We start from the raw sequence: 72,089 nt of genomic DNA, 5'->3' as shown, positions 1-72,089 counted from the left end.
GCACACCAACAGTGTACATATTGAAGCTTGGCTTGCATGGATATAAACTTGTATGTTGACATGTGAAACACATGGAATTGTTTACACCAATGTAAGCCATGCACGCTAACAGTGTAGATGTAGAAGCCTGGCTTGCATTGATGTGAACATGTATCTTGACATGTGATGCAAATGGATCTGTTTGCATCAATGCAATATATGCACACCAACAGAGTACATGTAGAAGCTTGGCTTGCATGGAAGTAAACATGTATGTTGACTTGTGATACACATGGATTTGTGTACACCAATGAAAACCACCAACAGTGTACATGTAGAAGCCTGGATTGCATGGATGTAAAGATGTATGTTGACATGTGATACACATGCTTTTGTTTGCACACTGGCAAGCCAAACAGTTGAATGTACACCAACAGTGTACATGTAGATACCTGGCTTACATGGATGTAAACATGTATGTTGACATGTGATACATATGGATTTGTTTCAATCAATGCAATCCATGCACACTAACAGTGTACATGTAGAAGCTTGGCTTGCATGGATGCAAACTTGTATGCTGACATGTGATACATATGGATTTGTTTACACCAATGCAAGCCATGCACGCTAACAGTGTATAAGTAGAAGCCTAGCGTGCATTGAGATGAACATGTATGTTGACATGTGATAAACATGCTTTTGTTTGCACAATGGCAAGCCAAACAGGTGAATGCGCACCAACAGTGTACATGTAGAAGCTTGGCTTGCATTGATGTGAACATGTATGTTGACATGTGATATAAATGGATTTGTTTGCACACTGGCAAGCCAAACAGTTGAATGTACACCAACAGTGTACATGTAGAAGCCTGGCTTGCATGGATGTAAACATTTATGTTGACATGTGATACATATGGATTTGTTTCAACCAATGCAATCCATGCACACCAACAGTGTACATATTGAAGCTTGGCTTGCATGGATATAAACTTGTATGTTGACATGTGAAACACATGGAATTGTTTACACCAATGTAAGCCATGCACGCTAACAGTGTAGATGTAGAAGCCTGGCTTGCATTGAGGTGAACATGTATCTTGACATGTGATGCAAATGGATTTGTTTGCATCAATGCAATATATGCACACCAACAGTGTACATGTAGAACCTTGGCTTGCATTGATGTTAACATGTATGTTGACATGTGATAGACATGGATTTGTGGCAAGCCAATCAGGTGAATGTACACCAACAGTGCACATGTAGAAGCATGGCTTGCATGGATCTAAACATGTATGTTGACATGTGATACACATGGATTTGTTTGAACCAATGCAATCCATACACACCAACAGGGTACATGTAGAAGCTTGTCTTGCATGGATTTATATAAACATGTATGTTGACATGTGATACACATGGATGTGTTTACACCAATGCAAGCCATGCACGCTAACAGTGTAGATGTAGAAGCCTGGCGTGCATTGAAATGAACATGTATGTTGACATGTGATACACATGGATTTGTTTGCACCAATGCAATCTATGCACACCAACAGAGTACATGTTGAAGCTTGGCTTGCATGGAAGTAAACATGTATGTTGACATGTGATAAACATGCTTTTGTTTGCACAATGGCAAGCCAAACAGGTGAATGTACACCAACAGTGTACATGTAGAAGCTTGGCTTGCATTGATGTGAACATGTATGTTGACATGTGATATAAATGGATTTGTTTGCACAATGGCAAGCCAAACAATTGAATGTACACGAACAGTGTACATGTAGAAGCTTGGCTTGCATGGGTGTAGACATGTAGTTTGACATGTTATACACATTGATTTGTTTACACCAAAGCAAATCATGCAAACCAACAGTGTACATGTTGAAGCCTGGCTTGTATTGATGTGAACATGTATGTTGACGTGTGATACACATGGATTTTTGGCAAGCCAATCAGGTGAATGTACACCAACAGTGCACATGTAGAAGCACGGCTTGCATGGATGTAAACATGTATGTTGACATGTGATACACATGGATCTGTTTACACCAATGCAAGCCATGCATACCAACAGTGTACATGTAGAAGCATGGCTTGCATTGAGGTGAACATGTATGTTGACATGTGATACACATGGATTTGTTTGAACCAATGCAATCCATGCACACCAACAAGGTACATGTAGAAGCTTGGCTTGCATGGATGTAAACATGTATGTTGACATGTGATACACATGGATTTCTTTACACCAATGCAATCCATGCTCGCTAACAATGTAGATGTAGAAGCATGGCGTGCATTGAGATGAACATGTATGTTGACATGTGATGCACATGGATTTGTTTGCACCAATATATTCTATGCACACCAACAGTGTACGTGTAGAAGCCTGGCTTCCATGGATGTAAACATGTATGTTGATATGTGATACACATGAATTTGTTTGCACCAATGCAAGCCATGCACACTAACAATGTAGATGTAGAAGCATGGCTTGCATTGATGTGAACATGTATGTTGGCATGTGATACACATGGATTTGTGGCAAACCAATCAGGTGAATGTACACCAACAGTGCACATGTAGAAGCATGGCTTGCAAGGATGTAATCATGTATGTTGACATGTGATACACATGGTTTTGTTTACACCAATGCACGCCATGGACACGAACAGTGTACATGTAGAAGCATGGCTTGCATTGAGGTGAACATGTATGTTGACATGTGATACACATGGATTTCTTTGAACCAATGCAATCCATGCACACCAACAGGGTACATGTAGAAGCTTGGCTTGCATGGATGTAAACATGTATGTTGACATGTGATACACATGGATTTGTGTACATAAATGCATATCATGCAAACCAACAGTGTACATGTAGAAGCCTGGCTTGTATTGATGTGAACATGTATGTTGACATGTGATACACTTAGATGTGCTTACACCAATGCAAGCCATGCACGCTAACAGTGTAGATGTAGAAGCCTGGCGTGCATTGAAATGAACATGTATGTTGACATGTGATACACATGGATTTGTTTGCACCAATGCAATCTATGCACATCAACAGAGTACATGTACAAGCTTGGCTTGCATGGATGTAAACATGTATGTTGACATGTGATACACATGGATTTGTGTACACCAATAAAAACCATGCACACCAACAGTGTACATGTAGAAGCTTGGCTTGCATGGATGTTAACATGTATGTTGACATGTAATACACATGGATTGGTTTACACCAATGCATATCATGCACACCGACAGAGTACACGTAGAAGCTTGTTTTGCATGGATGTAAACATGTATGTTGACATGTGAACACATGAATTTGTTTACACCAATGAAAACCATGCACCAACAGTGTACATGTAGAAGCCTGGCTTGCATGGACGTAAACATGTATGTTGACATGTGATAGAAATGCTTTTGTTTGCACAATGGCAAGCCAAACAAGTGAATGTACACCAACAGTGTACATGTAGAAGCTTGACTTGCATTGATTTTAACATGTATTTTGACATGTGATATAAATGGATTTGTTTGCACACTGGAAAGCCAAACAGGTGAATGTACACCAACAGTGCACATGTAGAAGCATGGTATGCATGGATGTAAACATGTATGTTGACATGTGATACACATGGAATTGTTTACACCAATGTAAGCCATGCACGCTAACAGTGTAGATGTCGAAGCCTGGCTTGCATTGATGTGAACATGTATCTTGACATGTGATGCAAATGGATCTGTTTGCATCAATGCAATATATGCACACCAACAGAGTACATGTAGAAGCTTGGCTTGCATGGAAGTAAACATGTATGTTGACATGTGATACACATGGATTTGTGTACACCAATGAAAACCATGTACACCAACAGTGTACATGTAGAAGCCTGGATTGCATGAATGTAAACATGTATGTTGACATGTGATACACATGCTTTTGTTTGCACACTGGCAAGCCAAACAGTTGAATGTACACCAACAGTGTACATGTAGATACCTGGCTTACATGGATGTAAACAAGAATGTTGACATGTGATACATATGGATTTGTTTCAACCAATGCAATCCATGCACACTAACAGTGTACATGTAGAATCTTGGCTTGCATGGATGCAAACTTGTATGCTGACATGTGATACATATGGATTTGTTTACACCAATGCAAGCCATGCACGCTAACAGTGTATAAGTAGAAGCCTGGCGTGCATTGAGATGAACATGTATGTTGACATGTGATGCAAATGGATTTGTTTGCATCAATGCAATATATGCACACCAACAGTGTACATGTAGAACCTTGGCTTGCATTGATGTTAACATGTATGTTGACATGTGATAGACATGGATTTGTGGCAAGCCAATCAGGTGAATGTACACCAACAGTGCACATGTAGAAGCATGGCTTGCATGGATCTAAACATGTATGTTGACATGTGATACACATGGATTTGTTTGAACCAATGCAATCCATACACACCAACAGGGTACATGTAGAAACTTGGCTTGCATGGATATAAACATGTATGTTGACATGTGATACACATGGATGTGTTTACACCAATGCAAGCCATGCACGCTAACAGTGTAGATGTAGAAGCCTGGCGTACATTGAAATGAACATGTATGTTGACATGTGATACACATGGATTTGTTTGCACCAATGCAATCTATGCACACCAACAGAGTACATGTTGAAGCTTGCCTTGCATGGAAGTAAACATGTATGTTGACATGTGATATAAATGGATTTGTTTGCACAATGACAAGCCAAACAATTGAATGTACACGAACAGTGTACATGTAGAAGCTTGGCTTGCATGGGTGTAGACATGTAGTTTGACATGTTATACACATTGATTTGTTTACACCAAAGCAAATCATGCAAACCAACAGTGTACATGTAGAAGCCTGGCTTGCATTGAGGTGAACATGTATGTTGACATGTGATACACATGGATTTGTTTGCACCAATGCAATCCATACACACCAACAAGGTACATGTAGAAGCTTGGCTTGCATGGATGTAAACATGTATGTTGACATGTGATACACATGGATTTGTTTACACCAGTGCAAGCCATGCTCGCTAACAGTGTAGATGTAGATGCATGGCGTGCATTGAGATGAACATGTATGATGACATGAGATGCACATGGATTTGTTTGCACCAATGTAATCTATGCACACCAACAGCGAACATGTTGAAGCTTGGCTTGCACGGATGTAAACATGTATGTTGACATGTGATACACATGGATGTGTTTACACCAATGCAAGCCATGCATACTAACAGTGTACATGTAGAAGCCTGGCTTGCATGGATGTAAACATGTATGTTGACATATGATACACATGGATTTGTTTACACCATTGCAAGCCATGCACGATAACAGTGTAGATGTAGAAGCCTGGCTTGCATTGACGTGAACAAGTATGTTGACATGTGATGCACATGGATTTGTTTGCACCAATATATTCTATGTACACCAACAGTGTACGTGTAGAAGCCTGGCTTCCATGGATGTAAACATGTATTTTGATATGTGATACACATGAATTTGTTTGCACCAATGCAAGCCATGCACACTAACAGTGTAGATGTAGAAGCATGGCTTGCATTGATGTGAACATGTATGTTGGCATGTGATACACATGGATTTGTGGCAAAACAATCAGGTGAATGTACACCAACAGTGCACATGTAGAAGCATGGCTTGCATTGAGTTGAATATGTATGTTGACATGTGATACATATGGATTTGTTTGAACCAATGCAATCCATGCACACCAACAGGGTACATGTAGAAGCTTGGCTTGCATGGATGTAAACATGTATGTTGACATGTGATACACATGGATTTGTGTACACCAATAAAAACCATGCACACCAACAGTGTAGATGTAGATGCCTGGCGTGCATTGAGATGAACATGTATGTTGACATGTGATGCACATGGATTTGTTTACACCAAAGCAAATCATGCAAACCAACAGTGTACATGTAGAAGCCTGGCTTGTATTGATGTGAACATGTATGTTGACATGTGATACACTTAGATGTGCTTACACCAATGCAAGCCATGTACGCTAACAGTGTAGATGTAGAAGCGTGGCGTGCATTGAAATGAACATGTATGTTGACATGTGATACACATGGATTTGTTAGCACCAATGCAATCTATGCACATCAACAGAGTACATGTACAAGCTTGGCTTGCATGGATGTAAACATGTATGTTGACATGTGATACACATGGATTTGTGTACACCAATAAAAACCATGCACACCAACAGTGTACATGTAGAAGCTTGGCTTGCATGGATGTTAACATGTATGTTGACATGTAATACACATGGATTGGTTTACACCAATGCATATCATGCACACCGACAGAGTACACGTAGAAGCTTGGCTTGCATGGATGTAAACATGTATGTTGACATGTGAACACATGAATTTGTTTACACCAATGAAAACCATGCACCAACAGTGTACATGTAGAAGCTTGACTTGCATTGATTTTAACATGTATGTTGACATGTGATACACATGGATTTGTTTACACCAATGCAAGCCATGCACGCTAACAGTGTAGATGTAGAAGCCTGTCTTGCATTGAGGTGAACATGTATATTGACATGTGGTGCACATGGATTAGTTTGCATCAATGCAATATATGCACACCAACAGTGTACATGTAGAACCTTGGCTTGCATTGATGTTAACATGTATGTTGACATGTGATAGACATGGATTTGTGGCAAGCCAATCAGGTGAATGTACACCAACAGTGTACAAGTAAAAGCATTGTTTGCATGGATGTAAACATGTAGTTGACATGTGATACACATGGATTTGTTTACACCAATGCAAGCCATGCACGCTAACAGTGTAGATGTAGAAGCCTGTCTTGCATTGAGGTGAACATGTATATTGACATGTGGTGCACATGGATTTGTTTGCATCAATGCAATATATGCACACCAACAGTGTACATGTAGAACCTTGGCTTGCATTGATGTTAACATGTATGTTGACATGTGATACACATGGATTTGTGGCAAGCCAATCAGGTGAATGTACACCAACAGTGCACATGTAGAAGCATGGTTTGCATGTATGTAAACATGTATGTTGACATGTGATAACCATGGATTTGTTTACACCAATGCAAGCCATGCACACGAACAGTGTACATGTAGAAGCATGGCTTGCATGGATGTAAACATGTATGTTGACATGTGATACACATGGATTTGTTTTAACCAATGCAATCCATGCACAACAACAGGGTACATGTAGAAGCTTGACTTGCATGGATGTAAACATGTATGTTGACATGTGAAACACATGGATTTGTTTACACCAATGCAAGCCATGCTCGCTAACAGTGTAGATGTAGATGCCTGGCGTGCATTGAGATGAACATGTATGTTGACATGTGATGCACATGGATTTGGTTGCACCAATGCAATCCATGCACACCAACAGTGTACATGTAGAACCTTGGCTTGCATTGATGTTAACATGTATGTTGACATGTGATACACATGGATTTGTGGCAAGCCAATCAGATGAATGTACACCAACAGTGCACATGTAGAAGCATGGCTTGCTTGCATGGATGTAAACATGTATGTTGACACGTGATACACACGGATTTGCTTACACCATTGCAAGCCATGCACACGAACAGTGTACATGTAGAAGCTTGGCTTGCATGGATGTAAACATGTATGTTGACATGTGATACACATGCTTTTGTTTGCACAATGACAAGCCAAACAGGTGAATGTACACCAACAGTGCACATGTAGCAGCTTGGCTTGCATTGGTGTAAACATGTATGTTGACATGAGATATAACCATGCACGAAGAGTTGTTTACACCAATGCTGGGCATGCACACCAACAGTGTACTTGTAGAAGCCTGGCTGGCATTGAGGTGAAAATGTATGTTGACATGTGATACATATGAATTTTTTTACACCAATGCAAGCCATGCACGCTAACAGTGTAGATGTAGAAGCCTGGCGTGCATTGAGATGAACATGTATGTTGCCATGTGATACACAAGCATTTGTTTGCTCCAACGCAATCTATGCACACCAACAGTGTACATGTTGAAGCTTGGCTTGCATGGATGTAAACATGTATGTTGACATGTGATGCACATGGATTTGTTTGCACCAATGCAATCTATGCACACCAACAGTGTACATGTAGAAGTCTGGATTGCACGGATGTAAACATGTATGTTGACATGTGATACACATGGATTTGTTTACACCAATGCAAGCCATGCACGCTAAGAGTGTAGATGTAGATGCCTGGCGTGCATTGAGATGAACATGTATGTTGACATGTGATGCACATGGATTTGTTTGCACCAATGCAATCTATGCACACCAACAGTGTACATGTAGAACCTTGGCTTGCATTGATGTTAACATGTATGTTGACATGTGATACACATGCTTTTGTTGGCACAATGGCAAGCCAAACAGTTGAATGTACACCAACAGTGTACATGTAGAAGCCTGGCTTGCATGGATGTAAACATGTATGTTGACATGTGATACACATGGATTTGTTTACACCAATGCAAGCCATGCACGCTAACAGTGTAGATGTAGAAGCCTGGCTTGCGTTGAGGTGTACATGTATGTTGACATGTGGTGCACATGGATTTGTTTGCATCAATGCAATACATGCACACCAACAGTGTACATGTAGAACCTTGGCTTGCATTGATGTTAACATGTATGTTGACATGTGATACACATGGATTTGTGGCAAGCCAATCAGGTGAATGTACACCAACAGTGCACATGTAGAAGCATTGTTTGCATGGATGTAAACATGTATGTTGACATGTGATAACCATGGATTTGTTTCCACCAATGCAAGCCATGCACACGAACAGTGTACATGTAGAAGCATGACTTGCATGGATGTAAACATGTATGTTGACATGTGATACACATGGATTTGTTTGAACCAATGCAATCCATGCACACCAACAGGGTACATGTAGAACCTTGGCTTGCATTGATGTTAACATGTATGTTGACATGTGATACACATGGATTTGTGGCAAGCCAATCAGGTGAATGTACACCAACAGTGCACATGTAGAAGGATGGTTTGCATGGATGTAAACATGTATGTTGACATGTGATAACCATGGATTTTCTTATACCATTGCAAGCCATGCACACGAACAGTGTACATGTAGAAGCTTGGCTTGCATGGATGTAAACATGTATGTTGACATGTGAAACACATGGATTTGTTTACACCAATGCAAGCCATGCTCGCTAACAGTGTAGATGTAGATGCCTGGCGTGCATTGAGATGAACATGTATGTTGACATGTGATGCACATGGATTTGTTTGCACCAATGCAATCTATGCACACCAACAGTGTACATGTTGAAGCTTGGCTTGCACGGATGTAAACATGTATGTTGACATGTGATACACATGCTTTTGTTTGCACAATGACAAGCCAAACAGGTGAATGTACACCAACAGTGCACATGTAGCAGCTTGGCTTGCATTGGTGTAAACATGTATGTTGACATGAGATATAACCATGCACGAAGAGTTGTTTACACCAATGCTGGGCATGCACGCCAACAGTGTACTTGTAGAAGCCTGGCGGGCATTGAGGTGAAAATGTATGTTGACATGTGATACATATGAATTTTTTTACACCAATGCAAGCCATGCACGCTAACAGTGTAGATGTAGAAGCCTGGCGTGCATTGAGATGAACATGTATGTTGCCATGTGATACACAAGCATTTGTTTGCACCAACGCAATCTATGCACACCAACAGTGTACATGTAGAAGCCTGGATTGCATGGATGTAAACATGTATGTTGACATGTGATACACATGGATTTGTTTACACCAATGCAAGCCATGCACGCTAACAGTGTAGATGTAGATGCCTGGCGTGCATTGAGATGAACATGTATGTTGACATGTGATGCACATGGATTTGTTTGCACCAATGCAATCTATGCACACCAACAGTGTACATGTAGAACCTTGGCTTGCATTGATGTTAATATGTATGTTGACATGTGATACACATGCTTTTGTTGGCACAATGGCAAGCCAAACAGTTGAATGTACACCAACAGTGTACATGTAGAAGCCTGGCTTGCATGGATGTAAACATGTATGTTGACATGTGATACACATGGATTTGTTTACACCAATGCAAGCCATGCACGCTAACAGTGTAGATGTAGAAGCATGGCTTGCATTGAGGTGTACATGTAGGTTGACATGTGGTGCACAAGGATTTGTTTGCACCAATGCAATATATGCACATCAACAGTGTACATGTAGAACCTTGGCTTGCATTGATGTTAACATGTATGTTGACATGTGATACACATGGATTTGTGGCAAGCCAATCAGGTGAATGTACACCAACAGTGCACATGTAGAAGCATTGTTTGCATGGATGTAAACATGTATGTTGCCATGTGATAACCATGGATTTGTTTCCACCAATGCAAGCCATGCACACGAACAGTGTACATGTAGAAGCATGGCTTGCATGGATGTAAACATGTATGTTGACATGTGATACACATGGATTTGTTTGAACCAATGCAATCCATGCACACCAACAGGGTACATGTAGAACCTTGGCTTGCATTGATGTTAACATGTATGTTGACATGTGATACACATGGATTTGTGGCAAGCCAATCAGGTGAATGTACACCAACAGTGCACATGTAGAAGGATGGTTTGCATGGATGTAAACATGTATGTTGACATGTGATAACCATGGATTTGCTTATACCATTGCAAGCCATGCACACGAACAGTGTACATGTAGAAGCTTGGCTTGCATGGATGTAAACATGTATGTTGACATGTGAAACACATGGATTTGTTTACACCAATGCAAGCCATGCTCGCTAACAGTGTAGATGTAGATGCCTGGCGTGCATTGAGATGAACATGTATGTTGACATGTGATGCACATGGATTTGTTTGCACCAATGCAATCTATGTACACCAACAGTGTACATGTTGAAGCTTGGCTTGCACGAATGTAAACATGTATGTTGACATGTGATACACATGCTTTTGTTTGCACAATGACAAGCCAAACAGGTGAATGTACACCAACAGTGCACATGTAGCAGCTTGGCTTGCATTGGTGTAAACATGTATGTTGACATGAGATATAACCATGCACGAAGAGTTGTTTACACCAATGCTGGGCATGCACACCAACAGTGTACTTGTAGAAGCCTGGCTGGCATTGAGGTGAAAATGTATGTTGACATGTGATACATATGAATTTTTTTACACCAATGCAAGCCATGCACGCTAACAGTGTAGATGTAGAAGCCTGGCGTGCATTGAGATGAACATGTATGTTGCCATGTAATACACAAGCATTTGTTTGCACCAACGCAATCTATGCACACCAACAGTGTACATGTTGAAGCTTGGCTTGCATGGATGTAAACATGTATGTTGACATGTGATGCACATGGATTTGTTTGCACCAATGCAATCTATGCACACCAACAGTGTACATGTAGAAGCCTGGATTGCACGGATGTAAACATGTATGTTGACATGTGATACACATGGATTTGTTTACACCAATGCAAGCCATGCACGCTAACAGTGTAGATGTAGATGCCTGGCGTGCATTGAGATGAACATGTATGTTGACATGTGATGCACATGGATTTGTTTGCACCAATGCAATCTATGCACACCAACAGTGTACATGTAGAACCTTGGCTTGCATTGATGTTAACATGTATGTTGACATGTGATACACATGCTTTTGTTGGCACAATGGCAAGCCAAACAGTTGAATGTACACCAACAGTGTACATGTAGAAGCCTGGCTTGCATGGATGTAAACATGTATGTTGACATATGATACACAAGGATTTGTTTACACCAATGCAAGCCATGCACGCTAACAGTGTAGATGTAGAAGCCTGGCTTGCATTGAGGTGTACATGTATGTTGACATGTGGTGCACATGGATTTGTTTGCATCAATGCAATATATGCACACCAACAGTGTACATGTAGAACCTCGGCTTGCATTGATGTTAACATGTATGTTGACATGTGATACACATGGATTTGTGGCAAGCCAATCAGGTGAATGTACACCAACAGTGTACATGTAGAAGCATTGTTTGCATGGATGTAAACATGTATGTTGACATGTGATAACCATGGATTTGTTTCCACCAATGCAAGCCATGCACACGAACAGTGTACATGTAGAAGCATGGCTTGCATGGATGTAAACATGTATGTTGACATGTGATACACATGGATTTGTTTGAACCAATGCAATTCATGCACACCAACAGGGTACATGTAGAACCTTGGCTTGCATTGATGTTAACATGTATGTTGACATGTGATACACATGGATTTGTGGCAAGCCAATCAGGTGAATGTACACCAACAGTGCACATGTAGAAGGATGGTTTGCATGGATGTAAACATGTATGTTGACATGTGATAACCATGGATTTGTTTATACCAATGCAAGCCATGTACACGAACAGTGTACATGTAGAAGCATGGCTTGCATGGATGTAAACATGTATGTTGACATGTGATACACATGGATTTGTTTGAACCAATGCAATCCATGCACACCAACAGGGTACATGTAGAAGCTTGGCTTGCTTGGATGTAATCATGTATGTTGACATGTGAAACACATGGATTTATTTACACCAATGCAAGCCATGCTCGCTAACAGTGTAGATGTAGATGCCTGGCGTGCATTGAGATGAACATGTATGTGGACATGTGATGCACATGGATTTGTTTGCACCAATGCAATCTATGCACACCAACAGTGTACGTGTAGAAGCCTGGCTTCCATGGATGTAAACATGTATGTTGATATGTGATACACATGAATTTGTTTGCACCAATGCAAGCCATGCACACTAACAGTGTAGATGTAGAAGCATGGCTTGCATTGATGCGAACATGTATGTTGGCATGTGATACACATGGATTTGTGGCAAACCAATCAGGTGAATGTACACCAACAGTGCACATGTAGAAGCATGGCTTGCAAGGATGTAATCATGTATGTTGACATGTGATACACATGGTTTTGTTTACACCAATGCACGCCATGGACACGAACAGTGTACATGTAGAAGCATGGCTTGCATTGAGGTGAACATGTATGTTGACATGTGATACACATGGATTTCTTTGAACCAATGCAATCCATGCACACCAACAGGTTACATGTAGAAGCTTGGCTTGCATGGATGTAAACATGTATGTTGACATGTGATACACATGGATTTGTGTACACCAATAAAAACCATGCACACCAACAGTGTAGATGTAGATGCCTGGCGTGCATTGAGATGAACATGTATGTTGACATGTGATGCACTTGGATTTGTTTACACCAAAGCAAATCATGCAAACCAACAGTGTACATGTAGAAGCCTGGCTTGTATTGATGTGAACATGTATGTTGACATGTGATACACTTAGATGTGTTTACACAAAAGCAAGCCATGCACGCTAACAGTGTAGATGTAGAAGCCTGGCGTGCATTGAAATGAACATGTATGTTGACATGTGATACACATGGATTTGTTTGCACCAATGCAATCTATGCACATCAACAGAGTACATGTACAAGCTTGGCTTGCATGGATGTAAACATGTATGTTGACATGTGATACACATGGATTTGTGTACACCAATAAAAACCATGCACACCAACAGTGTACATGTAGAAGCTTGGCTTGCATGGATGTAAACATGTATGTTGACATGTAATACACATGGATTGGTTTTCACCAATGCATATCATGCACACCGACAGAGTACAAGTAGAAGCTTGGCTTGCATGGATGTAAACATGTATGTTGACATGTGAACACATGAATTTGTTTACACCAATGAAAACCATGCACCAACAGTGTACATGTAGAAGCCTGGCTTGCATGGACATAAACATGTATGTTGACATGTGATAGAAATGCTTTTGTTTGCACAATGACAAGCCAAACAAGTGAATGTACACCAACAGTGTACATGTAGAAGCTTGACTTGTATTGATTTTAACATGTATGTTGACATGTGATATAAATGGATTTATTTGCACACTGGAAAGCCAAACAGGTGAATGTACACCAACAGTGCACATGTAGAAGCATGGTATGCATGGATGTAAACATGTATGTTGACATGTGATACATATGGATTTGATTACACAAATGCAAGCCATGCACACCAACAGTGTACATATTGAAGCTTGGCTTGCATGGATATAAACTTGTATGTTGACATGTGAAACACATGGAATTGTTTACACCAATGTAAGCCATGCACGCTAACAGTGTAGATGTAGAAGCCTGGCTTGCATTGAGGTGAACATGTATCTTGACATGTGATGCAAATGGATTTGTTTGCATCAATGCAATATATGCACACCAACAGTGTACATGTAGAACCTTGGCTTGCATTGATGTTAACATGTATGTTGACATGTGATAGACATGGATTTGTGGCAAGCCAATCAGGTGAATGTACACCAACAGTGCACATGTAGAAGCATGGCTTGCATGGATCTAAACATGTATGTTGACATGTGATACACATGGATTTGTTTGAACCAATGCAATCCATACACACCAACAGGGTACATGTAGAAGCTTGTCTTGCATGGATATAAACATGTATGTTGACATGTGATACACATGGATGTGTTTACACCAATGCAAGCCATGCACGCTAACAGTGTAGATGTAGAAGCCTGGCGTGCATTGAAATGAACATGTATGTTGACATGTGATACACATGGATTTGTTTGCACCAATGCAATCTATGCACACCAACAGTGTACATGTTGAAGCTTGGCTTGCACGGATGTAAACATGTATGTTGACATGTGATACACATGCTTTTGTTTGCACAATGACAAGCCAAACAGGTGAATGTACACCAACAGTGCACATGTAGCAGCTTGGCTTGCATTGGTGTAAACATGTATGTTGACATGAGATATAACCATGCACGAAGAGTTGTTTACACCAATGCTGGGCATGCACACCAACAGTGTACTTGTAGAAGCCTGGCTGGCATTGAGGTGAAAATGTATGTTGACATGTGATACATATGAATTTTTTTACACCAATGCAAGCCATGCACGCTAACAGTGTAGACGTAGAAGCCTGGCGTGCATTGAGATGAACATGTATGTTGCCATGTGATACACAAGCATTTGTTTGCACCAACGCAATCTATGCACACCAACAGTGTACATGTTGAAGCTTGGCTTGCATGGATGTAAACATGTATGTTGACATGTGATGCACATGGATTTGTTTGCACCAATGCAATCTATGCACACCAACAGTGTACATGTAGAAGCCTTGATTGCATGGATGTAAACATGTATGTTGACATGTGATACACATGGATTTGTTTACACCAATGCAAGCCATGCACGCTAACAGTGTAGATGTAGATGCCTGGCGTGCATTGAGATGAACATGTATGTTGACATGTGATGCACATGGATTTGTTTGCACCAATGCAATCTATGCACACCAACAGTGTACATGTAGAACCTTGGCTTGCATTGATGTTAACATGTATGTTGACATGTGATACACATGCTTTTGTTGGCACAATGGCAAGCCAAACAGTTGAATGTACACCAACAGTGTACATGTAGAAGCCTGGCTTGCATGGATGTAAACATGTATGTTGACATATGATACACAAGGATTTGTTTACACCAATGCAAGCCATGCACGCTAACAGTGTAGATGTAGAAGCCTGGCTTGCATTGAGGTGTACATGTATGTTGACATGTGGTGCACATGGATTTGTTTGCATCAATGCAATATATGCACACCAACAGTGTACATGTAGAACCTCGGCTTGCATTGATGTTAACATGTATGTTGACATGTGATACACATGGATTTGTGGCAAGCCAATCAGGTGAATGTACACCAACAGTGTACATGTAGAAGCATTGTTTGCATGGATGTAAACATGTATGTTGACATGTGATAACCATGGATTTGTTTCCACCAATGCAAGCCATGCACACGAACAGTGTACATGTAGAAGCATGGCTTGCATGGATGTAAACATGTATGTTGACATGTGATACACATGGATTTGTTTGAACCAATGCAATTCATGCACACCAACAGGGTACATGTAGAACCTTGGCTTGCACTGATGTTAACATGTATGTTGACATGTGATACACATGGATTTGTGGCAAGCCAATCAGGTGAATGTACACCAACAGTGCACATGTAGAAGGATGGTTTGCATGGATGTAAACATGTATGTTGACATGTGATAACCATGGATTTGTTTATACCAATGCAAGCCATGTACACGAACAGTGTACATGTAGAAGCATGGCTTGCATGGATGTAAACATGTATGTTGACATGTGATACACATGGATTTGTTTGAACCAATGCAATCCATGCACACCAACAGGGTACATGTAGAAGCTTGGCTTGCTTGGATGTAATCATGTATGTTGACATGTGAAACACATGGATTTATTTACACCAATGCAAGCCATGCTCGCTAACAGTGTAGATGTAGATGCCTGGCGTGCATTGAGATGAACATGTATGTGGACATGTGATGCACATGGATTTGTTTGCACCAATGCAATCTATGCACACCAACAGTGTACGTGTAGAAGCCTGGCTTCCATGGATGTAAACATGTATGTTGATATGTGATACACATGAATTTGTTTGCACCAATGCAAGCCATGCACACTAACAGTGTAGATGTAGAAGCATGGCTTGCATTGATGCGAACATGTATGTTGGCATGTGATACACATGGATTTGTGGCAAACCAATCAGGTGAATGTACACCAACAGTGCACATGTAGAAGCATGGCTTGCAAGGATGTAATCATGTATGTTGACATGTGATACACATGGTTTTGTTTACACCAATGCACGCCATGGACACGAACAGTGTACATGTAGAAGCATGGCTTGCATTGAGGTGAACATGTATGTTGACATGTGATACACATGGATTTCTTTGAACCAATGCAATCCATGCACACCAACAGGTTACATGTAGAAGCTTGGCTTGCATGGATGTAAACATGTATGTTGACATGTGATACACATGGATTTGTGTACACCAATAAAAACCATGCACACCAACAGTGTAGATGTAGATGCCTGGCGTGCATTGAGATGAACATGTATGTTGACATGTGATGCACTTGGATTTGTTTACACCAAAGCAAATCATGCAAACCAACAGTGTACATGTAGAAGCCTGGCTTGTATTGATGTGAACATGTATGTTGACATGTGATACACTTAGATGTGTTTACACCAAAGCAAGCCATGCACGCTAACAGTGTAGATGTAGAAGCCTGGCGTGCATTGAAATGAACATGTATGTTGACATGTGATACACATGGATTTGTTTGCACCAATGCAATCTATGCACATCAACAGAGTACATGTACAAGCTTGGCTTGCATGGATGTAAACATGTATGTTGACATGTGATACACATGGATTTGTGTACACCAATAAAAACCATGCACACCAACAGTGTACATGTAGAAGCTTGGCTTGCATGGATGTAAACATGTATGTTGACATGTAATACACATGGATTGGTTTTCACCAATGCATATCATGCACACCGACAGAGTACAAGTAGAAGCTTGGCTTGCATGGATGTAAACATGTATGTTGACATGTGAACACATGAATTTGTTTACACCAATGAAAACCATGCACCAACAGTGTACATGTAGAAGCCTGGCTTGCATGGACATAATCATGTATGTTGACATGTGATAGAAATGCTTTTGTTTGCACAATGACAAGCCAAACAAGTGAATGTACACCAACAGTGTACATGTAGAAGCTTGACTTGTATTGATTTTAACATGTATGTTGACATGTGATATAAATGGATTTATTTGCACACTGGAAAGCCAAACAGGTGAATGTACACCAACAGTGCACATGTAGAAGCATGGTATGCATGGATGTAAACATGTATGTTGACATGTGATACATATGGATTTGATTACACAAATGCAAGCCATGCACACCAACAGTGTACATATTGAAGCTTGGCTTGCATGGATATAAACTTGTATGTTGACATGTGAAACACATGGAATTGTTTACACCAATGTAAGCCATGCACGCTAACAGTGTAGATGTAGAAGCCTGGCTTGCATTGAGGTGAACATGTATCTTGACATGTGATGCAAATGGATTTGTTTGCATCAATGCAATATATGCACACCAACAGTGTACATGTAGAACCTTGGCTTGCATTGATGTTAACATGTATGTTGACATGTGATAGACATGGATTTGTGGCAAGCCAATCAGGTGAATGTACACCAACAGTGCACATGTAGAAGCATGGCTTGCATGGATCTAAACATGTATGTTGACATGTGATACACATGGATTTGTTTGAACCAATGCAATCCATACACACCAACAGGGTACATGTAGAAGCTTGTCTTGCATGGATATAAACATGTATGTTGACATGTGATACACATGGATGTGTTTACACCAATGCAAGCCATGCACGCTAACAGTGTAGATGTAGAAGCCTGGCGTGCATTGAAATGAACATGTATGTTGACATGTGATACACATGGATTTGTTTGCACCAATGCAATCTATGCACACCAACAGTGTACATGTTGAAGCTTGGCTTGCACGGATGTAAACATGTATGTTGACATGTGATACACATGCTTTTGTTTGCACAATGACAAGCCAAACAGGTGAATGTACACCAACAGTGCACATGTAGCAGCTTGGCTTGCATTGGTGTAAACATGTATGTTGACATGAGATATAACCATGCACGAAGAGTTGTTTACACCAATGCTGGGCATGCACACCAACAGTGTACTTGTAGAAGCCTGGCTGGCATTGAGGTGAAAATGTATGTTGACATGTGATACATATGAATTTTTTTACACCAATGCAAGCCATGCACGCTAACAGTGTAGACGTAGAAGCCTGGCGTGCATTGAGATGAACATGTATGTTGCCATGTGATACACAAGCATTTGTTTGCACCAACGCAATCTATGCACACCAACAGTGTACATGTTGAAGCTTGGCTTGCATGGATGTAAACATGTATGTTGACATGTGATGCACATGGATTTGTTTGCACCAATGCAATCTATGCACACCAACAGTGTACATGTAGAAGCCTTGATTGCATGGATGTAAACATGTATGTTGACATGTGATACACATGGATTTGTTTACACCAATGCAAGCCATGCACGCTAACAGTGTAGATGTAGATGCCTGGCGTGCATTGAGATGAACATGTATGTTGACATGTGATGCACATGGATTTGTTTGCACCAATGCAATCTATGCACACCAACAGTGTACATGTAGAACCTTGGCTTGCATTGATGTTAACATGTATGTTGACATGTGATACACATGCTTTTGTTGGCACAATGGCAAGCCAAACAGTTGAATGTACACCAACAGTGTACATGTAGAAGCCTGGCTTGCATGGATGTAAACATGTATGTCAACATGTGATACACATGGATTTGTTTACACCAATGCAAGCCATGCACGCTAACAGTGTAGATGTAGAAGCCTGGCTTGCATTGAGGTGTACATGTAGGTTGACATGTGGTGCACATGGATTTGTTTGCATCAATGCAATATATGCACACCAACAGTGTACATGTAGAACCTTGGCTTGCATTGATGTCAACATGTATGTTGACATGTGATACACATGGATTTGTGGCAAGCCAATCAGGTGAATGTACACCAACAGTGCACATGTAGAAGCATTGTTTGCATGGATGTAAACATGTATGTTGACATGTGATAACCATGGATTTGTTTCCACCAATGCAAGCCATGCACACGAACAGTGTACATGTAGAAGCATGGCTTGCATGGATGTAAACATGTATGTTGACATGTGATGCACATGGATTTGTTTGCACCAATGCAATCTATGCACACCAACAGTGTACATGTAGAAGCCTTGATTGCATGGATGTAAACATGTATGTTGACATGTGATACACATGGATTTGTTTACACCAATGCAAGCCATGCACGCTAACAGTGTAGATGTAGATGCCTGGCGTGCATTGAGATGAACATGTATGTTGACATGTGATGCACATGGATTTGTTTGCACCAATGCAATCTATGCACACCAACAGTGTACATGTAGAACCTTGGCTTGCATTGATGTTAACATGTATGTTGACATGTGATACACATGCTTTTGTTGGCACAATGGCAAGCCAAACAGTTGAATGTACACCAACAGTGTACATGTAGAAGCCTGGCTTGCATGGATGTAAACATGTATGTCAACATGTGATACACATGGATTTGTTTACACCAATGCAAGCCATGCACGCTAACAGTGTAGATGTAGAAGCCTGGCTTGCATTGAGGTGTACATGTAGGTTGACATGTGGTGCACATGGATTTGTTTGCATCAATGCAATATATGCACACCAACAGTGTACATGTAGAACCTTGGCTTGCATTGATGTCAACATGTATGTTGACATGTGATACACATGGATTTGTGGCAAGCCAATCAGGTGAATGTACACCAACAGTGCACATGTAGAAGCATTGTTTGCATGGATGTAAACATGTATGTTGACATGTGATAACCATGGATTTGTTTCCACCAATGCAAGCCATGCACACGAACAGTGTACATGTAGAAGCATGGCTTGCATGGATGTAAACATGTATGTTGACATGTGATACACATGGATTTGTTTGAACCAATGCAATCCATGCACACCAACAGGGTACATGTAGAACCTTGGCTTGCATTGATGTTAACATGTATGTTGACATGTGATACACATGGATTTGTGGCAAGCCAATCAGATGAATGTACACCAACAGTGCACATGTAGAAGGATGGTTTGCATGGATGTAAACATGTATGTTGACATGTGATAACCATGGATTTGCTTATACCATTGCAAGCCATGCACACGAACAGTGTACATGTAGAAGCTTGGCTTGCATGGATGTAAACATGTATGTTTACATGTGAAACACATGGATTTGTTTACACCAATGCAAGCCATGCTCGCTAACAGTGTAGATGTAGATGCCTGGCGTGCATTGAGATGAACATGTATGTTGACATGTGATGCACATGGATTTGTTTGCACCAATGCAATCTATGCACACCAACAGTGTACATGTTGAAGCTTGGCTTGCACGGATGTAAACATGTATGTTGACATGTGATACACATGCTTTTGTTTGCACAATGACAAGCCAAACAGGTGAATGTACACCAACAGTGCACATGTAGCAGCTTGGCTTGCATTGGTGTAAACATGTATGTTGACATGAGATATAACCATGCACGAAGAGTTGTTTACACCAATGCTGGGCATGCACACCAACAGTGTACTTGTAGAAGCCTGGCTGGCATTGAGGTGAAAATGTATGTTGACATGTGATACATATGAATTTTTTTACACCAATGCAAGCCATGCACGCTAACAGTGTAGATGTAGAAGCCTGGCGTGCATTGAGATGAACATGTATGTTGCCATGTAATACACAAGCATTTGTTTGCACCAACGCAATCTATGCACACCAACAGTGTACATGTTGAAGCTTGGCTTGCATTGATGTAAACATGTATGTTGACATGTGATGCACATGGATTTGTTTGCACCAATGCAATCTATGCACACCAACAGTGTACATGTAGAAGCCTGGATTGCACGGATGTAAACATGTATGTTGACATGTGATACACATGGATTTGTTTACACCAATGCAAGCCATGCACGCTAACAGTGTAGATGTAGATGCCTGGCGTGCATTGAGATGAACATGTATGTTGACATGTGATGCACATGGATTTGTTTGCACCAATGCAATCTATGCACACCAACAGTGTACATGTAGAACCTTGGCTTGCATTGATGTTAACATGTATGTTGACATGTGATACACATGCTTTTGTTGGCACAATGGCAAGCCAAACAGTTGAATGTACACCAACAGTGTACATGTAGAAGCCTGGCTTGCATGGATGTAAACATGTATGTTGACATGTGATACACAAGGATTTGTTTACACCAATGCAAGCCATGCACGCTAACAGTGTAGATGTAGAAGCCTGGCTTGCATTGAGGTGTACATATATGTTGACATGTGGTGCACATGGATTAGTTTGCATCAATGCAATATATGCACACCAACAGTGTACATGGAGAACCTTGGCTTGCATTGATGTTAACATGTATGTTGACATGTGATACACATGGATTTGTGGCAAGCCAATCAGGTGAATGTACACCAACAGTGCACATGTAGAAGCATTGTTTGCATGGATGTAAACATGTATGTTGACATGTGATAACCATGGATTTGTTTGCACCAACGCAATCTATGCACACCAACAATGTACATGTTGAAGCTTGGCTTGCATGGATGTAAACATGTATGTTGACATGTGATGCACATGGATTTGTTTGCACCAATGCAATTTATGCACACCAACAGTGTACATGTAGAAGCCTGGATTGCACGGATGTAAACATGTATGTTGACATGTGATACACATGGATTTGTTTACACCAATGCAAGCCATGCACGCTAACAGTGTAGATGTAGATGCCTGGCGTGCATTGAGATGAACATGTATGTTGACATGTGATGCACATGGATTTGTTTGCACCAATGCAATCTATGCACACCAACAGTGTACATGTAGAACCTTGGCTTGCATTGATGTTAACATGTATGTTGACATGTGATACACATGCTTTTGTTGGCACAATGGCAAGCCAAACAGTTGAATGTACACCAACAGTGTACATGTAGAAGCCTGGCTTGCATGGATGTAAACATGTATGTTGACATGTGATACACAAGGATTTGTTTACACCAATGCAAGCCATGCACGCTAACAGTGTAGATGTAGAAGCCTGGCTTGCATTGAGGTGTACATGTATGTTGACATGTGGTGCACATGGATTTGTTTGCATCAATGCAATATATGCACACCAACAGTGTACATGGAGAACCTTGGCTTGCATTGATGTTAACATGTATGTTGACATGTGATACACATGGATTTGTGGCAAGTCAATCAGGTGAATGTACACCAACAGTGCACATGTAGAAGCATTGTTTGCATGGATGTAAACATGTATGTTGACATGTGATAACCATGGATTTGTTTCCACCAATGCAAGCCATGCACACGAACAGTGTACATGTAGAAGCATGGCTTGCATGGATGTAAACATGTATGTTGACATGTGATACACATGGATTTGTTTGAACCAATGCAATTCATGCACACCAACAGGGTACATGTAGAACCTTGGCTTGCATTGATGTTAACATGTATGTTGACATGTGATACACATGGATTTGTGGCAAGCCAATCAGGTGAATGTACACCAACAGTGCACATGTAGAAGGATGGTTTGCATGGATGTAAACATGTATGTTGACATGTGATAACCATGGATTTGTTTATACCAATGCAAGCCATGTACACGAACAGTGTACATGTAGAAGCATGGCTTGCATGGATGTAAACATGTATGTTGACATGTGATACACATGGATTTGTTTGAACCAATGCAATCCATGCACACCAACAGGGTAGATGTAGAAGCATGGCTTGCATTGATGTGAACATGTATGTTGGCATGTGATACACATGGATTTGTGGCAAACCAATCAGGTGAATGTACACCAACAGTGCACATGTAGAAGCATGGCTTGCAAGGATGTACTGAGAAATAATTTTTAAACTCATAGTTGCTGTCGACATAGGAAGTAAAGTAAGCAAATAACACCGAATAAACGGCAAGGTAAAGACTATGTCTAATTATAGTAAATACGTACTGCGTGCGTGACTCGAACCGGCGCTCGCGTACGGCACCTAATCGCCTAGCTTCACGCCACTACACGTCTTCCCCTCGGCCACCGGGCATCCCCAAAAAAGGATGCTTAATAACCGAGCTTATTACGTGCAGAGAACGTGAAACCCGTCCACGCGATACGCGCCACACAGCATGGCCAGAATGCGGCAAAGGCCTTCAGATCTGGCTGTAGTAGGATGGTGAAAGTAATGGTACAGCATTTTAACAGTGAATAAGTACTGAGAAATAATTTTTAAACTCATAGTTGCTGTCGACATAGGAAGTAAAGTAAGCAAATAACACCGAATAAACGGCAAGGTAAAGACTATGTCTAATTATAGTAAATACGTACTGCGTGCGTGACTCGAACCGGCGCTCGCGTACGGCACCTAATCGCCTAGCTTCACGCCACTACACGTCTTCCCCTCGGCCACCGGGCATCCCCAAAAAAGGATGCTTAATAACCGAGCTTATTACGTGCAGAGAACGTGAAACCCGTCCACGCGATACGCGCCACACAGCATGGCCAGAATGCGGCAAAGGCCTTCAGATCTGGCTGTAGTAGGATGGTGAAAGTAATGGTACAGCATTTTAACAGTGAATAAGGATGTAATCATGTATGTTGACATGTGATACACATGGTTTTGTTTACACCAATGCACGCCATGGACACGAACAGTGTACATGTAGAAGCATGGCTTGCATTGAGGTGAACATGTATGTTGACATGTGATACACATGGATTTCTTTGAACCAATGCAATCCATGCACACCAACAGGTTACATGTAGAAGCTTGGCTTGCATGGATGTAAACATGTATGTTGACATGTGATACACATGGATTTGTGTACACCAATAAAAACCATGCACACCAACAGTGTAGATGTAGATGCCTGGCGTGCATTGAGATGAACATGTATGTTGACATGTGATGCACTTGGATTTGTTTACACCAAAGCAAATCATGCAAACCAACAGTGTACATGTAGAAGCCTGGCTTGTATTGATGTGAACATGTATGTTGACATGTGATACACTTAGATGTGTTTACACCAAAGCAAGCCATGCACGCTAACAGTGTAGATGTAGAAGCCTGGCGTGCATTGAAATGAACATGTATGTTGACATGTGATACACATGGATTTGTTTGCACCAATGCAATCTATGCACATCAACAGAGAACATGTACAAGCTTGGCTTGCATGGATGTAAACGTGTATGTTGACATGTGATACACATGGATTTGTGTACACCAATAAAAACCATGCACACCAACAGTGTACATGTAGAAGCTTGGCTTGCATGGATGTAAACATGTATGTTGACATGTAATACACATGGATTGGTTTACACCAATGCATATCATGCACACCGACAGAGTACAAGTAGAAGCTTGGCTTGCATGGATGTAAACATGTATGTTGACATGTGAACACATGAATTTGTTTACACCAATGAAAACCATGCACCAACAGTGTACATGTAGAAGCCTGGCTTGCATGGACATAAACATGTATGTTGACATGTGATAGAAATGCTTTTGTTTGCACAATGACAAGCCAAACAAGTGAATGTACACCAACAGTGTACATGTAGAAGCTTGACTTGTATTGATTTTAACATGTATGTTGACATGTGATATAAATGGATTTATTTGCACACTGGAAAGCCAAACAGGTGAATGTACACCAACAGTGCACATGTAGAAGCATGGTATGCATGGATGTAAACATGTATGTTGACATGTGATACATATGGATTTGATTACACAAATGCAAGCCATGCACACCAACAGTGTACATATTGAAGCTTGGCTTGCATGGATATAAACTTGTATGTTGACATGTGAAACACATGGAATTGTTTACACCAATGTAAGCCATGCACGCTAACAGTGTAGATGTAGAAGCCTGGCTTGCATTGAGGTGAACATGTATCTTGACATGTGATGCAAATGGATTTGTTTGCATCAATGCAATATATGCACACCAACAGTGTACATGTAGAACCTTGGCTTGCATTGATGTTAACATGTATGTTGACATGTGATAGACATGGATTTGTGGCAAGCCAATCAGGTGAATGTACACCAACAGTGCACATGTAGAAGCATGGCTTGCACGGATCTAAACATGTATGTTGACATGTGATACACATGGATTTGTTTGAACCAATGCAATCCATACACACCAACAGGGTACATGTAGAAGCTTGTCTTGCATGGATTTATATAAACATGTATGTTGACATGTGATACACATGGATGTGTTTACACCAATGCAAGCCATGCACGCTAACAGTGTAGATGTAGAAGCCTGGCGTGCATTGAAATGAACATGTATGTTGACATGTGATACACATGGATTTGTTTGCACCAATGCAATCTATGCACACCAACAGAGTACATGTTGAAGCTTGGCTTGCATGGAAGTAAACATGTATGTTGACATGTGATAAACATGCTTTTGTTTGCACAATGGCAAGCCAAACAGGTGAATGTACACCAACAGTGTACATGTAGAAGCTTGGCTTGCATTGATGTGAACATGTATGTTGACATGTGATATAAATGGATTTGTTTGCACAATGGCAAGCCAAACAATTGAATGTACACCAACAGTGTACATGTAGAAGCTTGGCTTGCATGGGTGTAGACATGTAGTTTGACATGTTATACACATTGATTTGTTTACACCAAAGCAAATCATGCAAACCAACAGTGTACATGTAGAAGCCTGGCTTGTATTGATGTGAACATGTATGTTGACGTGTGATACACATGGATTTTTGGCAAGCCAATCAGGTGAATGTACACCAACAGTGCACATGTAGAAGTATGGCTTGCATGGATGTAAACATGTATGTTGACATGTGATACACATGGATCTGTTTACACCAATGCAAGCCATGCATACCAACAGTGTACATGTAGAAGCATGGCTTGCATTGAGGTGAACATGTATGTTGACATGTGATACACATGGATTTGTTTGAACCAATGCAATCCATGCACACCAACAAGGTACATGTAGAAGCTTGGCTTGCATGGATGTAAACATGTATGTTGACATGTGATACACATGGATTTCTTTACACCAATGCAATCCATGCTCGCTAACAATGTAGATGTAGAAGCATGGCGTGCATTGAGATGAACATGTATGTTGACATGTGATGCACATGGATTTGTTTGCACCAATATATTCTATGCACACCAACAGTGTACGTGTAGAAGCCTGGCTTCCATGGATGTAAACATGTATGTTGATATGTGATACACATGAATTTGTTTGCACCAATGCAAGCCATGCACACTAACAATGTAGATGTAGAAGCATGGCTTGCATTGATGTGAACATGTATCTTGACATGTGATGCAAATGGATCTGTTTGCATCAATGCAATATATGCACACCAACAGAGTACAAGTAGAAGCTTGGCTTGCATGGAAGTAAACATGTATGTTGACATGTGATACACATGGATTTGTGTACACCAATGAAAACCATGTACACCAACAGTGTACATGTAGAAGCCTGGATTGCATGAATGTAAACATGTATGTTGACATGTGATACACATGCTTTTGTTTGCACACTGGCAAGCCAAACAGTTGAATGTACACCAACAGTGTACATGTAGATACCTGGCTTACATGGATGTAAACAAGAATGTTGACATGTGATACATATGGATTTGTTTCAACCAATGCAATCCATGCACACTAACAGTGTACATGTAGAAGCTTGGCTTGCATGGATGCAAACTTGTATGCTGACATGTGATACATATGGATTTGTTTACACCAATGCAAGCCATGCACGCTAACAGTGTATAAGTAGAAGCCTGGCGTGCATTGAGATGAACATGTATGTTGACATGTGATGCAAATGGATTTGTTTGCATCAATGCAATATATGCACACCAACAGTGTACATGTAGAACCTTGGCTTGCATTGATGTTAACATGTATGTTGACATGTGATAGACATGGATTTGTGGCAAGCCAATCAGGTGAATGTACACCAACAGTGTACATGTAGAAGCATGGCTTGCATGGATCTAAACATGTATGTTGTCATGTGATACACATGGATTTGTTTGAACCAATGCAATCCATACACACCAACAGGGTACATGTAGAAACTTGGCTTGCATGGATATAAACATGTATGTTGACATGTGATACACATGGATGTGTTTACACCAATGCAAGCCATGCACGCTAACAGTGTAGATGTAGAAGCCTGGCGTGCATTGAAATGAACATGTATGTTGACATGTTATACACATGGATTTGTTTGCACCAATGCAATCTATGCACACCAACAGAGTACATGTTGAAGCTTGCCTTGCATGGAAGTAAACATGTATGTTGACATGTGATAAACATGCTTTTGTTTGCACAATGGCAAGCCAAACAGGTGAATGTACACCAACAGTGTACATGTAGAAGCTTGGCTTGCATTGATGTGAACATGTATGTTGACATGTGATATAAATGGATTTGTTTGCACAATGACAAGCCAAACAATTGAATGTACACGAACAGTGTACATGTAGAAGCTTGGCTTATATGGGTGTAGACATGTAGTTTGACATGTTATACACATTGATTTGTTTACACCAAAGCAAATCATGCAAACCAACAGTGTACATGTAGAAGCCTGGCTTGCATTGAGGTGAACATGTATGTTGACATGTGATACACATGGATTTGTTTGAACCAATGCAATCCATACACACCAACAAGGTACATGTAGAAGCTTGGCTTGCATGGATGTAAACATGTATGTTGACATGTGATACACATGGATTTGTTTACACCAGTGCAAGCCATGCTCGCTAACAGTGTAGATGTAGATGCCTGGCGTGCATTGAGATGAACATGTATGTTGACATGAGATGCACATGGATTTGTTTGCACCAATGTAATCTATGCACACCAACAGCGAACATGTTGAAGCTTGGCTTGCACGGATGTAAACATGTATGTTGACATGTGATACACATGGATGTGTTTACACCAATGCAAGCCATGCATACTAACAGTGTACATGTAGAAGCCTGGCTTGCATGGATGTAAACATGTATGTTGACATGTGATACACATGGATTTGTTTACACCATTGCAAGCCATGCACGATAACAGTGTAGATGTAGAAGCCTGGCTTGCATTGACGTGAACAAGTATGTTGACATGTGATGCACATGGATTTGTTTGCACCAATATATTCTATGCACACCAACAGTGTACGTATAGAAGCCTGGCTTCCATGGATGTAAACATGTATTTTGATATGTGATACACATGAATTTGTTTGCACCAATGCAAGCCATGCACACTAACAGTGTAGATGTAGAAGCATGGCTTGCATTGATGTGAACATGTATGTTGGCATGTGATACACATGGATTTGTGGCAAAACAATCAGGTGAATGTACACCAACAGTGCACATGTAGAAGCATGGCTTGCATTGAGTTGAATATGTATGTTGACATGTGATACATATGGATTTGTTTGAACCAATGCAATCCATGCACACCAACAGGGTACATGTAGAAGCTTGGCTTGCATGGATGTAAACATGTATGTTGACATGTGATACACATAGATTTGTGTACACCAATAAAAACCATGCACACCAACAGTGCACATGTAGAAGCATGGCTTGCATTGAGTTGAATATGTATGTTGACATGTGATACATATGGATTTGTTTGAACCAATGCAATCCATGCACACCAACAGGGTACATGTAGAAGCTTGGCTTGCATGGATGTAAACATGTATGTTGACATGTGATGCACATGGATTTGTTTACACCAAAGCAAATCATGCAAACCAACAGTGTACATGTAGAAGCCTGGCTTGTATTGATGTGAACATGTATGTTGACATGTGATACACTTAGATGTGCTTACACCAATGCAAGCCATGTACGCTAACAGTGTAGATGTAGAAGCGTGGCGTGCATTGAAATGAACATGTATATTGACATGTGATACACATGGATTTGTTAGCACCAATGCAATCTATGCACATCAACAGAGTACATGTACAAGCTTGGCTTGCATGGATGTAAACATGTATGTTGACATGTAATACACATGGATTGGTTTACACCAATGCATATCATGCACACCGACAGAGTACACGTAGAAGCTTGGCTTGCATGGATGTAAACATGTATGTTGACATGTGAACACATGAATTTGTTTACACCAATGAAAACCATGCACCAACAGTGTACATGTAGAAGCCTGGCTTGCATGGACGTAAACATGTATGTTGACATGTGATAGAAATGCTTTTGTTTGCACAATGGCAAGCCAAACAAGTGAATGTACACCAACAGTGTAAATGTAGAAGCTTGACTTGCATTGATTTTAACATGTATTTTGACATGTGATATAAATGGATTTGTTTGCACACTGGAAAGCCAAACAGGTGAATGTACACCAACAGTGCACATGTAGAAGCATGGTATGCATGGATGTAAACATGTATGTTGACATGTGATACATATGGATTTGATTACACAAATGCAAGCCATGCACACCAACAGTGTACATATTGAAGCTTGGCTTGCATGGATATAAACTTGTATGTTGACATGTGAAACACATGGAATTGTTTACACCAATGTAAGCCATGCACGCTAACAGTGTAGATGTAGAAGCCTGGCTTGCATTGATGTGAACATGTATCTTGACATGTGATGCAAATGGATCTGTTTGCATCAATGCAATATATGCACACCAACAGAGTACATGTAGAAGCTTGGCTTGCATGGAAGTAAACATGTATGTTGACTTGTGATACACATGGATTTGTGTACACCAATGAAAACCACCAACAGTGTACATGTAGAAGCCTGGATTGCATGGATGTAAACATGTATGTTGACATGTGATACACATGCTTTTGTTTGCACACTGGCAAGCCAAACAGTTGAATGTACACCAACAGTGTACATGTAGATACCTGGCTTACATGGATGTAAACATGTATGTTGACATGTGATACATATGGATTTGTTTACACCAATGCAAGCCATGCACGCTAACAGTGTATAAGTAGAAGCCTGGCGTGCATTGAGATGAACATGTATGTTGACATGTGATAAACATGCTTTTGTTTGCACAATGGCAAGCCAAACAGGTGAATGCACACCAACAGTGTACATGTAGAAGCTTGGCTTGCATTGATGTGAACATGTATGTTGACATGTGATATAAATGGATTTGTTTGCACACTGGCAAGCCAAACAGTTGAATGTACACCAACAGTGTACATGTAGAAGCCTGGCTTGCATGGATGTAAACATTTATGTTGACATGTGATACATATGGATTTGTTTCAACCAATGCAATCCATGCACACTAACAGTGTACATGTAGAAGCTTGGCTTGCATTGATGTGAACATGTATGTTGGCATGTGATACACATGGATTTGTGGCAAAACAATCAGGTGAATGTACACCAACAGTGCACATGTAGAAGCATGGCTTGCATTGAGTTGAATATGTATGTTGACATGTGATACATATGGATTTGTTTGCACAATGACAAGCCAAACAATTGAATGTACACGAACAGTGTACATGTAGAAGCTTGGCTTGCATGGGTGTAGACATGTAGTTTGACATGTTATACACATTGATTTGTTTACACCAAAGCAAATCATGCAAACCAACAGTGTACATGTAGAAGCCTGGCTTGCATTGAGGTGAACATGTATGTTGACATGTGATACACATGGATTTGTTTGAACCAATGCAATCCATACACACCAACAAGGTACATGTAGAAGCTTGGCTTGCATGGATGTAAACATGTATGTTGACATGTGATACACATGGATTTGTTTACACCAGTGCAAGCCATGCTCGCTAACAGTGTAGATGTAGATGCCTGGCGTGCATTGAGATGAACATGTATGTTGACATGAGATGCACATGGATTTGTTTGCACCAATGTAATCTATGCACACCAACAGCGAACATGTTGAAGCTTGGCTTGCACGGATGTAAACATGTATGTTGACATGTGATACACATGGATGTGTTTACACCAATGCAAGCCATGCATACTAACAGTGTACATGTAGAAGCCTGGCTTGCATGGATGTAAACATGTATGTTGACATGTGATACACATGGATTTGTTTACACCATTGCAAGCCATGCACGATAACAGTGTAGATGTAGAAGCCTGGCTTGCATTGACGTGAACAAGTATGTTGACATGTGATGCACATGGATTTGTTTGCACCAATATATTCTATGCACACCAACAGTGTACGTGTAGAAGCCTGGCTTCCATGGATGTAAACATGTATTTTGATATGTGATACACATGAATTTGTTTGCACCAATGCAAGCCATGCACACTAACAGTGTAGATGTAGAAGCATGGCTTGCATTGATGTGAACATGTATGTTGGCATGTGATACACATGGATTTGTGGCAAAACAATCAGGTGAATGTACACCAACAGTGCACATGTAGAAGCATGGCTTGCATTGAGTTGAATATGTATGTTGACATGTGATACATATGGATTTGTTTGAACCAATGCAATCCATGCACACCAACAGGGTACATGTAGAAGCTTGGCTTGCATGGATGTAAACATGTATGTTGACATGTGATACACATGGATTTGTGTACACCAATAAAAACCATGCACACCAACAGTGTAGATGTAGATGCCTGGCGTGCATTGAGATGAACATGTATGTTGACATGTGATGCACATGGATTTGTTTACACCAAAGCAAATCATGCAAACCAACAGTGTACATGTAGAAGCCTGGCTTGTATTGATGTGAACATGTATGTTGACATGTGATACACTTAGATGTGCTTACACCAATGCAAGCCATGTACGCTAACAGTGTAGATGTAGAAGCGTGGCGTGCATTGAAATGAACATGTATGTTGACATGTGATACACATGGATTTGTTAGCACCAATGCAATCTATGCACATCAACAGAGTACATGTACAAGCTTGGCTTGCATGGATGTAAACATGTATGTTGACATGTGATACACATGGATTTGTGTACACCAATAAAAACCATGCACACCAACAGTGTACATGTAGAAGCTTGGCTTTCATGGATGTTAACATGTATGTTGACATGTAATACACATGGATTGGTTTACACCAATGCATATCATGCACACCGACAGAGTACACATAGAAGCTTGGCTTGCATGGATGTAAACATGTATGTTGACATGTGAACACATGAATTTGTTTACACCAATGAAAACCATGCACCAACAGTGTACATGTAGAAGCCTGGCTTACATGGACGTAAACATGTATGTTGACATGTGATAGAAATGCTTTTGTTTGCACAATGGCAAGCCAAACAAGTGAATGTACACCAACAGTGTACATGTAGAAGCTTGACTTGCATTGATTTTAACATGTATTTTGACATGTGATATAAATGGATTTGTTTGCACACTGGAAAGCCAAACAGGTGAATGTACACCAACAGTGCACATGTAGAAGCATGGTATGCATGGATGTAAACATTTATGTTGACATGTGATACATATGGATTTGATTACACAAATGCAAGCCATGCACACCAACAGTGTACATATTGAAGCTTGGCTTGCATGGATATAAACTTGTATGTTGACATGTGAAACACATGGAATTGTTTACACCAATGTAAGCCATGCACGCTAACAGTGTAGATGTAGAAGCCTGGCTTGCATTGATGTGAACATGTATCTTGACATGTGATGCAAATGGATCTGTTTGCATCAATGCAATATATGCACACCAACAGAGTACATGTAGAAGCTTGGCTTGCATGGAAGTAAACATGTATGTTGACTTGTGATACACATGGATTTGTGTACACCAATGAAAACCATGTACACCAACAGTGTACATGTAGAAGCCTGGATTGCATGGATGTAAACATGTATGTTGACATGTGATACACATGCTTTTGTTTGCACACTGGCAAGCCAAACAGTTGAATGTACACCAACAGTGTACATGTAGATACCTGGCTTACATGGATGTAAACATGTATGTTGACATGTGATACATATGGATTTGTTTCAACCAATGCAATCCATGCACACTAACAGTGTACATGTAGAAGCTTGGCTTGCATGGATGCAAACATTTATGCTGACATGTGATACATATGGATTTGTTTACACCATGGCAAGCCATGCACGCTAACAGTGTATAAGTAGAAGCCTGGCGTGCATTGAGATGAACATGTATGTTGACATGTGATAAACATGCTTTTGTTTGCACAATGGCAAGCCAAACAGGTGAATGCACACCAACAGTGTACATGTAGAAGCTTGGCTTGCATTGATGTGAACATGTATGTTGACATGTGATATAAATGGATTTGTTTGCACACTGGCAAGCCAAACAGTTGAATGTACACCAACAGTGTACATGTAGAAGCCTGGCTTGCATGGATGTAAACATGTATGTTGACATGTGATACATATGGATTTGTTTCAACCAATGCAATCCATGCACACTAACAGTGTACATGTAGAAGCTTGGCTTGCATGGATGCAAACATGTATGCTGACATGTGATACACATTGATTTGTTTACACCAAAGCAAATCATGCAAACCAACTGTGTACATGTAGAAGCATGGCTTGCATTGAGGTGAACATGTATGTTGACATGTGATACACATGGATTTGTTTGCACAATGGCAAGCCAAACAGATGAATGTACACGAACAGTGTACATGCAGAAGACTGGCTTGTATGGAAGTAAACGTCTATGTTCACATGTGATACACATGGATTTGTTAACACCAATGCAAGCCATGCATACTAACAGTGTACATGTAGAAGCCTGGTTTGCGTGGATGTAAACATGTATGTTGACATGTGATACACATGGATTTGTTTACACCAATGCAAGCCATGCTCGCTAACAGTGTAGATGTAAATGCCTGGCGTGCATTGATATGAACATGTATGTTGACATGTGATGCACATGGATTTGTTTGCACCAATGCAATCTATGCACACCAACAGCGAACATGTTGAAGCTTGGCTTGCACGGATGTAAACATGTATGTTGACATGTTATACAAATGGATGTGTTTACACCAATGCAAGCCATGCACGCTAACAGTGTAGATGTAGAAGCCTGGCGTGCATTGAGATGAACATGTATGTTGACATGTGATACACATGAATTCGTTTGCACCCATGCAATCTATGCACACCAACAGAGTACATGTAGTAGCTTGGCTTACATGGATGTAAACATGTATGTTGACATGTGATACACATGGATTTGTGTACACCAATAAAAAACATGCACACCAACAGTGTACATGTAGAAGCCTGGATTGCATGGATGTAAATATGTATGTTGACATGTGATACAGATGCTTTTGTTTGCACAAAGGCAAGCCAAACCGGTGAATGTACACCAACAGTGTACATGTAGAAGCATGGTTGCATTGATGTGAACATGTATGTTGACATGTGATACACATGGATTTGTTTACACAATGGCAAGCCAAACAGGTGAACAGTGCACATGCAGAAGCTTGGCTTTTATGGGTGTAAACATGTATGTTGACATGAGATAACCATGCAAGAGGATTTGTGTACACCCATGCAAGCCATGCACACCAACAGTGTACATGTAGAAGCCTGGCTTGCATTGATGTGAACATGTATGTTGACATGTAATACACATGGATTTGTTTGCATCAATGCAATCCATGCACACCAACAGTGTACATGTAGAAGCTTGGCTTGCATGGATGTAAACATGTATGTTGACATGTAATACACATGGATTTGTTGACACCAATGCATATCATGCACACCGACAGAGTACAAGTAGAAGCCTGGCTTGCATTGATGTGAACATGTATGTTGACATGTGATACACATGGATTTGTTTGCACAATGGCAAGCCAAACAGATGAATGTACACGAATAGTGTACATGCAGAAGCCTGGCTTGTATGGATGTAAACGTCTATGTTCACATGTGATACACATGGATTTGTTAACACCAATGCAAGCCATGCATACTAACAGTGTACATGTAGAAGCCTGGTTTGCGTGGATGTAAACATGTATGTTGACATGTTATACACATGGATTTGTTTGCACCATTGAAGCCATGCACGATAACAGTGTAGATGTAGAAACCTGGCTTGCATTGATGTGAACATGTATGTTGACATGTGATACACATGGATTTGTTTGCACAATGTTAATTAAACGTGACTTTTCTACATCAAAATAAGTCTCAAATATTTGTTGAGACATTTATTCTCTCAATTTAACAACCCTGTAGAGGTGGAAATTAATTAAATGACAGGTATTTACTCACAAATATATGGCCAATAATTGTCCACACGTTTATTCTCTCAATTTTACAACTTGCAATTGTGGACGTTAATTAAACGCGACTTTTCTACACCAAAATAAGTCTCAAACATTTGTCCACACATTTATTGTCACAATTTAACCACGTGTTAATAGTGGAAATTACTTAAGCGCGACTTGTTTAATCAGTTGACATCAATGCAATTTAACCACAGACAGTGCACAACAGAGTATCATTATTGAGTTACAATTATTAACAGGAACGTATCTTGGCATTAGGGTTAAGGCAATATGTACACTAACAGGTTATGACGTAGTGATCAGGAGGACCCGAGTTCAATTCCCATGCCTTTTCGATTTTTCTCACAAACACTAATTTGCAGTAAAGCTAATTATGACAACAAATTATTCACTTGCATGAATACCAACATGGCTCAGGGCATTTGTACAATGTCCGCAATATTTAGAGATCGCTGGTTCGAATCCAGTTAGTACGATAGTTTTAATGTTAGTGAATACAGTGCTAATATAAATAGGACTTAAATCCTATCACTTGCTCTCCAAATGGGCCCTTCTTTTGTATTGACCCCCTAGGGATTGCTAATTTCCCATTTCAAGCTCTTCCCTCAAAAATAATATAATGCCCTCTTTAGAATGTATTGACCCACACTAATAATGAATATTCACTGCCACGTCATGAATAAATTAGCATACTTTTTAAAAAATGCATAAAGTGTAGGTACGTCTTCTGGAACCCTGCCATTACTACTACTCTTCAGAAAGAAAGTCATAACCGACGTCATTTCATAATGGGTACCGCCGCTACCTACGACGGTAATTTGTACTACAACATCCTATAAAAAGCAAGTAAACTAATACCCAGCATGGAGTCGATATTTGACCTCAACATAGACTTTTATCGCCGCTTGGGGGCGCTATTACGCAGCTACACTAAAACACATTTAGTACATGCATTTTGATAGTATAATAAGAAATGCAACGGAGCTCGACACATTGATCATTATTTTCCTTAACTGTACATTTCTTCAATCAAAAGAAACACAATGAAGGAAACAAAATGCTTCCACATTTCAATTAATTAATGTTTATCTTATTAATAGTTCATAGTGACGTCATCGAGGGGCAAAATACTTGTATCTTGTATTTATTCCCGTTGATGTATGTGAATTATGTATATTACAGCCCTAGTGGAAAGCAGCTATATTTAGCTAACACAGCATTTTCCGTTGAATATCATAAATGATCATAGTCATTGTACGAGATTTCGCTACCGTTGATGGCGTGCTTGAGAAATTCCGAGACAGTCTGTCACAGGCACAGTCACGCATTTACGTACGCCCTATATACTATTAATAATATGTTTACTATTATTAATGTACCTCTGTAAATAATTCAATTTTTTATGTAGCATCTATGGAGTACCTGCAGTAAAAACTTTAGCGGTCATAACATTTCAGTCATATAGGGTCATAAACTCATTAAATATATATATCCCTAATATCTTAGGCACTAATGCAAGTACAAACATGGAACCAGCTAACATTTTCAATGACCATATATGGTCAAATAACTCATTAAATATGCATGTCTCTAATATCTCAAGCACTATTGTATGGACAAACATGGAACCAACACTATATCGAAGACATTGAACATGAGCAATAACATATTCGATGACCATATAAAGTCATATAACTCATTAAATATGCATATATATAATATCTCGATCATTATTGAAGTTAGAGATATGGAAATAACGCCATATTGAAGGCAATTGACAAGTGAATTGGCCAATATATTCGTTGACCATGTATGGTCATAGAACTCATTAAATGTGCATGTCTACAATATCTCAAGCACTATTTCATGTACAAACATGGGATTAGCGCTATATTGAAGCCAATAAACAAGAGGATTGGACAACATATTCGTGACCATATATGGTCATAGAACTCATTAAATATGCATGTCTACAATATATCAAGCACTATTGCACATACAAACAAGGAACCAATGCTATATTGATGACATTGGACAAGAGAAATTGATAATGGTTCAATGTTATATGGTCATATAATTCATATATTGTGATCCGTTCATCATGCTGTGATTTGATCAACATATATTGTGATTAATTTGCTTACAGTATACAGTAATTTGATTACAGTAAATGTCTCTGTCACACTTAAGGTTTAAGCGACAAAGAGTGGTTTAAGGTAGAGATGCAGGTTCGTGGGCATTTTTCGTGATTTTTTTTTTTTTTGCTTTTTCTCACCCAGACAGTCTTGGCTAGATAGTGTTAAAATTTCGGAGCATTGTCATTGTTGGAACATACTCAAAAATCAATTTTAAAATATAGGAAACCGAGGCACGCTTATGTGATTAAAAGTCCCGAAAGTTTGTTTGCGTTGCTCTTTGATTGACAAGTCACTGTTGATGTTATATGCAAATGATTGCTGGCCCCAGTTACGGAGCAGCCGGTGTGCGACTTCCTGTCCTGGCTCTCTGTTTACTTACCTCAAGCGCGATCAACTAGCAAACTACAAAAAAACAGACAAGACGTAGACGATACACTTGTAACTGATAAGTAAACTTTTTCACCCTTAAATAAATTGGTTTTTCATTTATTTTCATGTAGGAGGTAGCGAGGATAGGGCGATTTAATTTTCGCGCAAAACAAGGCCACAATTTTTCTTGTTTTCTTGGTGCATAGATTTCAAGCTTTTTCGCATTGTGGGCGAAACTAAAAAAATGTTTCCACAAATTTTTACTCCAACGGCATTTTAAAACTGAAGTAAACATTTTTCGTTTCGATGTAATGATTATCGTGCTAAAAGAATTGTGATGCAATTGACAAACAACACTGCTGTTGCTGTCATCGATAACTAACTTTTCAGTGCCAAAATACACAAACATAAAATGCTCGGTTAATTAAAAATAAAAAAAATACCCTGGAAATTACCGAAAAATCAGCAATGAGATGCTGTTTTTAAACACCGCGGAAAAAATCATGCACTCTGCGATGCCATCTTGGTTACCTTAATCGGAAACCCCCTTGTCAGCACCGGTAGCGATGTCGCCAACTACGTTGTATGGTCGTGATCGGCGACCTCTGGTACTAAGGAACTCTATGAATGAGGTATTTCCAGAGGTCAGGGTTCATTTAATTTGCATCAACCTGTCTCGTCTGTAGTTGAATGAAACCTGCATCGATTTACAATAGTTCCCTTCCAATGTGACTTTATTTCGAATTTGTTTCACCAGCGTTTGCGAATAGTCGTTGTGTAGTAAAATATTAGGGCCTTTTTCAACGTGGTCATCTAACTTCGCACGGTCCACGGAAACTGCGTCATACAAAGTATTTTTTAAAGGTTTGGGGGAAGGTAAATTTAGACTCAACCCATCCAATTGCGATCGCTATGTTTATATAACTGTATGAATATCTCATCGGCTTTACGTAATCCATTGTGTCCCTCCCTCAGTGGAATTGATAACACGACGCCATGACAGTTTTCACGCTAGGTTGAGACTTCGCGGACGATTTTTTGTCCGTTTTCCTCGAATTGTAAATGTTTTTATTTTTTTTTACCTGACGATTTAACATCGGCAAATTACGGTGTATGGTGTATTTCTAGGAGTTTCTGTTACACATATGAAGCGAATGATTCGTTTTAAAACTTTTTTTTTTACAAAATGGCGATTATCTCAGTTTCATTTTTTACTCCAAATTTCAACTTTAAAACTATTTAACTTCTAGACGGTTCATTTGTTTTCGATGAAATTTTCAGGGGTCATTATTCAGGTCTATCCTAAGTAAATGGCTTCGTATGGTTTCACGGTCTTTACTGGAACAGAAACAATAGAGCTGCCAATTAGCGGCTCTGTTAACTGTGGACGATTTATAAAATGTGAATGTTTCAAAGAGCACTGTGTAAAAACTTTTCAATGGAAGCACTAATAAATAAGCCATTATGTTCCTAGTAAACAGAAGTTTTAAATAAGTGTTCTTAAATTAAAATCAGGGTATGCATTCAAAAGTTAAATAGTTTTAAGTGCACTTTCACCTAAAATGCATGATTTTAACCCAAAATCAACACCACTTAATATGGTATCATAGTACATTATTGTAAACCATAAAACTCAAAAGTTTAAATAAAACTCTTTCAAATGATATATAACTTGATTGGTAAAAAGTATATTTTACTCATCATGTAATTACAGTAATTAGAGGCAATTAGAAATATAGTCTCCCAACCTGCATCTCTACCTTAAACCGTGGTTCTAGAGGGCGCTGCCATGAAGAGATAGGTGCAGTGCACGTGGCTCTGTGGAAAGTTCAGTAACATTTGCTATATTGGTTGTACAACCCGTCTTAGATTAGCTGATAGCATGTCGGGAAGGTGGAATTGATATTGATATTGACAAGAGCAGAGAAGAAAAAACTGGTAGAAAGCCAAGCTGTATCTTCGAAGGCGACGCCATTGGAAACGCGAGGTAAAATTACATACTTCATGAATAAAGACAATACAGTAATGACAGGTGACGGGGGCGAAGCTGACTTCAAGGATTTTCTGATAAATACAATAACACGCATTGATCAAAATATGGAGAAATTAGTATCAGAAAGTATAACTATTAACAGCAGAGTGGATGCAGTTGAGAGTGATTTAACGAAGAACAAAGAGGATTTGGAGGAGCATCAACAAGAATTTGTGTTGTCGTTTGAGAATATGAATAAGAGGGTCAATGAACCTATGACACGTGTTACTAAACTGGAGAATAAAAATCAAGTTATGAAAAAACAGCTACGTGAATCAAGTGAGAAACAACAGAATCAAGAAAGGTATTCACGTGAATATAACTTGCGATTCCACGGTATACAGGAAGGTGACAACGAGGAGTATGTTGAAGTTATTGAGAAAATACTAGTGGATAAATGTGGTATGCAAGCGGATTTAGTGGAAAATGCTCTCCGAATAAATATTTGTGAAGTAGGTAAAACAGAGAACCGGCCCTACCCAAGACAAGTATTGGCGATGTTCTCCAGTCGTCCAAAGAAAGAAGAAATCGTACGAAAACAAAGAATTACGTTAAAAGATATAGGAATATATGTAAAACGGGATATGATTATTGAAGACTTTCAATTAAAGAAAACATCGAACGCTGTTAATAAACGTGCCTACAATAATGGGAAACGATCTATTTTTTGAGGGGGTGTTTTGTACATTGGTGGAAAGCAGTATTCGCCTAATAAAAGATGATGTGGTGTAATGTAAAGAAGAATAAACAACAAGTTATAAATCTGACACTGGGTAAGAAAACAAAATGTTGAGTTTTATTGAGTTAAGTCTTTTCATATGATTTATTTATCAGTTGTTACTGTATGACTAAATAAGTGGTAATTACTATACAGTTTCTTACAGAAAAAAAATGTTGAGTTTTATTGAATTATATATTTATATATATGGTTTATTTAGCGAATTGTTTATGGTTACTTTTTTAGGGTTGTTCCAGACTGGCATTATAAATTTTCTTTATGACTAAGTCGGTGGTAATTAGTATACAGTTTCTTTCTCATGTTGAATGTATCATCCAATTAAGTGTAAGATTTTAAACTGGTATCATACTTCTAGTTGTGGTTGTGGTTGTTCAAACAATAATATGGCGCTGAGTGTGTTATTACTGCAGCATTATTGCATTATTACATATTTTGTCAGTAATATTTGAGTGCCAATAATATTTTTCCTCCTTTTTCTATTTCTAAACAGGTAGTTGTTCTAATTTGGAAAGTGTGTGGAAGAGGGAGTGGGGTGGCAGTGTCATTTATTCACATGGCACACAAAATGGTTTTGGGGCAGCAATATTTTTCAATAAAAAATTGTTGTTGAAGTAGAAATTTGTGTTTGTATTTTAGATTCCCTCCTTGTTTATCCAGTGTGGGGTTAAGGCATACATTAAAATCTCCTCCCAAAATTAATTGCTTACCCTCACCTAACATGCTATTAAAACTAGAGCCCCACAAATCATAAAACAGAAGTTGTTCACTGGAGATACTGGGTGCGTAGATGCTTCCCAATACCATTCGTAAATTTTGGATGGTAACATCCAGATACACAAATCTCCCTTCATCATCATTGATGTTATCATGAATTGTAATATTGGCTCATTGTCTAAATAAAATACATACACCCCTACTGTGATTAGTACCATGTGAGACAAATATTTTGCCATACCATTGTTTTGTCCACTGCTCTTCAACTTCTTGAGAACTGTAAGTCTCTTGCAGCATAATAATGTCGCATTTTTTGCGTTTCAACCATGTAAATAATTTGGTTCTCTTTATATTGTTTCTAATACCCCTCACATTAAGTGAGAGTAATTTAATTGAGAGATCATTCATGGCAAACTATATTCAATGCCTTAATTGGTTTACAGTATACCAGATCATAAATAAAAAAACAAAAAAAAAGAGAGATCGAAAAAGCAGAAAAAGCAGGTGACAAAAGCAACGAGAAAGGAAAAACAAAAAAGGGGGACCAGACCAAACAACAAAAAAGTACAAATGTTGCATGTGCCAACAGAAAATGCATATGGCTAACAAAATACCAGTATTGCACAAACAAACAGAACAAAATTCTAGACGCTTCTCAGGCATCCAAGCAGATGAACGTTTGGAGGAGCATGCTCGTGTCCCCACCCGAGAGATAAAACACAAATTATGTATTTATATAGCTCAATTATTCCCCTTATTGTAGCATAGCAACCTAAAATGGTTTCTGCCCTTTAAGATAATATCCAATAGGCAATTTCCATGACAGTAAAAATACCAAACAGAGGTAGAGAGAAAACTATACATATACATATACTAACTTATGGCTGAGCTATTTCCGGTATGTAAATATCATCGATACAGTATAACTTAAGCTTTTACCAGCAGACATTCTTGCTTTCATTGGCAGCAAAAACGACTCTATGGAAATTAATGATCTAGTTTTAGTCATAGCAAAACTATATGTACCTAATAAGGAAAAAGAACAAATTGAATTCTTAGCCACTGTAAGAGGTTTACTTGATTATAACTTTCGAAACTGTAATTTAATAATTGGATGTGATCTAAACATCCCTCTTGGTCCAGTAATGGATAAAAGAGATGATAGGCCAGAGCTGAGAAATACTTTCAGGCGTGACATGTTTACATTTATTAACACCTCATCACTTATTGATGTATACCGTAAACTTAACCCAACACAGTATAGGTTTACTTTGCGAAGAGATAATGCTGCGTCTCGGCTAGATTATTTTTTGGAAGTTTAATTGTGTCTTATTAAGCGATAATTCATATTCTAAAATTATTAAAATACTGATCTCTAGTGTCATGGATGAAAACAAACATATGGATGATCAAGCTTTGTTTGAGTTTTTAAAATATAAAATTAGAGAAGCGACAGTTGAATTTTCAAAAAAGAAAGCACAAGGGAGACGAAATAAGGAACAGGAACTAATGCGTGAACTACAGAATTTGAAAGAACAAATAGATGAAAATTTGGATGAAATGATATTAGCCCAATACGAAATTAAAAAAAAACAAGAATTAGATGCTATTATTGATAATAATATTAGATGTTCAATTGTAAGGTCGAGGATTTAATGGTTTGAAAATGGTGAATTTAGAGGAGCATAATTATTCAAAAAAGACCATTGTTGAGTTGAAACAAGGGAAAAGGACATTTTAAGGGGAAATTAATAGGTATTACAAGAAGCTCTATACATCAGAAAAAAACAATTTGGAATTTAGTGAGACTGATAATTTGTTTTTCAAAAGAAAATATTCCTATTTTATCAAATGAGATTGCACTACAGTGCGAGGGCCCACTTACCAAGGAGGAAGTTTTTGCTGTGCTTAAAAAAGCCCCTCGAAATAAGACGCTAAGTAGCGATGGTCTACCCCCGAGTTTTATTTATATTTTGGGGAATATATTGGAGATGCACTAGTTGCTTCACTCAATCATGGAGAAGGCATGATGCCAAACACAAAAACAGGCAGTCATAACCTTATTGCCAAAGCCAAAATAAAGACCAACTTCATTTAGGAAATTGGAGACCAGTTTCTTTATTAAACAGTGATTATAAGCTAGCAAGTAGGTGCATTGCAAAACGTCTTGAGAATATTTTGCCTAAGATTATCCACGAAGATCAATCCGCTTTTATTTCAGGGAAGAAAATTATGGATAATATAAGGCTTATTTCTGATGTTATCGATTATTGTGAGGAGTATAAGCACCCACGGGCAGTCATGTTTGTGGACTTCTCTAAAGCTTACGATACTTTGGAATGGAACTTTATAAATAAGGCATTGAAATTGTTTAATTTTGGTGATTCATTTATACGTTGGGTAAATGTATTTTATAATAGTATTAAGAGCTGTGTTGTAAACAATGGGTTTTGGTTCGGATTGTCACGGAGTATACGACAGGGCTGTCTTTTATCGACTGCACTATTTGTAATTGCTATCGAACTCCTTGCCATTTATAGTGCAACTGAGTCTTAATCAAAATCATTACGTTATTCTTTTGAACTGTACTGTTACGTGATATGATCTGATTTTGTCGACGTGTACAGTTCAATTGAAGCTCAAAAGTTCGTTAATATATAAGTGCAAAAGTCGCGTCTTCCCCCGGTCGTTATTGTTACTGACACGTAGAAGGCATTGTTCGCTGATCTACAACTATATCGTTATTCCATGGCTAGTTAATATTCTGACGTAATGCATATAGTTTGTTCATGATGTCATCAATAGTGAAGCTTGTCGTTTTTTAAACTAATTTTCGCTTCAGTCAAATGTCTAACGATTGCAACCATACATTATTAAAACTTACGTCTTTGTCATAATCCTGTATATTATGTAGAATGCCACTCACTGTGTAATGTACATTTCCTTAACTTTTTAGTTAAAACTAACCTCGTTAAAGATAAGTCCACACACAATTTGCCGTCGATATCACATGTATTGTAAGACGCAGGTTGATTCTCTCTTTATGATGGATTTCCTACAACAGCAGAATAGTATATTTTATTCATAACTGGCTGCCATCTGAATAACTCAATAAACACGTGATTACCTTTTTCACGTCCTTATCGCCGAACTGTGAATACCAACTTTAATCTATGTTTATATAATCTATATCAATCAGACCTCCTGGTACAGCGCCCACTTTGGTAGCTTGCGATTTTCTGTTTTTCTGCAGTGCAAAGTGTCTACTGCAACAAATTAGTCATCTGAAATGTTTGGCTTGTAATAAGCAGCATTGATCATTGAGCTGTCCAAAACTTGAAGTGATAACTTGAAGATAAATTGTGATGCGTGTAAGCAGTAACACTCTTTTGCATAATTGTATGCAACAAAAGAGGCAGAAGAGCGACAATTAGCTTACACGCAACTGTTACCAAAATAAATACAGACATATATATAAATATATAACAGTAATTATTCTGTCGGAGTTTATGAGCAACGCGCCAATAAAATAAAAACGTGAAAAATCGATCAGGGGTACCATAGATAGGGCACTCAAGAACGCAAAAGTGAGGTGCATTGCATTAGTATGCATACTAACAGGTGTTTTATTTTGACTTACATTGGTTCTTAACAGGAGAGTTATGATTGGTTTAAAATATTTTCGTTTATATTTCACAGAACCACTTACTTGATTGTTAAAAGCGTTGCCGAGCAGTGATACAGAAACCATTGAAATATCAAAAGCAAGCCTGGTGACATTGATATAATTCAAATCACAACATATTTGCTAATTTTGTGAGTATATATCTCATCAACCTTTTCGACAAACAATCAATTTTAGATGGTCCGACCAGTTATATTTTTAGGAATGTATGTGGCATTGGAACTATATATAGAGACTGAAAATATAATATGAAACATACTGTGAATAAATTATCTCAACTCATATTCTCTATTAAACGTGCATACATGCATGTATAGATTATTTGCCATGTGTTTAAGTGTTCAAACTTACATTCTTGGCATGTGGACGTTTTCAACGCAATGCGATTGCATGCGTGTACGTATGTAATATGATAAACATGGCATAAACTGAATAAAGTGAAGAGTATGGAATTGTTAAAAGAAACGTGTGAGCCAGATGACTAAATATCAGCCTTTATTTGTGATCAGTTGTACACATACATGCAACTGAAAAATGCAATATTTACAACTAAAGACAATTGATTAAAAGTGAGAGTATCTAGATATAATTATTTCTATTCAATTATTATTATTCAATTTTTATTACATATATACGACTCATCAAATTTCAGCGAGAAACAGCATATCAATAGTACCATGTGATATGCAGGTGTTATCCATGTATTAATCTCCCACTAAGAATGTTCTCAGAAACACATTTATTACTAGTATAGTGAACACTACATCCGAAAAACAAACAATAACTGTTTGCTTAACAATAATTTCACTTCTAAATATTAATTTCAAATTTGCAACCATATTTCATGAAGTGAGACTCGTTTTTCTGAAAATCTCTTATTGCACACGTAGCTCATTCCGCAGGTAACCGTTTTGTTTATCTGCTGGCTCTTCTGCAGCTTTAGTAATTAAATGTAATATGTCCATAGCTTCAATACATAAATAAAAACAGAAAAGAATAGTACAAGTTTATTTTTTTAATTAACTTATTTGTTTAGTTATGTATAATATTAATTGATACATTTATTTTGACAGACTATGTATTAAAACATAAAAATATTTGTATAATATAAGCAATAGAAATAGTTACTCACCCGACATCCCTGCTTGACTTGACAACCATTTTATATTACCCAAAACCTCAGTCGATACTCAGTCGATACGCTTCGTGCATACTTTGAGGTTTCCACGTACTACCTCATATTATACTAAGGTTTTGAGAACTGCTGAGTTCAAAAACACTAAATGAACCACAAATCAGGCATACCTATGCATAATTTGATTTGCCAGAACTTAATCTATTTTTAAAAAACTTTGCTACTCCATTGATATTGGCTGTTTATTCTATTGATTTAACTGTTGAACAAAATGATAACAGACATACAAAACGTGCACATAATGGTCAAAATGCGCACGTATCATACGGATTGAAAAAAAAAAAGTTTGCATGCAGAAATGTTCATATGACTATTAACGAGATCTCAGTGACAAACATGTAGTCCCCAGTGAACATAGAGCTAGCATAGCGAGCAATTGCAATAATGCCTTAGTTTGAATATAAAAATAAAGTTGGAATAAATATAATAAATTTATGTCACAATATGTAGAGTGAGCATCGTCACTGTATTAATGTATTAACTGTAAATATTATGTAAACCACTACTCGAAATCAGACCTCACATCTTGGCTAATTCATCTGGATTTGACAGTGAAATATAGAGTTCTTCCACAAGTATTAAATAAGTTTGCCATGGTGGGGTTTGTTTTATCGTTTTTCCTGATATAGGTGTAACCGGTCTTAATACCGTGTCCCAGGTTTTATCCTTCCAAAGAATTTGCTTGGATGCAGTGTAATACAATCAACTCTGAAATGTACAAGATCAGTACATACCTGAAATGATTATAAAGCACCCAAGGACCAACAAAGTTCACATATAACACAAAAGAAGAATTTCTGGCAGCGCGCGAACTAGATGTGCGGCAGGATCACTTTCGTTCAGGCGGGTGTTGGGGCAAGGGTCAAATAGCCTCATTACTATTCATGAGCATACGCACCAATAGAGGGCGCAGTACATATAATAATACCACACGGGTTACATAGGTATGCACTATTATTAATTACCATACAATTTGTGAGCCTCACAGTTGTGAATAAATTAAACCAAATCCTACCTGTATAAACACCCACACTAATACTATGATATGACCAGCTACGTATAGCACAATGCACGTGTGGGATGCAATGTCATTGAGATATTAAACAACACAAATTCAGCAGGCCCGACTGAAGTTTTATTATCTGAACGATACATAGCCTGACAACATTATCTGATTTCCAATACAGTATAAATATGTACACCTTCGGGCTTTATTTCCAGTGTTCATATGACATTTATATATTACATATATCAAATACATACTAATTGTCAGCGCATTTTCGAATATGACGAGATTCAAAACATTGAATTACTGCTAGATCAATATTTTGGGTTTAAGCTTGGAGTTGCGTGTTTGAACCCAATCACAAACATTTAGACTAGTGACATATTAGTAACAGTAAAATGAGATTTTCTATAAATATATGAAGGTCACAGGGCAGTCAATTGATTTTCTATCTAGATGTCGATCGGGCAATAACTATTCTGTCACTGAACCAAGCGATCATAAAAAGATCCAACGAGAGCAAAGAGTCATTTCACGACTGTTTTGGGCAAATGATCACCTGCGCTCGGGCACAAACGTAGTCGGGCAGTGATATACAAAATTAACCGTTCACACCTTTGACAATTAGTCAGGAAGCTGAGCGTACACTATCTTAAGCACTGCAATCACAAACTGCAAACACAACAGAACATATTACCGCAATTCATCAAAATACGAACATGCGACAGAGAAAAAAACTAACCACATCACCAAAAAGTAAATGTACATATCACATGAAAAACAAATATTATGGTTGAATGCTGTGTTCTTAATATAAAAGGGTAAACCCGCTGACAACGCGTCGACTAAGTTCATTAAATCAAAAACAAAATGGCACCCGTAAATAAATTCTCATCGGGACAATAAAAAGTCTCCCTCCTCAATTCCTGTTATATCCGGCTATTATTGAGAGCTCAATGTGGTAGAATATATGAGGGAGCAGTGATAAGGAGAGAAGTTGCGACCTTTGAACTCTCTTATGATAATGAGTTGACTCTTGCCTCGTTTTTGAGATGGGGGATACCATGGTATTTTTGCAGCTTGTAGGATATTTTAGTGAATCTCTATGTCGGTCACATACAAATGACCATGTTAGTCAGGTCTTGAAAAGTATCCAGATTCGGATATGTTATTTATGTCTCCTTCACTACAATTCAATGCATGACCATGGGGTGCTAACGACATGTTCGTATTGTCATAGTTGTCATCCTGTAGACTTCTCTCTTCATTTGCAAAACGGCATGACTGTCCTTGGATGCTTACATCAAGCTGTTGTCCTTCCATTGATTTTGCAGAACCTGTGACAGAGTCTTCATTATATTGCAATTGCAAACTATGTGATTCCGCATTGACCCCACTGCTACACTTTGCCTCATACTTGTTGTTAGTAACCCCACTTCTGACAGTGTTCGTATTTTGTAATGATAACACGCGGTATTTCTGTATACAAGTCATGCATAAACAGAACTTACTATGTTCCTCATTAGCTGTTGGGAGATTGTTGGATGAATTCACACCACGACCTTCTGCGTTTGTCAGAGAAGTGGGTCTATTTTGCTGATGCGATGTGACGTTTGTATGAAAATGTTGTTCCAAAGGTGGATTGTGAGTTGTTTTTATTCTCCCTTGACTACACAGAGACTGTTTCCTAGAATCCATCAGACATTTGTCATATTGTTTGTCATTTTGGCTACGCTGGACTAAGCAATCTTGAACCTCACTGTCATTCCTGAAGTAAGACTGTCTGCACATCATTGCATACATTGGTGGTGTAACAACACATTCGGCATCTATTACAGTAGATTGATTGTAGACGTCAACAAATGTGTCGATGATATTTACAACATCAAACCTTTCAATCTGTTCAAATAGTAAACGCAGTTCTGCAATAGAGTCCAATGAAAATGTGCGGCGATTTAATTGCCAAATACTCAGTAACTCATATGTTGGGCTCCTAAATGGTTTAAGGTCTTCCAAAAGTTGGCGATCACTCGATATTAAGTGGTGTCCATTGATGGTAATGTAATCCGATAAGAGTCGCCAATCACTTCCAAGTGGATTAGCAGGGTCCATGAGTTGGCATATAGCCACACAGAGGCCATGGGGCAAAGCTGGCATTACACGTGGCGCTGTATCACTGATATGACGAAGACAAGGTGTCTTCTGCACACCCTGTAATAATAATAATAATAATAATAATAATAATAATAATAATAATAATAATAATAATAATAATAATAATAATAAAATTAAGGTAGAAGCCTAGTCATAATTTTTGACAAGGTTGGTCATAAATTGCATTAATATATTATGTACAATTATGAAGCTAATGTCCCATGGTACAATTAAATAGCATTATTACAGTTAAACTTTTTGAGAAACATGTTCTAATATTCTTGCAAATTGCTATTTTTAGAACAATTCCATACAATACAATGTTTAAGAAAAATTGCATTCTTTGACAATTTTTAAAACCTCAGATTTTTTTAAATAATTCAGAACAACAAAAAGTACTCAATCATTAACAATATATGTTTTTTTAGCCTGTGTGATATTGAGAAAATGCATAATATCTCTGCCATGTGAACCTATAGTAAAAGTATTATAATAGTGTCAAAATGGCGGTCAATATCTTTGTATTTCTTTAAAGTACAGTTTATTGCAAAATGAATAAATTATGGGTATTTTAATTTATGAGCAGGCTTCTACCTTAAGTCAATATAAATGACAATAGGTTGGACTTTGAAACTTGCACAAGATACTTTAAATAACTAGTGAATGAATAGTTGCAATCGAATCAGCATTTTCAGGTTTACTAAACCTTTCTCCCAATTATAATACTTTCAATAACTGTCAACAACTGTCTACAATGTCAATTTTCATACAAGCTTAATATAATTATTAAAGCTCATACATCATGTTATTGTTTAATTCTTCAAGATAATTGCACTTTCAAATTATGCTAATGAAACTGAGAAAAAAAATTAACAATGCGTGATAGAAACCTTCTGCCTGATTTTAATTTGTTTTCAAAATGTATCTAAATTACATAACCTGATTTTTTTCAGAAATATTTGGAGCAACAATAAATAAGTCCATACTAAAATCACACTATTAAGGAACATTATTATGGGTAACAGTGTGATGAGAAATAAGTTTCTCAGTTTTTTGGCCACTCGTTTATTGTTATAACAAAAACATTATATTGTAATTCGATTAATACACATAATGAGAAAAAATACTCACCTGTGGAATTTTTTCAGATAGTTCAATTGAAGTATCTAGAGAATTGTTTAATATGTCTTGATAAATCTGTACGTTGCTCTTAAACCGACGACATTCACTGTCTTTCCTTGCAAATAATAGTTGCTGATACATTCTCCGACCAGACATTATTTTCTCAAATCGAAAAATCTACAAAAACATAAAATTTCATATTGGATATGTTGAAGCTTCAATAACCCAAACAGGAGTTGTTTAATTTTGATGTAAAAACACACTTACTATATATACATTTTGAGGAAGCCATTCGCCATATCCTCTTATTCGCACGCTAATATCAGCTTGAGCAATGAGTGTACTTGATCCAAGGTTAACACCATGTAAGTCATTTTCTTCTTCGCGAACTTCCTGTTGACAGTATCAAAAATAGTAACTGATTAATCAGGAGTATGATGATATGACATGATGTCCAACTAGTGAGGGAGTTTATAGATATTAACAAACAGTGTGGTAAAAGTCGATTTAGAGATTGCTGATGATGGTGTAAAATATTATTCTAAACAGCCATGGCCAAGACATGTTGTAAAACCCGTAAGTAAGTGAAGCTGACTTGGTGGAGACAGATTAGCTTTTGGCTTTGCAACAGTTAAGGTATGGTAGATCATATCAGACTTTTTTACATATTTGTATTTTAATTATTCCATTTTTGGTGTGTGATTTTATTATATTGTACTCATTTGATAGTGAGAGACCAAAGATTTGAACAACCTCCGTGGGAGATCTCTTTCAAACTTTAATAACTTATCACAGAAGGTTATATATATAGCCATAGTTGGACCTTGATGCTTGCAGAATTTCATCACAAAACGTTCCTGGACGGACAGCACATGTATTTATCCAGACTATGGCCTGCTGTGGATCGCCGATCGAAGTACTGATGAAAACAGCTATAGTCAAGAAATCAGCATGAACACAACTTTTAGCCAATTCTGCACAACCAAATTGATATATTTTGCACGTGTCGGAGTAGTTGTGTTACACTGACCCAACAAGTAGCCCAAAAAGAGATTCTGGTTGTTGTTTTTACCGGTAATGAGATGTTCCACGGAACTTATTTAGTTGTTTGCTGACTGGAAATTAACTAGAATTAGGATTATGAATTTGGAAATATATGTCTAAAATAAAAACGATGAAGAAAATTCCAAGATCAGATTGGGTAGATAGATAATGATTACCTACATGTCTTGTATCAGGACAGTCATCAATGATCCACACACGTAACTTTACCTCATCTTCATCTTTGAGATCTGCATACATTAAGACTTGACATTTCTTGCCATCGTTGCTATTTCCTTTCGTTGTGTAGAGTGTGAAATGATCCAGTAACATAATGCATTCATTTCCTTTTACAATCATGGATAGTTCATCTTCATAGATTGACAAGACCTGGAAGTTTACTAATTCCCAGGGCCGTGTATTTGACATCAAAGGAATGATTTTAGAATTGGGACTTGTGGCAGAGTGCGGGAAAGTTAAAATAACACGTTGTTGAAATTGTAAATCATGCGGTTGACAACTTATCACTGGACTAAGAATAGACTCCCCAATGTCCAATTCCGGCATACTCTCTTTACTGCAGATCAACTCTATGGTAATATCTTGTATTTTTCCCAATGGTATAGCACCCGGTGGCACAAATAGACTTATCCCATACCCTTCAATGAAAAGGTGGCCACCCCTGTGGTCAAACAGGCCTGTTGACAATCTTCCACTACTGTAATTTACAGGCCATTCGTGATTAAACGTCAAGGACTGTAGTTTCGAATCATCATAATGTACATCAGGGTATAAATCTGGAGGGTGTGCTGTTGGGCTTGATGAAGCATATGGCAATGGCGGTAGTGGTCTTTGTTTTCGTATACTGTACAACTGTAAAATAAAATGTTGTATTATCGCAATGAAACATCACGCATTGCAACATCATTTCAAACATGTTATTTTTGTGTGAGAAAATATGAGTAAAACAATCTCTACTGCTAAAGGCCGCGCGCACACACGTACATCTTATTGTCAAGTACCAAATTCAAGTGCAAAACACACGGAACTCTGGAAACGTGCAATGAGTGATAGCGTGATATTGCAATATTGAGAGCCTACTTCATGTCAATTTCCTATAGATAACTTTGAATGACATGTATAACCGTCGAATGAATTTGAACGATTTGGATTGTTGACAGATTGTGAGTTAGCATACATTTCAGATCATTTGATTTCCAGGTAAGATTACATTTGGAAGATTTGCTGATGATTGGAATAAAACAACATAATTTGGAGTAAACTGACAAGTACTTTTGGTGTTGGTAAAATCTGAGTGATGATCCCGATATACGGAATCTGGATGAGGCGTATTGACAGCTATAAGTCTAAATATAGCTCATGGACATCACTGTTATAATATGGATACTGGAGACGAGTGACGAGCATACCAAAACATCATCTGTGATCTGTGCAGGACAAGGGATTATTACCAGAATCGTCAGTTAACTGAACTGAATTGTGTTAGTGTAATAACGTGAGATATATTATGTTCACTGCACCAACCAGTTACTTGAAGTAATTTACGTGGCTGACTGAGAGTCGTGATTCCCAATCTAACCACTATATAGTAAATTGTGATTGATTATTATGTCTGTATAGTGACTAAACTTGTGCGGGGACGCATGGCATACACAGAGGCTGAAGCTACTTTGCTAAGATTCGACATGGACTCTTGGATATTGGCAGCTTGAACATTATTTAGTTAAATAATTGACGTGATATCTACACGGGTGTTTGGTGAAATAAAATATTAATATGCCAATATACGGTTGAGAAAAAAATGCATGGATGTTGAGACTTCTGTACAATACAGTTATTAGCCATACAGCTGTATTCCATTATTCAATTAATGTACATGGTTACACTGCAAAACGTTCCACATGTCATATCAGCGCATACAATATGAAAGGAGTGTAACGAACAGTATGCATGCACCAAACATCTTGCAACCATCCTCACATAATTAATAATCATTGGGACAATACCTTTAAAGTATTTTCTTCCATATTATTTCGGTCTTTACTCGTATCATCAGTACAATTTGCTGGAGCATTTATATATGGTGATATCGTGCTGTCTTCCTTATTATCTGTCAAACGATTCTAAAAACATATATTTAAACAATAGTGGATGACTGATAACCCTTAATGGACAAAATCACACTTTGTGTAACATATATGGAGCACAAAGTGTCCTTGGATCCATTATGGGTTGGCGAGTGATTCATCAGTGTTATTATTTTGTAGCTTTGTCAATGCCAGTGGATTTGCTGTCATTATAAAGCAGGAGACTTGTAGAAAAGTTCAGAGTAAATTTTTCTAATTTAAAACATCATTCTCGAAATTCGTTTTGTGAAGTAACATTATGGTGAACACTCCAGTAAACGGTACACGGGTACAACGTCCAGGTACCTGGCTGCTGGCTACCTTGCACTATGTTGTATTGTGTGTAAGTGTGCGTAACCGGGTGTACGGAATCGAATTGTTACACCAATTTGTTAATGCTTTCGAATATCAGTATAGACGTTATATTCAAATGTCCTGTATGCATATTGGTATATTTTTTGCTGGTAAGGTAGGCGGTAACTTTGAGGCCAAAAAAAAGGCGTAGTGAGTGATCGAACATGTATTGAAATCCTGTGGGTGTCGGCCATTCAAGAGGATTTTAATCGCTGTGCTGCCGGATCAGATTGTCACTCCCTTCCTGTAAACGTATATAATGATGGTTTATCCCGGTTGTTGCAGATGTGTGTATGTTCTTGCCACAGTGACATATAACTTAGTTTCGTGAAGTGGGATGAACTTTCAAATGATTTTGCTTTGTTTCATTTCCTTTGTTTTAGTTGCAGTAATTCACGCTGTAAATGAGCAATCACATGCCAGATTTCACAGGGGCAACATTAAGTTTCATTGAATCTGTTGAGTAGTATATGAGATACAAGTGAAAATGCTTAAAATTGGCTAATAATATGCAAATTAGGTAAAAAGATGATTTCAAGATAGAGAGGGTTCGTGTGTATTTCGCTGAGTAAATATGACCGTTCTTAAACGCTATAGACAGGGACAATTTGCTTGTTGTTTTTCTTGATCAAACATAATAGTGTACACATTTTCAGAGGCCGATACAAGTTAGTTGAAAGATGATGGCACTTTTATTTGAAGGATTTTTTACGCTGCGATTTGGAAAGACATATAATCATATAATGTACTGTGGCTCTGTGTATTTGGAACATTTGAAATCTACACTACTTTCCCGTGTGTTGACCTCCGGTTACGAACACTCCAAACTTTAAAACTGTATGCAAACATTTTCAACATAATAATAATAATAAAACCAAACTTAACGTGTTTGATTGTTTTCATTATATGTGTGTATGTATGGTTGAATTAAACAACTAATTTCACATTTATATTACATTGATACAATTATGGTATCTGCTATTTTGAATTCGGATACTTACCTGAATTGATAGTATTGGTTGAGGTAGTTTCTGGGGTATGTCTGCAACTTAAATAGTACACAGTAATAACATGTATAAATAATGGTTTTATACAGTAATAAGTTATAGATGCAACGATGGTCATTTGCGTCCAAGTTGTTTTGGTTACATGCATACGACTTACTCATCTTTGGTCAGCAAAATATTTATAAAATAAATATAAATAGCCCCTTTAAATACCTGCGCATATCGCCAAACAGTCGGACATGTCTCCGCCCTGAAACGCGAACAATGAGTACTTCACATAAGCTGGTCTACACAAAGCCACCAAGAACCCATTCCACCATTACACACACGTATGTTAAAACAATGTTAGTAAAAGTTGATGTACTCTTTTATGTCTTCTAGTTCAGTAAAATATATGCATACTATTCAAAAACAGCATGTTGTATTTTGAGTGAAATGGTTAAAATCTGGGATTCTGTTTGAAATATTGCTATTTTCTTTTTGAATTTTAACTTTTTTGTTATTCACACTATATCACTATCTACCCAAATTAGTCATATTTTAAAATAAAGGAAGTTTCACACTGCATACTGAAACGGTTTATTCTAGAAATATGAAAATGAATATAAACACATGTCATTGTTTCATTTTGAGCGTTTGCGCCAAAAGACAGCTGGATACGCAGGTTTTAAACACCCCATTCTGCATTGTTGAAAAACATCAATTGACATTTTAATGTAAGGTATTTTGATATAAAATCAATCATGAAATATAATCATGGATTAATATTTTATGAGCTTTTTGTGTGTATATATGTTATTAATATGGCTGATATTTTTTTTCTACATACATGTACAATTAGTTCTAGTTTGTTTACTTTAGATCACGCAACATGCGTAGGAATACAAACGCCAAACGCGCAAGCACTATCAATTTGTTCTTGATGACTATATACCATTTTATTTGCCATTTCATAGAATTCTCTGGTATTGATGGTGTTTTAATATAATAGATGGTAACGGAGCTAAATAATGTCCATATAATACAGATATATAGTTTTGCTCAACAATTTCTCTGATTGAAACAAAGAAGTGTTTATTAAATTCAATACTGAGCTACTTATGTTTATATCATATTTATTACTAATTCATATGCGGCTGTTGTGCTGACATTTTAACTAAAGTTGTGCAGTTACTGTTGAATTGTGCCACAACATCATCAAAATCGAAAACATAATACTAATAATAACACCATATGTAATGTGTTTGATTGTTTTCATTATATGTGTGTATGTATGGTTGAATTAAACAACTAATTTCAAATTTATATTACATTGATACAATTATGGTATCTGCTGTTTTGAATTCGGATACTTACCCAAGTTAATCCTATTGCTTCAGGTTGAGGTAGTTTCGGATGTATATTTGTAACATAAATAGTACATAGTGTTAACAGGTATAAATAATGGTTTTATACAGTAATAAGTTATAGATGCAACGATGGTCAGTTGTTTTGGTTACATGCATACGTCTTTACTCAATGTATATTTATAAAATAAATGCAAATAACTCTTTAAAATACCTGAAGAGTATGTTCGTCGTCCTGAGGATTCATAACACCTTTCATCCATTTGAAACTCTAAACATGAACTTCTTATCTACGTTATGGTGACGGCACACATTGGATTAAAGTTTGATATAAATAATAATAACTCGTTTTAATTCAAGTTTAATTAAATAAAAATGAAATACCATCATACATCCTGTGACTTAACATAGAAGTGTTTGCAAAGTTTAGGGTTAGTAACGGACGTAGATATGATACAATTATATTAATATAAACTGCACTATACCTTCCCCTCTTACTAACACTAAGCTAGGCAATACGTTGGAAATATGTAGAATTAACTATAGATATAAATTATGTTTTCCGAGGACTATAGAAAACGGACCAAAATATCCTGATATTGTCAATGAGTTGCGGGTATTGCGTTAAGTAAGCATATCTTTAGTCTCTATGGCATGGTTATTTTGTCACTCATAATTAATTTATAATGATTGGCAGGATGTTAATATAGCAATTCAGTGGTACATTGTTTCCACCCATATAATGAAGCTAGTTGTTTGTGGTGTTGTTGTTCAATGAATTGTTGAAAAGGCTCACTCACAGATATTTACACTATATCGCAGAGCTGGTTTGGCACCAGGATGCACAAATGACAACTAGTTACATAATTTCAGTTAGCATAACAAGGCAATGTGCAGGACAACATCCCTATTGAAACATTCAATTATTACTCACTATTTCACATATGAAAAAATTAATCTGATTAGTCTGTCCCTGTATCTAATTATTACTTCCATGTTAAAATTGTATCGAAGATAAAATTAGTTGTAATTATAGAATGTATATTATGAATTGATGAAAAGGCTCACTCACAGATATTTATATCGCAGAGCTGGTTTGGCACCAGGATGCAAAAATGACAACTAGTTACATAATTTCAGTTAGCATAACAAGGCAATGTGCAGGACAACATCCCTATTGAAACATTCAATTATTACTCACTATTTCACATATGAAAAAATTAATCTGATTAGTCTGTCCCTGTATCTAATTATTACTTCCATGTTAAAATTGTATCGAAGATAAAATTAGTTGTAATTATAGAATGTATATTATAGTAGTATGCTTTATTAATGCTATGTAATGTTAGCGATCTTGACTTTAATTGGTTTAGAGAGAAAGAATGAATTACTTGCTAAATTATAGTTAACAAGCACTTAAAAAAAACTAAAAATAAAATACCGAGTTTCGTTTCCGTTAGTTATAAATTTTCTAATTGAGTTTTATGTCAGAATTAAATAAATGAAGTTGTGTATGGTAATGTAAGTGGGAAAATATGAGCTAAGTGTGAGCAATGGAGGTAATTTTGTTACGATTTGATCAGACATACTACAATCTTCCGAAATATTAAAATGCTTTGCGAATTTCAATGGTTATGCATGCGATTCGGCATGTCTTTGGTACCTAAAATATATATGTGTCGACAACAAGCAATTGAATGCAAGGAAGATGCAAAATTCATAATCAGTATCAAACTTGTATGTAATACTGAGCTACCATCGATCATTTTGGCATATCCATGTTCCATGTATGGTAACAATGTTACTAGTAAAAGCTTGAAGACACACCGTGAATAGGTACATACACTATTGGCTGTGCCTAAACTAAAAATAATAGCTGCAATTTAAATATATTCATGAATTATCTGAGCAAGTTTATATTAAAACTGAATATGGAGTATGAACTGAAGTAGATTAACCATTAGAGAGGCTAACACTATTAGTGGTGTTGGTTTTGACGAAGTGTTAGAATATTACAACATGCAGGAGAACTTAACAAGCAGACATATCTAAATCAGGTATTGATTCAAAATGAACATTTAACATTGTCTGCATAAACTGGTAGAGAAAAACTGTAATATCATTATTGCAGACTCGTTGTCATAATAAAGAATAATGTTGAAATTACGATGATCTCGGAAAGCAAATGCAACTGGCTGATATGTTACACTTTGCATTCTTACCCGCTGTTCCAACAGAGAATAAACAGAAAGGCATTGGAATGGCCAATATGGTACAAAGACTACTCATCCATTTATTCATTGACATTAAACTACATACTAAGAAAGAGGACAGCTGCAGTGATCTAGAAATGGCAACCATAATAAAGTCACTCAGAAATGATATGGGGCAACCTATTCATTTGTCATACATTACCATATACGAATCCTCATTTAGAGCCAATAAATGCATTTGATTCGCCATGGTAAGAGGTGAAACTAATTATTCTGCATTCAGTGGAAATGATTATTTAGCCACAATGGAGTATTACTCCAAATTAACTGTGAGGTTGGCTACTCAGATTTAACAATACCAAAATCAGTCATTCAAAGGTTCAAAGCTAGCTCGTTGTGGGATAGCTGATACATGTCTCTTGAAACAATAGATTGCAGGAATAAGTTTTTAACATGTCACACATATCAACAACAAAGAAAAAGTAGAAAAAGCAGCAACGAAGCGCATAAAAGGACCTCTCTTGACGCTTAGATCTGATAATTATAAGATTGTGTGTTCAAGTACATGCTTTCATGTCAGGTCAGCTCCACTCATATGGCAGATGGAGTGCAAAGTAATTGGGAAACTATTTTATTTTACTACTTTTCTGGCTTTGTATTCAACTGTGTAGAATCATTGGAAAATTCTTTATCCATGAATGTACTATTTTGTATTTAGGTTTTAATTTTTGGCTTTTATTTTAGTAAATTGTTTTATATTGGTCTTAAATATGAGTCTTTGTACAAAATAGCACTAATCAAGTTCATTCGTTCATCATTGAATTGTTAATGTCACTGCAGATTTCAATGTCAATTCTGGGGGGAAATATTTAACTCCATATAACGGGATTTTTGTAATATTTTCTAATGGCAGACATGCTTGTCAATTTGAGGTGCAGTCATTTCTAAATTAGCTGGTTTAATGAGGATAAATTTAGTATAGTAATATCCATATTTTTTCACATAAGATTTTACTATGCTTTTTATGTAGAGCAAATTTCATGTGTGGCCATGGTCAATTAAATTACAGTTTTGTTTCGAATTAATTATTTGTACAAATAATAAGCTGATCAATTGGGACTTTTGATATAATTTATATTTGTTTCTCTCAAAATAATACTGATGGAAATCAATTAAAATTAATTATAAACCAAATAATCATTCCAAATATGTGTTTATAGTTTTATGTTGAATGATGACAGTACTGCATCTAAGAAGCAATGTATATTTCTATTGTATTTATACATTAGTGTAATTTTCATATTAATTTTGTAAATCTATCAAGTTTTTCATGTTAAATTCAAATAAATATATTGTACTTATTATATAGGCGTTATTAGTAAATAAATATAATTATAACGCACCTCTAACTTCTAATTAGGTTATAGGGAACAAATATAAATACGTGGCAATTGTAATGCACGGGTATTAGTAAGAACATATAATTATGCTGTGCTTGCAACAGCGATTTTTAATTAGGGTGATGTATGTATGGACTTTCGTAAAATATTTAGTTTCATTTATGAAAATAGTTACAAAATATTTGTATATTATTCTTATTTAATGCTATCACAAAACTGTGGCATATCCTTTAACGAATGCTTAAATGTGTTTCCGCTGCAGACCTTTAAACTAGGATTGAAGGTCTAAACAATATTTACTGTCCCAGACATCTGGCTAATCATTTCAGTGAGTTGTAACAAATGTGACAATTGTCAGAACGTATTTGAATCTTTCGAACACTGTCTTTAATAGGTACAAATAGAAGTTGTAGAACGAAGCTTTATTAATATCCACGGATTCCAAGAAGTGATCAAAGTATAATAATTTTTTTTTTTTTATATCTTCACAGTATATAAAACCTAAACTTAAAATTATTGTGCTTATAATTATATAATACAACTACATGATGTTTGTTGAACTGTGTGAAACAAGTGACTACCAATTGTTAATGGTTCGAATTAATTGAAAATTTAACACTTATTTAGGGTTACGTTTTTCAGGTCATTCAATCGTATTTAGGTGCTAACGTAAAAAGCAAGTGAATACATACGGTTTTGATTATTCTTCTTCTGACTATAAATATTATAATACTGAGTCTGCAATATTAAAAGAAAAAATATATATATTTAATGTACAGTGAACATTGCGTACCAATATTCATTTAACACAGTTGTGGTGGTGAACTACCCAAGTACTTCCTGTCTGTCTTAGTTGTACCACATGGTATATAGTATGTAGATAACACAAGTACCGCATATCTGTGTAGCTAACATCATTACTACATATTAGCTATGTTCGCTATCAAGTATTGTCTATGGACTTCAGTTCAGTGTCCATGAACTGATAATACACCTGAGTGTCTTTCATGCAATGATGGTGTGGTATTTTATTTTCACTCTATTGACTATGATACCAGAATAATTAGCTTCAGATCTGTGGCTCGATTTTAGTGAAAAATCGAGTTTTGTCATATTCACTCGTGTGAACTAACACATTTACTCTGGTGACCGACACATTTACTCAGACGGACTGACCAACAAGACTTTAAATTATTTACAAGACTTTACATTACATTATAGGGACAAAAGATCAAATATCTCTAAATATCTCTTGTATTTATGTGTGTTCAAAATGTAACTATGTACAAATTTTACACACATGTGACTTACAAGATCTGGTTAATATTTTAAGGACAGATATCGAAAAAAATCATGGTACGGGAAAGTGTATGTTGGCAATATAGCTACAAGGAAAGTATACCCCGCCTTCGAACACTCTTTACTCATTCAATATAAAAGGCAGTCAGGGTCACACAATGTCTGTATGTATGTTCGCAATAGAACTCCATTGAAACAATAGGTACCACCTTCCATTTTTACCCAACAAGAAGTCAAATGTATGTATGTATGTATTTTCGCGATAGAACTAGGAAAATAGCTAATTCTTTCTAATGTTTCACACAAGTTATTAATGTGACCCTCAAAACCTGTTTAAATTTTGAGATAACAAACAATGACATGGAGTCGCCAAACAAGTTTCCGACCATAACTACGCCATCATTATTATAGTCTTAAATAATGTTTCTGAGTGATGATATTAATATGGGTATCACATGGGTATGCGAGAGACGATAATAATAATGAGTCTGCAAAACCAGACGTTCATCAGTGAACATGTAATGTTCTTATTGGTTAACAAGATATATCAGCAGATCAGGCGTTATCTGTACTGAAAGAGACCGACCCAATACATGCGTGTGGCCTTGATGGTATTTCCGTCGTAATCCTACTAAGCGTGTAGAAGAAAATATGTTCCCTTACTAAAATATTGAATAAGTCTAATATTTGTGGGTCGTCATTTAAGCAAACGAACATAGCATTTATTTTCAAAGCTAGAGATAGAACTTGTTGTAAGGGTAGATGATGTTTAGTAGTGTATTCGAGAACCCTTTTCATAGCTATGTTTTCACTTATATTAAATCTCACATCCTGCATCCATGAATGTTCAGTTTTTATAATATCACGCAGATCCCTCTCGACAAAAATATTACAATTTGGGCAAGTTCTAACAGAAAAAAAAACGTCCACTAATATTTTCAACGGTAAATTGTTTGCGAAATTAACTGGCTTAGCAGCCTTACTTTAATCATTCAAAACAGCCCTCCACTCTGTGACAAACGTGAATACGACACGACAAGAGATTCGAAACTGCTGTATACTTGATGTGCTTTCTATCTTCTTGAAAATAAAGAAAAGTTAAATCTTTCTTTCTTAAAATTAGGATTTCGGAACAACTGGGCCATATTCACAGAAAATGGTAGTTTATAGGTTTTCCGTCATCGCCTGTTTTAGCATTGTTCGTGTTTATTGTTTTCTTATTGTCAGATTAAACATTGTGGAACGTAGTGATGAACTTACAGACACGCTATCACAATAGCTCCACTAAATGCTACCTCAACTGCTGGCCATTCACTAGAAATTCGATTAGTTGCCACCCGCGTTGTTGTGCCGTTCATTGATGGTGATATCGTACTCATCTTGGAATAGTGGGAATACAGTCTTGGCAATAACACATGTATCTTTTTCAGTTCCTGAAACATAGATAAACAATAATCAAAGTTACACTTCGTGCATTAACTAGTTGATAGGTCTGCATATTTAAAGATGTAGTAGACTTTCGTTGGGCAAAACAGAAAAAGCTTGATAACAAAATAATAATGATTAATGACTAACAATTTTTACATGTTATTGTAGCCCTTGTAACACTCTATCCGTTGACATCCATTTCTACATCCTGGAACTGTGAGGTATCACACTTCATTAAGCAACCCTCTGTTTTAGTGACTTTATTCATTGTATTGCTCCGTGCTTTGTTTCTTGTAATTATTTTGAAAGGTAATAAAGCCAGGAGCTTTAACTTGATATTTTGGTGTATGTGTATTTCATTTCCAGTACTATTGGTTTGTCTACCCCATTCTAGCAGTGAAAGAACCCCCTGTCCAGTGTGAGTTCTGTGGGTGCCCCTCTCAATAGCAATAAGCAGGCCTTACACTGTGACACCGAGCCTACCACCAAAACCATTCAATTGAGGCAATACTAGCTGAAAAAAGAGTGTGTTGCAACGAGGACAGAAAGTGGCAAATCACGCAAATTGTGCAACAGTTCAACTCTTGAATGATCAGTCTAGTAGAGTTTTCGAGATTTTTTTCAGAGTTAACAGTTTCATTACTTTGTTAAAACATGGTCGACATAAATATTTGTCAATTTGCTGACGAAGTATGCCACAGACAGCCTCCAACGTTGGCCTAAAAAAGTGTGGAACACTGGGTGAAACAATGCAGCGCCGGTGTTTTGGGTTTGGCAAACAACCTAAACACACTCTACACGCACGGTTACTAGAAGAATGTTAAAGTAACAGCGCCACACGTCGCCATTTCCGACATGTTATTCTTTAGCTTACCGCGCAATATTGCACAGTGTCTGATTGGGCACCTTTCCGACAAGCGCGGCCAATCAAACTTGTCCATTTGTTTAACAAAAAATACGCGTTCACCCAGGCTGATCCGGCACAGGTTAGTGGAGTCGGCAATTAGTTTGCACCAATGAACCGTGCGATTCGGTCGATGCTACCACGAATTTCTTTAAATAAATGTACGAGAATTTCTGCAATATTATATACATGGACGTACTAGAGAGTACGTCCATGATATATATAACATAGTTTCCGCAAAAATAAGACTCATTGCCAGTGGCATGGACAAATATCTGATCACGAAGAAGCAGATAAAAGTCAATACGGTCAGTAGGAAACTTAAACAATGTTATAGGAATACTTCAAGATGACTGATCTACAACAATAAATCTGTGAATATGACCATCACAAAACGGAAGAAAATGAACAAACAAAAAACATCCAAGGGCAAAACAAAGAAATGCAATATAATTTAGGCCTATTACTGATTTATTAAATCAGTGTATGGGCCTGGAACAACCCGGAACAACGCAGAGCTTGCCACGTCACGACTTTCTCGTGTACACACTAGTATTCACCATGACAACTCACCATGATCTTCTATGATAAAATAATTACATTTGCGAGCGTTATACTAAATGACCATGCTCCACGTGTCCAGCTTAATATAGTCGGCGATACTTAATGCGCCCTCAGACGGAAATTTTGTTCGTGGCAGATTGAGCCCGTCGGCGTTCATATCGTTACTGAATCTTACTCCAGCTTCGTAAAAAACTGTATCTTCATGGAGGACAATGGTGTGAAGGAAATTTCCAAAGGCGTTGCAATATTACTTTTTGCTAATTGTTTTCCTCGCTACCGAAGTTAACCTTTTGAATGTCCATGCACCTCCGTAAGACTAGTTCTCGTTCTCGTTGTTCGTGCAATCGCGTAACAGGAGTATAGAAAGTTAAAAACTAGAAACGATCTACACACAAAAGAGGACTGCAATACATGTGTGCGGCGAACACGCAAATAAAACAGAAATAAAAAAAACAGAATATGGAATAAGGACTAAAGACTTTTGGAAATTTCCACCCGCCACATGCTCGAATGCACCTAAGATAGGGTGGCCTCTTCCACCCCTCGCTGTGCGTGTAGTCATGATTACAGTGTGACTCACGGCGACGTATACAACTCGTGTAAATACACGCGCTGCGCGACGACCACCGCGCTTTAAGTCAAAAATGATTACGTAACCATTAAAACAGCATTATACGGATACTGTCTATCTTTAAGTTGTGTTGAGTATGTTTACTCTAATAAACAAATAATGTTGTAATTTAAACTTCGAAAATACACTGCCTAATAGCTAATTCAAATAAAAGGCTGTAGCTAAAACTAAAATGCTCTGGGTGGCAATGCGTGGACTGACAAAATTATTTATTATTATTTATTGGGTTACCATGTATTTCCGCTGCGATGCAACTTACTATTAGCATTTATGTTCTACAAAACATAACCGCAACGTAACGTAGGCCTTTCAAATAATTTACATAATAAATATCGACAACGAAAGTTTGCGAGTAGTTTAGGCGCCACTATAGGGACGACCATGAGGGCGCTGTTCATATTCGGATGCGATGACGTCATACGGGGATGGATGACGTCACAATGAGAGGCCGTGCATAGCTTAGCATAAATAATGACGTCACAATGGGAATTCGTGCATAAATTAGCATAAATGAGCGACCAATGCCGTAAAGGGGATAATTTGAATGAGGATGACGTCACAATGGGATATTGTGCATACATTTGCATACATAAAAATGATGTGAATACGAGGTCGTGTCGAGGTCATCGTGAATACATTTGCATAAATTACCATCAAATTTTTTTTATTAATTATTTTTTTTATAATTGGATTTTTTTTTGATTTTTTAATTCCTTTTAATTGGACAGGCGTGGAAGAGATTTCTCGTACGTGGATCTACAATCATCAAATACTTTGATTTCAAGCAATGTGTAGCCAATACGTCATGTATGACTCGTGTAGGTATCCATGAGATGACCTTTCACAGAAGGTCAAACTTGGTCTACCGCCTTTGAATCTTCGGCAAGAAGGCGAGGACATATCTTCTTCGCCAAGGGAAAAACGAAAATCGCTACGTTACACCGTAAACTCATTCCGTGTGATGATTATGTATGTCAAAAGTTATTCTGTGAAACGATCAGGTAATTATATATTTTAACTCATCGTAGCGTAGTCCACCATTTTTGAAAAAAACAAACTGTACGTCGATCAACCGATTTTGCATACTTTGCATTTTAGCGGGGTTTATTACCGCAGTTTTACGGGGTGACTATTGGTTTTTAATATTATTCTCTCTCTCTCTTTTTTTCTTCTACGACAGATGAGCGATTCTGATTGGAGCGATGGAATAAAAAAATGTACAGACTGCTTGACTCATTGAAAGGATGTAAGAAATGTAAAAATGAACATTTGAATATAGAATGAATTATTATTTATTGTTCACTGTTGACGTTTCCCTTTTCTGTGTTTTTAATCGAATCGTTTATGTACTCGTATTTTTTCGTGTCGTTAAAAATAATTTACTCAAACAAAACAAAGCAAATATGAGGTAAGAAAATATAAACGATGAACAACATATGTATATATAGAATGAATTATTTTTATTGTTCACTGTTTACTGTATAATTATTGACTTTTCACTCTTCCGTGTATTTAATCGAATCGTTTATGTACTCGTATTTCTCGTGACGTGAAAAAATTAATTTAACCACGCCGCACATTTACATGTATGTACGTATTTTTCGAGGTGTTAAGAAATATTTAATCACACTATACATTTACGCGCTATGCAACTATTTTCCTTACTCACATCGTATGTTTTTTTTTTCGTGGTGTTAAAAAAAAAAAAAAAAAAAAACTCAACCACGCCATGAATGTATACTCCATGTCAATATTTCATTCTTGTTTACTTCTTTTGTGCAATAAACTCCGTTAGTTTTCAAAATGCCGTGTATTGATTAGTGTGTGTGTGTGTGTGTGTGAGCGCCCTCTATGACACATTCTGAAAAATCTTTCGTCCACGCCTGTCCAATTAAAAATAATTAACAAATAAGAAAAAAATCCAATTAAAAAAAAAAATAATAAAAAAAAAAAATGATGGTAATTTATGCAAATGTATTCACGATGACCTCGACACGACCTCGTATTCACATCATTTTTATGTATGCAAATGTATGCACAATATCCCATTGTGACGTCATCCTCATTCAAATTATCCCCTTTACGGCGTTGGTCGCTCATTTATGCTAATTTATGCACGAATTCCCATTGTGACGTCATTATTTATGCTAAGCTATGCACGGCCTCCCATTGTGACGTCATCCATCCCCGTATGACGTCATCGCATCCGAATATGAACAGCGCCCTCATGGTCGTCCCTATAGTGGCGCCTAAACTACTTTTGCGCTCGACTGATTTGTGTATTTGATTGGTTGAGTTTAGAGGTCATGTCAGTGGGTGTACATTCGTGACGTAAAAGGCGTGGTTTGCTCATATTTTTTTGGCGATATGTGACTTTGTGGCTATGTTCTGGTTTATGTAAATATGAATAGATGGTTATACTTATATCGGTACTCTCAAATAATATAATGGCTATCTAATATTGCACTATTTTGAAGCCAGTTTTAAAAACAAACCTCATGGTTGAGATGAAACTGTTAATTGTATCAATAAAGTATTTTGACACGGTCTATGTAACGCATGGAGACGATTTTCCCCTAAAAGATTGTAAAAAGGGGTATGCGGAAGGTGGACCGAACATTACCTTGTGCAAAACCCGACGATTACTTCCGCCTGTAAGTTAGGTGAGAGTGTTGTCGTGTAAATGGACTAATTTTCGAGTAAAACACTTCTGCACGTCAGTTTAAGTACTTTAGCCACCACACGCACCTTTAATATCTTGACTATTTGCCTGTGGTCTTCATGAGCTTAAAAGGAAACACACACAGTTCGCCATGTCGAGATATTTCACTGGCTGCATGATTGGCTATACGCCAAAAACAATCTTGTCATGGCGTCCTACTTGGAAGAAACCCCGGCATGCATCACCATAGAACCATTGTCGTCATGAATGAATAAGGACACCGATAAATTTCGTTTACTTGGCATGCACAATGTAGACAATAATACAAGTAATTCCAGCGTACTATGTTCCGGCAAAATGAAAAAAGAACACAATGTTGGCCTTTGAGCGTGCAGTCGGAGTTCAAACCCGATCAAGTACCCGGCACTTGTGGGCGGGCATTAACTAGATGCACGGGGACAATCGGTTAGCAAATTTTTCTCGACAATAAAGGGTTAGATTACGTGCTGTGTCGTAGTTATTACTTGAACACCGCCCAATATAGTCAAAGAGACCTAGGAAACCTAGCGAATCGGACACAATTATAATAATGGGAATTCCCTGTAACAATAGTATGGTATTCACAATAGCCATCAGACATTCAAATATAATTGTGGGGCATCTATTTCCTTTTACCCGACTTCCAAGGTCAAAATATAATATTTTAGTCAGATATTTTTTTTTCATTTGATATAAAGACCTACGAGTTATGATTTATATATATATGTTACACGCACATGTATAATCCTACTGTCTTGTCTATATGATGTCTTCGTAGCAGAGATATTCAGTTCGTCGTATTAGCTACAGGTAGTGTAAGTGTCAACAAACACAGCTTTGCATGGGATACAATGAATATTTGACTTTTGAAAAAAATGCAGCATTACCCCAACTCGCATGCTTCATTCGAGTTTGATATGAATGCAATTTAATTAAATTCAATTCAATTGTAATTCAATATAGGATTTGAATTAAGTTTAATTGGAATAGTTTTGAGATAGTAGACATTATAAGAATTGTTATATAATGATTTGCGTAGCTTAGGATAAGGGAAGGAGACAGGATGTATTACAAGTCAACATACTTTTCCTTTTTATGACTCTAAGCTACACGAACTTGGATTAAATATTAATAAATCGCGGTTTAGTGGTGGCTCAGTCAAAAAGTAACTTGTAGAAAAATTCCTAGAAATTATAACAACCAGAGCGACTGGTTGTGTAACAATAGTGTTGATGAGCAGCTCATGATAGAATGTGTAAGGTACACATATTCACGCACGAAATATCATGTAACATGATACCATTATAGGAATCGTTACCAAGAAATCTTGCTCGACAAACATAATACGATAGGAACCAGGGTTAAAGGGTGGTAGTCGCCGTTTCACGCATGCGCGAGATATACGAGTCTCATATAAACAAAGATGGCGACTTTGGCTGTTGGAAAATCAATATTTATCAAGACAAATGTCGCACATGCGCAGCGCTACGACCACCGCCTTTTAGACTTTTTACATGATAACTCATTATGTGGAATAAAGCTATAATTTCGCATGCGCGAAAAGGGTTAATTTCATATATATTATGGGCAGCAGGCCAAACTTATCACAGACTTAAATGTTTAAAATGCAATCCATTTTACATGGGCTTCAATAGAGGATTTTCCGTACAATTGCGAGATCTCGCGAGATGCATGAAAGACGCGCGTCGAACGTCTGCCGCAAAAATCGAACGATTTGATTTTGAACTCGAATTTCCTTATTTCGTAGCTCACACCGACCGGCCGATCTTCGACAGAGGAATATTGCTTCCGAATACCCTTACTTAATCGAAATTGTCTATCATCAAATGTGGACAGCACATTATTAAGCATGGAAATGTCCCCAAAATACTTTCGCGTTTGTCGAATCCCACGCGATGTTTGACGTCACTACGACGCTATGACCTTTGTTTGTCCTGTTTTTATGTTCGATTTCACGCATAACGCGTGATTCTCACAGTGAACGGAAAATGGTCTATTCTGTAATGTTTATCCCTGTGCTTGGTATCATGCAAAATCAGTCACTTCTATATACTGCGACAAAAATACAATATTGTTAAAGATTTGTTGGAGTCCTTATTAGTTAATAGCCATTATGCCAGGACTCTGACCATAGCTATTGGCATATATCTGTACATGTATGCTAGCAAGAAAGTTTGTTGAGCTTTTGAGTTTTTTGAGGTTTTTTTTATTGTGTATAGCTCCGAACGGAAGTTAATTTACATAAATACAAGTTACCAAGCATATCAGATGATACTAAAATTGCGCGTCCACCAGGAACTACCTTTAGGATTTACATCAGCTCAGATGGTAGAAGAATTTTACCTTTTAGAGATGCTTGTAAACGTACCGCTTGCTTGATGTTCCCTCGCAGTGCGTATCCTGGATCGGTAGTGACTGCAGTCTACGTTGCATTGCATCGCTTTTTAAACTGTTTTGGAATTTTCCAGGCCCATGATTTAACCTGGTGCAAACCTGGTATATCACATGGATGACGTCACGGTTGTTGAGAGTCAGTGCAAAGGGTATAGAAATTGTGAAGGAAGCATTCTTAGTGCCTAGTTGACGATTTATAAACGATGTTTAATTATTTGGTGAATGGGTGAGATGTTGAGAAAAAATGCTCCCACATACGACAGGCGCAAGCCTGAAAGTAGTAGCCAGAATGACTCTGTATTCCCTGATGACAGCTAACGCAAAACAAAACAGCACGAAGTAGTACTCGGTACCGTGAGGCAGGGGGGGAGGTACTCTCATAGTTGAATTATACGACTATACGCCGCTATTTTGAACGACCTTTTCATGCTCGAGTCGATCGTTTGACCCACAATTTTAGAGTATCTTTGACTATTATACATTTTAGCAACACTTGTATTTGTTGAACAAGAAGCGCCCTCAACGTCGATCTTTTTGGATACAGTGTAAGATGTACGTATTAGTTCGTCACGTTTAGATGAGAGTAACGTAAGTATCTGCCAATAGCAGATAATGTACGATGGAAATCAGCATACAATGTTTGTTCATAATAGCTATGTTTACAAACAACATTGGCTGTGTAGTGGCTTACAATAACAATAGCATAGGTTATTACAGGCATTACACCATGACAACTCGATGTAACGTGCATCATGGCGCATCGCAAGTCTACAATGAACACGGGCAATTTCAGAACAAAATTATAACACAAATTCGTGTGGTTTTAAAATGATAAAACTGTTGTCTATATAAATGATTTGACGATGATCATGAATTGTGTTCAAATTCTAATATTAAATTGTGTACATGCGTGAGCCGAGGTGTGAATTTCAACCTATGCTTATGCATATAGTTTATATTTCAGTTTAGTCTGACGTGGCAATGTGTGGAAAAAAGTAGACTCCTTATTTTAAAGCCCCATTTGGCAGCACGCTCAAACATTTTTCCATGGAATTAGTACCCTCACTTCTTG

At 37.7% G+C, this 72,089-nt stretch overlaps 1 protein-coding gene and 1 long non-coding RNA gene across 2 annotated transcripts; both read right to left on the bottom strand.

Annotated features, from left to right (window-relative positions):
- Positions 1-49,422: 49,422 nt before the first annotated feature.
- LOC146735640 (uncharacterized) lies at positions 49,423-51,991 on the bottom strand. Its single transcript, XM_085505973.1, has 3 exons — positions 51,835-51,991; positions 51,577-51,744; positions 49,423-50,502 (listed from the first exon to the last, which is right to left on the bottom strand). Exons 2-3 carry the CDS (start codon positions 51,721-51,723, stop codon positions 49,423-49,425), a joined length of 1,227 nt encoding a protein of 408 aa, XP_085362099.1. The 5' UTR covers positions 51,724-51,744; positions 51,835-51,991.
- A 9,556-nt stretch (positions 51,992-61,547) lies between these two features.
- On the bottom strand, positions 61,548-68,753 carry LOC144355623 (uncharacterized). Its single transcript, XR_014931156.1, has 3 exons — positions 68,650-68,753; positions 63,635-63,807; positions 61,548-61,813 (listed from the first exon to the last, which is right to left on the bottom strand). It is a non-coding gene; the product is annotated as an uncharacterized LOC144355623 (long non-coding RNA).
- Between the last annotated feature and the right edge of the window lie 3,336 nt (positions 68,754-72,089).

Source organism: Saccoglossus kowalevskii, chromosome 12 (assembly GCF_978046115.1).
Source record: "Saccoglossus kowalevskii chromosome 12, keSacKowa6.1, whole genome shotgun sequence".
NCBI lineage: Eukaryota > Metazoa > Hemichordata > Enteropneusta > Harrimaniidae > Saccoglossus > Saccoglossus kowalevskii.
The sequence above is the reverse complement of the archived record's forward strand: the minus strand, read 5'-3'. Positions and strand labels throughout refer to the sequence as shown.

Coding starts and splice junctions, on each gene's coding strand:
- LOC146735640 (XM_085505973.1), bottom strand. CDS start 51,723: ATGTCTGGTCGGAGAATGTATCAGCAACTATTATTTGCAAGGAAAGAC. Junction 50,503..51,576: donor TATCTGAAAAAATTCCACAG/GTGAGTATTTTT, acceptor TTATTATTACAG/GGTGTGCAGAAGACACCTTG.